Genomic DNA, 72,089 nt, shown 5'->3' with positions numbered 1-72,089 from the left:
CTCTCCATTAGAAACAAGGTTGAAAGGTACCTTTGAAACACAAAATTTACTCTTCACTTTCTTCTTGATTGAAGACCTAACGAAGGATTTTGCATCCTTTTAAGTTGCAATGTTTGGGAAGTTTTTTTCGTGAAATATTATTAGTTTGCTGTTAGTTTTTGAGAAACTTTTAATTTCCTTAATCATTATTTCTTCTTCAGTACACTTCAGATTAATTTGTGAGAAATTTGAGAAATGCTTTATATTACATAGAGATTCACCAAAAAGATTGCGTTATACAGGGTATTGGAAATATGTGTTCATCTTTCGTGATTTATATACAAGACGTCATAGATTATATTTTTATTATTATTATTGTTTTTTTGAAGATATAAGCACCGATAATTATTATTTATATCCTAAATCGATTGCTTCTTAATACAACTAAGTGTGCCATGCATACATTTAAAAATGCAAGGCACACTGCAGCATTTCTCAAACTCCCAGTTACTCTCTTCAGACGGAGCGGAACTATTAACATGTTTCTTAATTATCTCAAAAGGAAAACCTACTTTTTCACATCTCCAATAAAATCGACGGTCTGATTTGCCGAACTTATGAACCAAGTAGCGGAATGCAGCTCCAGGGGCGCCCTCTGGCAGTCGTACTTGATGTACTGGCTGCAGTTAAGGGAATGAGAGACGAGCTCCTGCAACATCTCGGCGTTGAACTCTCTGTACTTGATGCTGAAACTGAAGTCTTTCTCGGACGGAGAACGTACGTCTATCTGGCTGGGCAGGTTGTGTTCTACGATGGTCTTGGTGGCGTCTTCAAGGCTCTGGAACTCGCAACGGACATGGGCGGGGGGAAATCTGCCATTTCCGTCTATGTCGATCAGATAAACATCTGGCTTCGTATAGCCTGCAACAATAGAGAAGGTTATAATTCCGGGAATACCACTGGATTTGGATTTTTACGTTTTTAAGCATTTACTGTTTTAAAATCATGTTACGATTTAGGAATTTCATTAAAGTTTTACCAGTTAAATCTAAATGAATGTGAAACTAGCCGTTGTTATCTACAAGCTGTATTAAAGATAATACAGGGTGTTTCGGATAAAAGTGTCATAAATTCAGGGGATAATAGAACATCAAAAATAATGTTTTTTTTATTGGATCATGAACTCGTTGTCTTTTGCTTTTTATGTACGGAGTGTAAAAAATAATTTTTAAAAGTCAAATTTTAGTCATATTTTGACACATCGATGTTGTTAGTGTTTCACCACCTGCTAGATATCGCTAGCTACGACTGTTACCAGTGTAATTTGACGACAGAACTTTGTGAGGTTAGGTTTCTCGCAGTGGAGGTCCTAAATTCTAATGTATTCCATTTTACACAAAAAGTTTTTTTTTGAAAAAAGCTACCCCTTGATTCCTTAGGTGAAAGTAAATGGATTTAGATCAATTTAACACAACTGTAGTAAGTATTAGTCAAAATGGAATAAATAAAATTTAATCGAAAGCCAATATCTTTTTAAAGATCAAGGTAACTTGATTTATATCGATTTATTTTTGTCCAAGGAAGCTATCTTTGAAATATTATGACCCATTAGTTTTGCACACACTCCATAATGGAGGCTGATTGACTTTGGGAGAGTCCATTGCGTTTTTAAAATGAAATTTCACGTTATATAACATACATCATACAGTGTAGAGAACATAACCTCAAAAAAGTTGCCGCAAAATGTTGCAAGGAATGTCGCAGTTAGCAAAATCTAATAAAATCGACATATATGGAATAATTTTTAATGATTTCATTGCTTTTTTTTGGTAAATATATGAAAAAGCTATCTGTGACGTAGGCCCATGGTACACAGAAAAAAGTCTTATTTTTGATGTTCTATCAAAGCTATTGAATTTATAGCAGCTCTTCCAAAACATCCTGTATATTTGTATATTTTATTTTTTTTCGAACAATTGAACAAACATAGGAGTTTGTCATATTTTAAGAAAAGATTAGATAATTCCTCTTTGACAAAATTCTCTAGGTAGGTATACAGTTTTTCCAAACACAAAGAAATGCTTAATTTGGCTGAATTATATTCAATATACTTTTAAATATATCGTGTGCCGTTTTATTCCATGAGAATCTCGGTTATTTTAAGATATAACGTATCAAATTTAGGGAAAATTCATCAAAATCCTTGTTACCGACAGATAATTATTTGACTACTACTACTTTCGGGATCTACAATAGCGTATTGTTTTTGACATTTTGGCTTAAACATTGTTCATCAAAATTAAATTACAATTTAATTAAAAACTTGAATCCTTAAAAGTGGCTTAAAGGTGATGTATGTAAAATGTAAATCTAGAAACTGGTAGTGGTCAAATAATTATCTGTTAATAAATGCAATTGGAGGAATTTGAGGAAAAAATCAGTAATAACGATCTCTAATACTTATCGATAGCTTATGCTTGCGCAACATTGTCTAATTTGATCGATCTTGTATATTTTAAGATAACCGAGATCTCCACGAAGCGGCTTAAAAAACAAGCACCCGATCACTGTAATTAATGATAATGAAATAAAATTACATATTTGCACCTAATTTATAGTCTACACCTTTTCCAGATGTATACATTATAGAAAGGATCCATTCGGTTCGATTTCTGAAATCTTTTATATGTAATTATTTCAAATGATGTAAATTGATTTTCAGAAAATACCATTTGTATTTTAGAAAGTTATTAATTATTGTTGACAATAATGAAATTCAACAAGAATATATCTGCTGAAGTAAAATCCATACAGGAGCTGAAATATTTTTGACGAATTCTGAAATACATTTCTTTTTCAAAATACAAATGAATTAACTAAAATATAATTTATTTGCGAATTGGTAATGACTATTCAATTGACCTTTTTTTAATAAATGCAATTGATCAGAATCTGGAATACAATAATGCTCGCTTTATGAAATACATTTAGAAAAAGTTCTCAATTTTAAAAAGACAACACAAAGCATATGCATGTTTCATCTTTTTATTTAGGTATGGCGTCGTTAATGACTGAATTAGCTTTTTTATATTTAAAGATTAATACACGCCAATAACAACAATTACTGCTTACCTGTGTAAAAATATTTATAATATAATGTTGCCCTTCGAATGAGTACATTATTTGAAAATACGCATAATTCTAAATAATATCCTTGAGATGTACGTAATTAAGAAAAAAGGTATATTTAGTGGTAAAACCAATTACAAATGAATCTAGGCAAATGGGAAATCACAGACATAACTTTATGTAAAACCTGTTTTGCTAAAAGGATTAAAGATCAGGTCTTAATAATATCATTTTTACGATAAATGATACATGACATTGAAAATTTTTTTTTAAAGACAAAAAGCTTCTTGAAATAACACATACATTAGGATTAATAAATTAAAATGGCAAAATTTGACGATGTCCTTAACGTATGCAGTTTAAACTTTCTGTTGGTAGACTTCGCTCCAAAATATTCTCCATCAATCTAGAGAAATGAGTTACATGACTATCAAGCGTCGTTATTCTATTAAGGTAACCATTGAAAATAACAGCATAGGAGTCAGCATCCTTTTCATGATATCAAATTTAGTCCTTAAGTAAATGTAAGCAGTGCCATATCATCAACAAAATATTTACATTGAAATGTATATTGTCGCTATAATAGTGTCGGAATGCATGTTAAGGATATTAAGAATAAATTCAGTTCATTAATATTCCATGTAAGGATTTAAATTAGAGACAATTGGGCACTCCCACTCCTCTCACCCATCATTATAATTTCCCCACCGAAGTCCCTTTCTAACCTTTGAATACAAAAATAATAAGAAATGGATGTATAGTAGGATATAGTTTACCTTCTTCAAGAAAATGAAACTTTACTTTTTTAATTCATACCTCAGTAGCATGCACGTAAAACTACAATAATGAGTGGTAATGTAAACAAACGATTGTATGTACAACAAGGTGACTCCTAGCGTCTAGCCTTTTAATCTTTGTTTAGTCTCATTCCATGTTATTAAATTATGAGTTGATTTTGTATAAAAGAATATTTTTTAGGGCAGTATAATTAATATACTTAAGTATTTAACTTTGTTTTAAGTAAATAAAAACCAAAAAAATAGAAACATATTAAAAGATATGGGATTATCAAGAATTGTAAACCACGGTGCATACCATTCAGCAAGTGATCCTGTCTAACTTTATCAGGAGCAGATATTTGAACATAAATTGTCATTCATTTTAGAATTTTTAAAATACTAATGTCATGCTAACTCACCCAAAAGTGCCAACTCTTCGCAGGTCTTCCTGTACTGGGCAAAGTGGCAGTTCTTCCCGATATAGCCCGTATTCGTACAGTCACAGATCAGTCTGTCTTCCTTCACCGAACACTTGCCACCGTGTTCACAAGTGTTGGGCCTCAAACACGCGTCAATGAACCGACAGTCGTCCAGCGTCACCTCACCGACCACTCTTTCGCTCTGCAAGATAGACCTCGGTTCTAGACGCGCACCATTCACCACTATGTCCATCATGCACCCCACGAGACCCGAGTTTGACCTCGAACCTGCGGCCACCTTGATCTTGTCACCGATGGCGAACTTCAGGTCTCCGATTTTCTCTTGTTTCTCGCGACTGTCCACACACATATGGAGGTCACCTTCGGAGTACGTGAGGTTGAGGGAGTGCCAGATCCCTGGGGTCTTCTTGACGCTGATCAGATGTGTTACGTTCTTCGTGTTGTCGGATAATTCGAACCTGACTTCGTCATTGACCACGCGCACCTCCCAGTAGATACCAGTTTGGGCCTCACTGGAAGCAATCACGCTGAGATTGCTGCTTGCCTTGAAGTTGAACGACAAGGATAAGCTGTCGGTGTGGTTGTTGTGCCACCAGATGTGCGACGAAGAGAAGGGAAACGTAATGGGGATTTCCTTCACGTCTACCTCGTAGAACTCGGGCCTGAGTATTCCGATGTAATGTACTTTGGGGTTGTTCTTATTTAACTCGTAGATTATCGATATGTCGTTATAGAAGACGTATTTGAGGGAACCCACGAAGTTGTTTGTTGACTTTAGACCGGTCTTTTTCTGCAACTCAGGTCCTCCTCCAATGTAGATTTCTGGATCGATGTACAACAATGGATCGCCTGTTATGTTTAATGTGACCTTTTCCTCGTTTAATATTAAATGCAGTTTGTCGTATTCATGGAAGATTGTTAAATTGTTCCATTGATATAACTTAAAGTCTGATGTTCGTCCAAGAATCGTTACTATTGGATCTTCCCCAAAGTCTACTTCTATGAAGACAGAATTGTTGTATATGGAAGCAGCGATATAGTGGTCTATGCCAAGATCACCACCAGCTGCGTACAGCAAAGCTGAATTGTCGAATCTCGTTTTGAACAACATAGAAAATCTCGTGACTGATGAGTGGACTCTGTCTTTCCAGTCGTATACTCTGTAGGACACGTAAGATGATCCTCTTAATGTTAAGATAGTCGCAGCTAGAAAGAAAGAAGCTTTGTTATATGGATACTTTCATACTATTTTTGACTTACTGTAAATATCGCAATACTCTCCTTCGTAATTGGTACCGAAACAGTCACATGTGAAGGCGTTGTAGTGATTTATGCACCTAGACCCTTTAAAACAAAGATTTTCCATAGTCCTACACTTGTCGATGCAACCCTCTTGCACATTCTCGTGTTTGGTGGCTATTAAAGGGGTGATAGGCAACAAATCAGATGCAGATTTTCCTGTGCTCAATATAACATCCTTTATGCAACCAACGAAGGATTCGATTATATACTTCACCCCGTGTAATCTTTCCTCGGAGCTTAAGCCTGGAAACAAAAACAAGCTCAAAATGCAATAGCTTCATGTTCTTTTCACTAGGGCTTACCTCCAATGAGAATCACTGAGGTAACATTTGCCGAGACGCCGTAATTATTTTCCTTGTCGAGCCCCATCAGATCTGTTTCTTCTTTCATGTCATCTACTGTAGCCATAAGTCTAGCACTGTGTACGTCGATCCTTACCTTGAAATTGATTTATTAAGTAGTAGTAGATGTACCATTACATACTACCTCCATACTTACCGTAACTGAGTGCCATTCATCTTTATTTAAGCCTCTTCCTACAGTAAGTGCGGTGGAATGTTTTCCATAGACATGCACGACTTTTAGCTGACCCTGTTGAACTATGATGTACAGGGCGTATGGTTGTAAGGACACCCCAGTAGGTACCTGCACGTTATGGTAGACTAGAAGACCGTGGGGCAGTCTAGTTCGAAATTGGAATGAGATTTGACGACATAACCTGAAAGAAAAGTATAATATGAGACTATAACAAGTGAATATGAATTCTTTCTTATGTAATCTTTGATGGTAGCAACTTATGAAATGACATCACAATCTGTGGAATATTTTTTATTGAAAAGTAACTTCAATAAATACAATTATTCTCTGGTTCGTTAAAAAAATGTGTCCATAAAATATTCGAGTTTATGGATACTAAAAACAATTATGGGTAAACACAAAGAAATAGGTACGTACCTTAATTGAAATGTCTGGATTATATCACCGTCTATTTGAATAAAAGTATTGGACTGGGCGAACATGAAAATGTTTTGGTTTCCAGTTTCTTGAAAAGTAAGTTGAGGTCCTCTTTCTTCTTTGGGTACCACGGTGCTAGAGTTGGTGGAAAATGGCGTAGAACCTAAAGAAGTGAAAATAATAAATATGAAGAATTTATATTTGGTATAGGAGGGAATAAACTTTTAAAGTGTAACAAATCTCCCATCGCGACCGCTGAGCGCAGGGGTGATCCGATCGGAGCGATTTTGATGTCGTTGTGTAGGTTGGACTTTTCTGTTTCCAATAGATACTTACTTAATATCGACAAACACCTTTCCATGCATTGTTGCTCGCTGTCGAACCTGTTCTTGTCGTTCCCCGCGCATCCGCCCCATAGGAAACCGATGCACTCTTGTCGGTCGTGGTCGAAGGCCCATTTGTAACTGTTCCTATTACAAGGCCCCCTATCGGGGGGGCCAGGACATGGATGTAGAGCGTGCCGGTCCGGCCGAGCCAGAATTATTACCAGGAAAGGACAGACGTAGGTAAGAAGAAGCAACATGGTTTGCTGAAAAGGAAAGGGTACGTTACAGAAATTAATTCGTTTGTGTATAATGTTAACGTGAAATAATTGTCTGCTGTAATTTTTAGATTGTTCTAGAAACTAAGTGTTAGTTATCCTTTTTATAATTTTTTTTTTAAATAGATATAGCGCATATAATATAAGAGAGACGAGATACTTGATATAAAAATAACTCAGAATTAACTATAATACTTTTGTCAACCTAGAATCGATCTCATGTGTTATTATATCGTTTAGTGCAAAGAATGGTGATTATGTATTTAATAAATAAATTTCTTAAAATCTTCTACATTTCCCTGTGTTCATATTGGAAAAAATTCACCCATGAATAACCTTGATTTTACACTATGTTATGTTTTACCGTATGTAAGTAGGTTCATATATTCATTTGATATTAAATTAATTCATTAAATGCAAATAGTGTCTAATTTCAATAATACTCGAGACCCAATTATTGTTTTTACTTATTGCGTTTTAGTAGCTTATATTCGCTACAGTTTAGAAAGTCATTTCAAGAGCGTAAATGTACGAAGCAAATTTAAATTAAAAATGCAAATTGAATTAAATATATGGTGATAAGTAAATAACAAACAACAATCCATTAAGCTTTAGGTTATGCTCAGAGCATTTTTTAACTGAATTCTATTCTAAGAATTTTTATCAGTCGTAATAGAATAATGCAGAAATTATTACAAAAAAATATAGATTCGTTTGGTTTAAGCTATATTTTTCTTGGAAGATACGAGTTACATTTTACAGTAAGTCAATTATTTCTGTACAGTCCTTTTTATTTAATTTTAAGTTTAAGATACTAGAATGCTATGGATATACGTGTAAATAAATATTGTAGCTGATGATAATAATGTGAAGGCTACATAAATTTTAAAATTATTTTATAACATAATCATGTTTACTTTCGATAAAAATATAAACACATCAAATGTGTTGTTACTGGGAATGATATTTATAGGGATCATACAAAGAAAGTACTGCTAACAAGATGTGAAAATTTTATAATGTTTTAAATGTGGGGTAAAAAATGATGAAGCAGTTTTTAGTAGTAACGAAATGCTCCGAGTTCTTATGATTTCGACTCAAAATTAAAATAACATAATTAAATTGGTACGGAGTATTAAACATATACTTTTACTTTCTTAGTGCTGTAAATATATTCCAACTGTATCAAAATGAAGATGCTTTCGAGAAAATTGACTCCCTGAATGTGTACTGTTTTGGTTTTACAAATATCTTTTAATCGATAATGCATTGATGTAATAGCAATATATATTTTGTGATAAACTACTGTTTTGATAAAAATTTGACTATCGTATCCAGTTGCCCACTAATTACTTATTAAGTGGAATGTGATATGTACACCAATTTTTATATATAACGTATTATATGAAGTCAAATATTGATGACATACTTGATGTTATTTGCATAGTTTTATGTACTAGTTACTTTTAATTTAGAAAATAAAACAAAGTAACAACAAGGCATCATATGCAATTATTTGCAATTATTGATTATTTTATTTTAATGTAATTAATAATTATTAATAGTATAATAGTATAACTAGAGGATAATTTTAAGAATACAATTTTCTTCAAACGTATTTAATATTTTACTAGAAATTTTCTACATACTTACAATTCATTAATGACACTAAGGAAACTAAATGAAGTTATAGAATTTTATTCATATATCCGAGCAAATCCGAGGGAAGATTGAGGTTCATTTGTGTGTGAAAATCATTCAGTAAAATGAGTCAGTATTAACTATTCAATTTCCAATGAGGTAATTGTGGTAAATGTGGGTCTACCATGTGGAAAAAATAAATCTTAGTAAACATGCCAATTAAGGTGTGACAGAAAAATGGGACTAATGCAACGCTATTTGATTACATAATTACAAAGGTAGATGATGCCAATACACAATAATTTAACAAGTTCATATATGTAGAATATGATGATGGTGCTTAAAAATAGATTTTAATAAAGTAAAGCTACTATTAAGAAGAAAGAAGGGAAGTATGTATATTTCACACAATAATTTAACAAATTACTGCTTCTTAAGTTTTTATGAATTTTATTTCAAAAGCTGAATCATATTCCAAGAAATTTAACAAGAGGTATGAAGTAAGCTAAATTAACATAGCTCTAATAATAAAGAACAAGATGTTTAATAATAGACAAGTACACAAAAGAAAGGAAAAAAGATTTACTAGTTTCCATTAGTTACCATAGCAAGTTTCTTATACAAATAGTAAATAAATATAGTTTTCTAATGCATTAAACTGTTATTATTTATAGTCATGCTATAAATACAAGTAAATATTGTTTTTGAATTCGAAAGAAGATCCGTTTCTGGATATCTTCTGGATACAAAAGATTGGTTTTGACACCAAATCAACACACTATACTCAAATTTTTCAAGTATAAAAGTGATTCCAAAGCTAGAGCCTAAAACAGAAACCTCTAGATATCCAGCTCGATATCTCCCTTAAGAGAAACATTAGGAAAAACACTTCTTGATACGTATGCAGTGCGTACAATTTGTTTATACTTTTTAAAATTTGATAAGTTCTGTCAATATAATGTCGAGGTTATTTTTAATTCCGTAAATATATAAATCAGTATCGATTATTTGCAATTCCGTGACGCTTGTTATATTTTAGGCCAGATATTCACGTGATTGCAAAATTTTAAACCAACCAGAGGCGGTTTCGATCTAGGTATGCTTTAATTATTGGTATTGTACGTCTGTATATTCCAATTGTTAACCTTATGTTTTACATTATAATTGAAAATGACAGAATGAATAAGAAATCTGTCCATTATATAGAACCATCTAATTAGTTAAGTAACGCTTCTACGTATGTGATAAGTACATCTGTAAATATTTACTATTTTGTTGATGCATAGTTTACAAAGAAACCTTATTTTTCAATCGGTTTTAAACAATAGAAGTAATTATTTTGGAAATTAAAGTCAGTTGTATTAAAGTCATGCAAATTTAATTAAATTTTCGTACAATTAACCTAACCTAATGAAAGAGGCGGTTTTCTTGGACAGCTTCAATCTGAGTAAGTGATGAAACAAGAGAGAAGCCTTATTTCCCTTCTACTGCTTTTATATTGGTTGAATTGTCTTCATTAGTGACATTTTTTACTAAATTGTTACATCCATATTCTAATGCAAATGCTCGTTTCCAAGATTTTGTATTATATTTTCTATAATTGTACAGTGTACAGTGTATAGATTGTTATTAATTTTTGTGAGGACCTTTATTATTTTATCTAAATTTGTATTTCTCTATTTCAGTCACAAGGAACAAATATTACTTTCTGGGCTTCCGATCCCCTTTTATTTGAATCATAACAGGTTAAAATGAGTGACTTTTGCTATATTATCTCCTTTACTATCACACTTTTTATTTGAAAGTACTATTTACGTTTCTAGCATGGCATTTATTTCAAATGTTGAAACAAATTCTTGAAGTAGGAAAATTTTCGTACGTGTCCAGAAAATTCCCAAATGAGACGCTGCCAATAGTGCAATGTTATATTATTTAATAAAAACTAAATGCAACGCTCTAACACGTGCTGTAAATTGGACAACAATAAAACTGGCTCGGGCTGTGTGAAGTGAAACCTATACAAAAAACATTAGCTAATACTAGTACTGTTAACACCAGTATTAATGATATAATGACTTAGCTCGCGACAACAAATTAATTAATTTAGTTTTATGCTGCATACATAACTATATTTACAGACAGTGGCGTGCTGGGTAAAGTTTTATGTACATGAAACATAAATATTTTATACAAAAAGATTCCAAAACCTCAAAAAAAATCGTTGTCAAATACAATAAGTGTTAGTAAATGAAAATTGGAAGGCGATTGACAAATTTTATAGACTCAGAGATGTGTCATTATTAATGTCAACTTGTTTTCATAAATAAACTTTACGACAATAGTCAGGAAACAAACCGTTTTAAAACATTTATTGCGAAAAATTATGTTTTCTAAAGCTCGCACATATTTCGCGCAATTTAGGGAAAGACCTTGTATAATAATTTATAATCGCACGCTAAAAATTCAAATTGTAGTGTGACTAAAACACTGTAGAGCGGAAAGAGGAAGAGTCAATGGAGAGTAAATTATTTCATTACGAATATAAGAGGAAGTTTAAGTGGAGATTATATTATTTCAAGATCTACATTTAAGTATTTTATCCTCTTAATGAACTGTTATCATTAGTTATTAGTCGTAAATTTCATAAAACTATTTTTAAAATACGCTAATGTAAACATAGGCTTATTGGTAGTTTTAAATAATAATGTTTATAAAGATATAGAAATGGATATCGAAAAAGTAATAACTCAATTTGATTAATTTATTAAACTGCTGTGAATTAATAAAATTGTTTAAGTAACAGTTGTAAATTTTGCTAATATTTTATTCCTACTTATAGGTAAGTATATTGGTATCATATATAGGTAGGTAGATAATAATTTATCGTATAACGTATAAAATTCTTTACCACTCACAAAGACGTATAATTTGCATATACATACTGGGTTTATATTGATATCAGGATATATTTCAAATGAATTTTGAAAAGAAAACCTTCACATTAATATTTGGACATAATCATATTCTGATAGCAAATATTTATTTTATGTCGAAATGATACTAGTAAAGAAAACAACAGCGTATTTTGAAAAAACCCTCATATTGCTGTGCATGTGCTAAAGAGTAAATCTACGACCTTGTGTGCACTTTGATTAGTGTGAACCACGTCTAGAAACTGCTTGTTTTTCTGGAAATTTATAGAGCAATAACTAATTATATTAACACAATAAAATTGATCATAATACACTATTTCACATATTTGTCCGGAAACACAATTACTAAGCCTAAATATTTTATCTAAAGCAACAATAACTTAAATTACCGTTTAGAATTATCATTTATATATTCTGTTATAAACTTAAGTATAAAATATATGAGTCTATATAAAACACTGACATAATTCAAACAATAAAGTTCCTACAGAAATCAACTTTGAGAAAAAATAGACAGTACCTAATAATTTTCTAATATAGTATTTACATTTCAGAAAATTGCCACTTATATTATAAAAGTATAGCAATTACTATATTTACAATTATATAGATTTACTTCATGTACCTTCAGTAGTCATTGTTAAACGTAGGTATTCAAAATAGTTGATGATTGTACCATTCAATTATTCGCGTTTAAAGTTGTCATAAATAATTATGCTGTTTCGTGAAAAATCAATTCATATGTCGCAATTCCTTCTTCTAATAATAGAGGTATATGTATACCCACTTACCATTTATCATAATTAGCAGTTTTATCGACGAACAATAATAGTTAAAGAATTAGAAATATTTGAATTATTTGTTGCTTTAGTTAATACACAATATTTTTTATTCATTATTTGACAAGCTGAATTTCAAAATTGTAAGCCTCAGTATCGTCCAAAATTAATGGAATTTTGCCCGCTTTTATCAATTTTATTAGATAAATCTCATAGATTTCATAATTCATAATATAATTCTGCTTGAAAGGTCAATGGTTAATTAGGAAAGTTCTCAAAGGGAATACATAAAAAAATTAAATTTCAAAAATGTGTTATTGACTTGTTTTATTCATTTTGTATTGTTTATGTGAGGATTAATCCACTAAAACGCGTAGAATATGCCAAAATAGACTTATAGAAACAGCTGATTAAAACTGATTATATAAAATAATAATTATTATAAACGTTTTCGCTTATGATGATACGTAAAGATGCCTAATTAGACTGCTTATCAGAGTAATTAAGCCGTAATAACGGAGAACGTGACAATTCAAACAACGGGAGTAGCAATTGCAGCAGACAAATTTGTATCTATTATAAATAATAATATCAATTTAAAACTTAAGATGGCTTACCCTCTCAACGCCGGAAATAAAGTGACGTCAGGAAACAATTGATGCGTTCTTCTGCTCCTCCAATTTAACCACTTAAGAAATAACCACCACAACGTCTGCCTCAACGGCCACCGCACTTAAGTCTCAACGTCGAATATCCAGCAAAACTAGAGTTTTCGCAATTTTTTTATTTTTCAGTGCCCGACGAGATTCGAATGTACTGCGGATGAGTTCATTTTAGAAAATTGTGTATGGACATGTGATACGGTAATTTAAAGTAATCGCTGTCACTTGATGTCGTACTGTTAGTTCTAGATAATGACTCGATCCAATAATTTTATCGGTAGCGATATTACAATGGGAGCAAACGGAGTTTTCTCCGATATAGTTGCTACCGCGGCCGCCGCTGTTTGAAAAAATGATTTTGAACCGCGACCGGCGAGTACTAAACTGGATAAAGAGCGACTCGTCTTGGCGATAAGATTGTTGTTAATAACATTTTGCCCTCCTCCGTGTGCGATTTGAGATGAGGATCGGTGTTGCGGTATCCTCACTGAAGTGCCTGGTGACGAATTGAGACGTGCGGATAAGATTTTGGGAAAAATGCAATTGCACCTCACGAATTCTAGTCATAGGTACTTTAGTTTGGAGTTTGGATAAATTCTTGAGGATTTATGCGTGCACAAGGGGGTGCCATTCAGGGGGAGGGGTTTCGGTAATAGTTAACAAAAGGCAAGTATAGTGAAGTAGTGGACAGAGTTATCACGTGGTACAACAGTAAGAACAGAGTCGTTTGAGTTTGTAAATATATCACTCTTTTTAAAAACTCGAATACTTTCAGAGTTGCTTCTGAGGCAGAGAGCTATACGTCCCTCGAAACGTAAAGAAACCTAAACATACGATGTGGCCCAACCAACCCAGAAATTGTTCTGCAAAGCTATTTTTATATTAAGTATATTAAATTTAAAATAAAAGTTAGTTATTTATTTGTTACAATTTCTGTTTGCTTTTAAGTACGATAGTTAAAAATCGCGTCTTAGATGCAAAATGAACTTCTTTTTTGACTAAACGCAGTATTTAAACATTTCTTGAGTTCTCGAACAACTTTATTAGTACAGTTTTTAACGAAAACAAAAATTAAAGACACTTTCCTTTGGAAAAATTTCACATTTAGAAATTTTTTGGACGTCCTGTATGTTTTATTCCCAAGATAAGTAAAATTTTTTATCAAGAATAACTTTTTCTTGAAAAATCAACAATAAAAAAATTTACAAGAGTGCGCTACCTCATCTGGGAATACACTGTATATTTAGATACATTACTAGCCACTATTAAAGTTTCAGTTTTTGTATTCTTCAAGGATTTGGAAAATATTGATAATTAAATATGTAAACTTTTATTTGATTTATGTAAATTATGAATCTGTTCAGATATGTATCATAATTTCATAGGCTTGTAGCTTCGCAACAAATAAAGATCTATCTACCATTTCTATTTTTATTAAACGGAACGCTTAGAACATTTTATATTTTTATAATGTCTTTGTTATGCAGGACATAATTCTGATCGCCGTAATGTTAGTTGCATAACTTTTAGATTTTCAATTTTTAGTATTTTTTAAAACATACATATTTAATACTAGCATTTAAAGAACTTCACAATTTTTATCCAGATTTACTCGTTTTTTTTTAAATTAATTATTTTATTAATAAAAATTATAAGAAAACTGGAACATTTAGATATGTTTATTTTTATAATTTTACTTAAAGTACAAGTATTATTATAAAGCAACCAGCTTACTATTATTTAATATTAATTATTTACAATTGTAAGATCCAGATATATCATAAATTACCAATGTAACATACATATACTTATTCATTTTCTTCACTTTCGAACAAATGATCTAATTTTAATTCTTTTCCCTTGCCTGCTTTCAAACTTTTATTTTTCTTTTCCTTTTTCATTTTTTGCCCTACAACATATTCAGGCATGACAACTTTGGAACTTCTAAAACTAGGTTTACAAGTATCTGGATTTTCATCATCTTTTGGACCAATGACAGTAGATGTATGTTTTTTGAAAATAATTTTCTTGACAGGTTGATCTACTTGTTCCTGATCACAATCCATCTCTTGACTTTTCCTTTCCTCTAACTCTTTTAAGAATGATAAAGCTGCTTTAGTATTTCCTTTATCTGATATATCCTCCTCTCTAACATCGTCTAGAGAATATCTCGTCCATTTATGTGGATTCTTTTTGAAATCTGGTATTCTGTTGATGTAATTTTTTGGAGCAACATTTTGTGGTTTTTTGAATATACTTTCTTTGCCTCTAAAATGTTTTGTAATTGAACGCTGGTTCCGTCTATTAGGGTCTACTTGTTCTTCCGTTTCCACCGAATTATGATTTCCTGTATTTTTTCTGCTATTTTCAAGTACTTTCAACTGATCGAAAACATTTTTTTGTCTTTCGGCAAAGTCTGCATTTGTGACTTTAAGACTAAAACTGTTACTCGGATTGCTCATACTTTCAATTTCAATTCTCACATATAATCATATACAAGAATGTTTGTTTTTTAACAAATTTACTACTACATAACCACAAAAATGGTTGTTGACTGAGAGAAGCACTGAACTCAATTGACTTCAGTGGAGAGAAGCAGTTTTACAAAAGTCACAATCCAAAGAACATGGAATTTTAGAAAATGTTGTTAATTTGTCCTTTGTCTGTGGACAATCTAAAGCCTGACTCATAACTTTTATTGTAAATATAAGGCAGCTCTTACTATTATATCAAAAATTGTAGTTTGGTAGTTGCAGTAAATTTCAGATAAATATAATATTTGGAATAATAATTCTTGATAAACTTATCGTGAATTGTAAATCGTTCAATTCAACTCCTATTATCAGTGGAACTGTTAACTGTTTAACTCTTGTCGAACGCACCATTTTTATGGTTGTTGAATGTCCTTTGCTTTTAATTTTCCCTTATTTTATATTTTATTTGATTTTTCGTTGCGTGGACAAAAGAATGATTGTAGTTATATTTTTCTGAATTATTAATAAAACTAATTTTATATTAAATATGAAATTTTAATAGCTGTAACTAGTAACTTAAATGTTCTCAATGTACAAGGTGAGTTGATTTTTATATAATTATTTCATTTGTCTTGTCTTTTGTAACCTCAATTTTTCAAACAGTTCAAATTTTCCAAAACAGGGCATGATACGAGACTATTTAAAAATTCTAATTAATGTGTCTATTACTTTTTTAACGGTTCATAATAAATTAATTACTTTCTGGTGATAATTTGTTAAGAAAATTATATTTTGACACTTAAAATTCATATTTTCTTTCAGTTATTGGTTATTGTATGGAAAAAATATGACAGGAACCACTTCAAAGAGGAAATTACGAATTGAAAATAAGAAGAAAAAAATGGCAGCTTTATTGGATATAGCAAAATTAAATGAATACGATCGAGCTCAAAGGAATAAACATGCTGTTAAGGTAGATGAGGATATAGCCGTTAAACCAGAAACAGAACCAAGCCCAAAAAGATTAAAAACTGGAAATGATACAGAGTAAGTTCAAATTTTGCAATTTATATAGTTCAGTGGAAATAATTTTGAATTCTTTAGAGAGAATGGTAAAGATCAGCCTCCATTAATAGGAGAACGTGGCCCTTCTGGAAAACCTAAAATTCATGGTGAAGAATTAGCAGAACTAAAAAAGATGTTACGTGAGAGAACAAAAAAAATTCGTAGTCTGCCCCAGTTCAGACTACGTGAATTAGGCGAAAATGCCAGCTTGACTATAGATCTAAACGATAGAATTCCCATGTTTCTCTCTGATATACAGCACTTGCTAATGTATTCACAAATAGGCGTTCATTCTCCTTATTCCCCTGCGAGGTGGTGCGCATTGGAGAAATATAATAACCTAAATAATGTAAACCTACTAATAGTTGAAAATATGTCTCTATATCATTTTTCTTCCAATGAAAATCTCTTTCCGTTTTTGAGCTCAACATTTCAGCACAAGTTGGAAATTATTACCCCTAGTTCTTACAAAAGTGATATTGTTAAGGATTTGTCAATGGTTCCGCTTACAGGTAAGCTTCTTTTTTTGAAACTATTTGATGATTATCTATTTTCCATCTTCAGATTTTCTTGCCGTGATTCAAATTATTGAAATAAATTCTGGTTTATGTCTCAATCAAATCGAAGTGTGAAAATTTCAAACTAAATTAGATGCAAATTTACTGATGTTAAACTTTAGGCGTACTTTGTTTTTTTTTAACTGATATTAACTAACGTACATTTCCTAGAATATTGGCAATATGCAAAATTTTTTATGTGATATAGTTAAGTGAAATTAGGTACTAAATATGTACATGAAAGTTAAAACTATAGCGGAAAGTGTCTGTTTTTGATTAAAATTTAAGGACATACAAATACAATAAATATTACTCTTATCTGAAAAAAGAAAAACTACAAATAAATGTTCTTATATAAGAAAAGAACATATTATCTTTTGAAAAATAAATCTAATTTGGAAGTAACTTTAAATTGGTATTTTTTTAATACTTACTATTTATTTATTACTGCCCAAAAGTTTCTTCAGTATTCTCTTCCTGTGTAAACAATTTTCATTATTATTTTTTACTAGAACTCTCCTCGAGAAGTTTTATTTCAGTTCCGAGAATCTTAAAAAAAAAAAACTTGACAAGAGAAGGAGCACTGAAAGATTATTTTTCTTATCTCTGCTTTATAATACAAAAATATTTGGATAAATATTCTCCATTAGATTAGGATGTCGGCTAGTAATAAAAGTGGCAACATCCCTTTCGTTATTATTTTATATTAAAATTTCTGGAAATCCAATATTAAATGTTTTCATAAAGCGATGGACTTTCTAGCAACACAAATGAGGAAATTCCAAAGTGAATTTGGGAATTTAGAGTCGGCCGTTCAAAAAAGTCAGGAACTCTTTGATACAGTAAAGAATTTCTTTCCAATCGAAGAAAAAGAGGAGGAAACTCCTGCGTTACCAAAAAATTCTAAATTACCTTCATGTGATAAGTACTCCAGAACACAGCTGTTGTTATCTGGCTGGCAGATGGTCGAAGAAAACTTTCCTCTACCCATTAAAGGACTCATGGAAAGAAAATATTCTGGATATGTCCTTACCAAGGATAAATACAAGGATGTAACACCGTTCAGCCCATTGTTTGCTATTGATTGCGAAATGTGTAGAACGTCGACGGGTGTGTAGACTTCCGTGTTGTAGTAACCCTGTATTAAATTTGTGTATAATCTTGTAGGTGACCTGGAACTAACTAGGATATCGGCAGTAGATGAAAGCCATAAGGTTTTCTATGACACGCTGGTGAAGCCGGATAATAAAATCGTGGATTATCTGACAAAGTGGTCGGGTATAAATCACAAAATGATGAAGAACGTTACTAAGAAGCTGAAGGAGGTACAGGAGGATTTGAGGAGGTTACTGCCCGAGGATGCCATCTTGGTTGGTCAGTCATTGGCAAATGACTTGCATGTGATGAAAATGATGCATCCTTATGTTATTGACACCAGGTAAAGCTTTTTCATTTTTGATATAATTTAAATTTTTTGTTTATCTATTTATTTTTTTATTCGTAATAATTATAATAGCTTTAAAAAAATCTAGCAATTAATTCCATTTTCTTTGTAGTGTTTTCTATTTTTTTTGAGAGTTTATAATTTCATGTGTTTCTAATGAAAAACTTTAATTCAAATAAAAAAAATTGCTTTAGCGATAATTTTCTTGCATCTAAAAGTTAATTCCATTTTCCGTATTGTGTTCTTTGCTTTTTTTAGTTTATAAATTCATATGTTTCTAATGAAAACCTTTAATTTAAATTAAAAAATTGCTTTAGCGATAATTTTCTTGCATCTAAAAATTAATTCCATTTTCCATGTAGTGTTCTCTAATTTTTTTTAAGAGTTTATAAATTCATGTTTCTAATGATAAACTAATTCAAATTAAAAAAAATACTTTAGCGATAATTTTCTTGCATCTAACAATTAATTCCATTTTCCATGTAGTGTTCTCTAATTTTTTTTAAGAGTTTATAAATTCATGTGTTTCTAATGAAACACTTTAATTCAAATAAAAAAATTGCTTTAGCGATAATTTTCTTGCATCTAACAATTAATTCCATTTTTCCACGTAGTGTTCTCTAATTTTTTTTTAAGAGTTTATAAATTCATGTGTTTCTAATGAAAAACTTTAATTCAAATTTAAAAAAAAATACTTTAGCGATAATTTTCTTGCATCTAACAATTAATTCCATTTTCCATGTAGTGTTCTCTAATTTTTTTTTAGAGTTTATAAATTCATGTGTTTCTAATGAAAAACTTTAATTCAAATAAAAAAATGGCTTTAACGATAATTTTCTTGCATCTAAGAGTTAATTCCATTTTCCGTATTGTGTTCTTTGCTTTTTTAGTTTATAAATTCATATGTTTCTAATGAAAAACTTTAATTTAAATTAAAAAAATTGCTTTAGCGAATTTTTTTTTGCATCTAAAAATTAATTCCATTTTCCATGTAGTGTTCTCTAATTTTTTTAAAGAGTTTATAAATTCATGTTTCTAATGAAAAACTTTAATTCAAATTAAAAAAAAATTGCTTTAAAGATGATTTTCTTGCTTCAAAAAATTAATTTCATTTTTCATGTAGTGTTCTCTATTTTTTTTTGTTTTTGTAAATTCATGTTTTTATTGAAAAACTTTAATTCAAACAGGCATTTGTTTTTCTTTTTCTATGAAGTGGTCATCGATATTTTTCAAGTATATGGTTTCTACATTCTTTGTTAGTATTTGTTTTTAATTTTTTATTTTTCGTAATTAACGAAATTATTTTTGGTTAATCATATATGATTGAAATGATAACTTTATCTAAAAGTTTAAAATTAGTGAAACGGCGGACAAACACAGCCGCACTGGGCGACTGGCCATAAATTTCAATTGTTGACTAATTGCGTAGCAGTGCAGTGCAGCAATATATTTTAATGAAATTGTAAATGTTTTTTGATATATCATAATCAAAATTTACCATCGATATAATAAAATTGTTTGAGGACATAAATAATTAAAACATGTTGTTGGCCAAATGAACATATAGAAATTTTCTACATATTTCCGAAAACTTTTTTTGGAATTCCTTTGAGACTCATTAAATTTCATTGCTAGGCGTATTATACATGTTCAACTGACTTCGGAAAAAAAGAAATTTCTTTGTCAGAGGATTAAAATGTATATTGCTATATTTTTAATCTGTTTCAGTGTAATTTATAACATCACTGGAGACAGATCAAGGAAGACGAAACTTCAGACATTGGCGAGAGAATTTCTGTCGGAAAAAATCCAGACCGGTCACCAAGGCCACTGCTCGACCGAAGACAGTTTAGCGTGCATGAAACTCGTTCAGTTAAGACTTCAGAAACACGTTTACTTTGGGGATGCTGTGATGGGCGGAATCCACAACGAAATCCGGGCTTACCCAGACATGGGTACGTCCCATTACGCTACCAGCATGCTGAGGCAGTGTACCAAAGTCGATAAGAAGGCGTGCGTTGTTGGTACAGGCGATATCGCGCAGAAGTACAAATTTTACCTCGACAAAGGAGAAGAAGCTGACATAAAAAATATCACATGTAGTTCAGCAAAGACCAATAAGGACACTATAAAGAGATACTGTGAATCCTTGAAACAATATTCGTTAAATATCGCGCACGTCAAGATACCGGACGATCACTTCGAAGGGAATTATAATTGTAAGGTATTTAAAACTGTAGATAAGTGGATTAAGGAAATATACGAAGCGAGTAGCAATTCGAGTTTACTTGCCGTCCTTTTCGGCGGCCAGCAGCAAGGTAACGGGGTTTGTTTTTTGCAACTGAAGAGGGAGTTTATTTAGATATGTCCTTTAATTTTATTATAACCGAAAAATATGAAGCAAAAATATAATTTTTTATGTAAATATTTGTTATTTAAATTATATGAAATAAATTTTTTTGTATATTGATTTGAGTTTGATTTCTCGCACATAAAATAGAGGTACATACCAGCTAAAAATCTTTGAACCAAGATTTTTGTAAAATATGTAAAACAATTTGTTTTATCACTTTTTATTTCACGATCGGTTGATTAAATTTTTAAAAACGAATTTTGTAAATCTGAGCTCGGATCCGTGATCAGCGACCCCGAAAACCCTCGTATATCAAATTTGGTGCGAATGGGTTATTTTTTGAAAATTTAGTCGGCCACCTTGGATCCGCCATCTTGAGTTTTGCAAAATTGACCTCGGATCCGTGATCAGCGACCCCGAAAATCCCCGTATACCAAATTTGGCGCGAATCTGTTATTTTTTGAAAATTTGTGATTTCTGACCTTAATTGACCCGTTTTTTGAGGTTAGAAAAAGAAATCTCAATTCTGACCGCGGATTCACGTTCGGCAGGGACTTAACCATATAAATGAACATTTGAATATAGAAAAAATAATTTGTATTTTTGCCAGCACTTTTTCGTGGATTTTTGCTATTTTTGACCTGGTTTTTGAGGTTAGGAAATTCTTGTGATGTGATAGCTCAATTCTGACGCCGGATTCATGATCAGGAGGCAAAAATACTACGGACAACATATGTCGCATAAAAAGTACAGACAACTTTTTTTTGTGTGGCTGTGTTATCGCGTAGTAAGCAATGACCTTTATAGAATGTGAATTACTCTTAGAGCTTTAAAGTGCTCAGCTTTATTGCTTATGTGCAGGCAGCGTCTAATTATCTGCTATAAATCTAGAAAAAAAAGGGACGAGGTTGATCCTAACCTAAAAATTGGCCAAGTTCGTATAAATTGACAATGCGCAGTAGCAAAATCAGGCGGAGAGCGTTTTCCTCCTTCAGTGGTGAATATGCCATTCGGTGGCGTGTGTACGCAATTGAATGGCGTTTATTCGATGGCAAATCGAGTGACCCGTCTTCTACGGAAGTCTCCACATATTTCCCACGCTTTTGTTTGCGAATATTTATTGGCGTATTCATGGAGACTACACTCTAGTCTGGGCGTATTGATCACATCGCGAAGCTCAAGTCGCTGGACGTCACTTTCCATAATAAACGTATCTGAAACAAAATTTGCCATCGTGAATATAGGTATAAAGATATACCACGGACAATGTACAATACAGAACTTATGAAGTCGCTCGACTGAGCCAACAATTTGTTTGAGGTTAATGGTTAGTAAATATGTTGTACTCATATGAGTAACTAAATTTACTCATATGGTTGTACCTATAGGGTCGGAAAGTCCCCATGGTTTATCTGCCGTTACGTGAGAGCGATAAAGAAAGTCATAGAAATCCGTGCGATAGAGAAAGATGGCTATAATGAATGCGTCTAATAGTCACCGCCCATTTCGCCCTTCCACAAATAAGATCCACTTCTTATTTGTGGAAGTCACGTAACGGCCGATGAACCATGGGGACTTTCCGACCCTGTATATGGATGTTTGGAAAATACGTTCTTTTTTGTTAGTTTGTGACATTACAGCCCTTTACTACACAATTTAACACCATTTTTAATTTGCAAAAGTTCCCATGATTTGACAGTATACTGTCAAATCTATCAGTTTAATCAAGATCAAACAAAACAGTAACGTCAGGAAACCAAAAAATAACTTTACTGGCACTCGAACACAAACAAAATAGCGTTGATTGTTTTGTTTGCTAGTTTTGACTGGTTACATAAGTAATGTTTTGTTTTTTTTATGTAAATTACAGAGGATGTAACAGTGACGTTACGACAAACATTCGATGACATCGTAATTAGAATGTGTCGGGTACATTTAAACTCGTGTCAAATCACTGACGAATCGTAGAACCTTTTGAATCATAGGAAAAATCGTTATTCTTTTTTTTGGCTGAAGCAATCAGTCGTGCCAATTCTTTGCAATGTTGCTGCTACTTCCTATAAATATATGAATAAAAAAAATTCGTTTGTAGTGTGTTTGAATCAAAATTTGGGGCTTCCTATGACTGTATAGAAAGGGCTATCATAATAATGGCCAAGTCTGGAGTAAGAAAAGTTTTCTTTGTGTATTGTTAGTTGCCTGCCCAAAGGCTTAATAGCCCATATATATTTATATTTAAATCCTACTCGACGAGTATACACAGAAATGATACATTTTAGTTCATATTCTGCCTGTTTTCAGATCAATTTATTTGACTGATAAGTTTTTATTTGATTCAGTAATTATTCACATTTTATGCTGCGTATAATTTCAGCGAAATTCATTATTCTAATACTTGTATATAGATGTCATTTTTTCATATAGTTACAGGACAAATTAGAGCACTCCACATTCAAATTATGAAATACTTATTTTGTGGCAGGTCTTTTGTGATATGACACAATGCTGTGATGGTAGTAGTAGTCTATGATGTAATTTTTTTAATTATTTTAATATTACTCTTTGTGCGCCACTGGTGATGCTGAAAATTATTTAATCTTAAAATATGTATTTTTGTAAAAACTTTCCACAACCCAAATTCATTCAAGTTACTAAAGTCGTGACCTGCAGATATTTAGAAAAAAGACAAATAAATAAAAAAATAACACACTGTATCCTGTACCTACCTCAGAATGGGGGCAAAACGGACCCATGTCAAGAGGAACAATTTATTTTATTCCTGGATGAGGAATTGAGGAATCTTCCTACAAGCGGTGACATATGTTTTTGGAACACTCTGTATGTGGTTCGAAAAATCAAATCAGCGAACAGGAAAGGTAATAGTGGTAATTATTTAATTTCAAATCCTTCGAAGTACAAGAATAATATATACCTAAATGAAAACAATTAATTTGGTAGTCTATCAATAACACTATAAAAACAACTTTAAATTATGCTCATAAAAACATACTTCTATCAACTTAATTCTGCTTCATTTTAAGGTTTTTTTTATCAATATTCAAATTAAACACATCAATGGACTTACTGTAAACAATCACTTATCCTACTCTTTGTGCGTGGTAAAAAAATAAATTTTGAAGTCAAGGGCGAAGTAACACGAAAAAATAAACAAGTACCTCATACGTTATGAAATTGATTTCAAATTATAACACTAATAGCATGAAACAGCCTTTACCTATGGTATTAGACTTTCATTCAAGCGATTCATTCATAATTGTCTATAAACGAGATAAGTTTAATTTGTTTTTCTCTAAATTGCCAATACCTAGAACCTAGAAGATAATTTCAGTGTTTAAAAACATTTAAATTATCGTCCATCTGTCGTGTTAACAAGACAACATTTGCTTCATATTTTAAGACAATAAGTAATTGCTTTTCATTACTTTGGCATGAAGAAGTTAGGTAAGTCTGAATATGTTCAAAAAAGTCTAATTCATTAAAAAATAATATTATTTGCTTGATAATTCAAAGGAATAAAAAAAATTCGAAAATTTTCTGTTAAGAGTAGTTACAAAACTATCCTTATATATAACCGATTTTGATGAAACTTATGGTAGTTAAAAACCCTTATGGTATAATTATTACCTACAATTTTCATTCCGGTATCTTGATCAGAAAGAGTTATTTTAAAAAATATCCAAATGATAAGATTCCTTTGGAGGGCCATATTTTAGTAACGGTGCTCCGGAGGACCAATGTTTATAGAAACTTTTTTTACTATTTTTAGCTCTACTTTCATTCCCTTAAATTTTGTACCAACTTTTCCAAATACCCTGTATATTGAATCAGAGTAATTAAATGAATTAGAAATTATTTTTAGGAGAAATAGAATAACTGGTTAGTTAAAATTCAAATATAATTTTTTTGTCTTTTCCTTCTCAAGATTTTTAAGTATCTAAATTCATTAATCAGTATAATATTTCAAAATCAAAATAATAATATTCTCAGAACCTTACCCTGAGGTAAGACTATTCATATTAGATAAAAATTTGCTTGAATCTTAAATTATTTTTTTTTTACTCAAACAAAGACTTTCTCTAGAAACATAAACAAAATTTGAATTAAATTACAACTATATGCTCAAGTGAGATGGCGCCCAGACAATAAAGAAGAAAAATAGGATACAAAGAAGAAGAAGCGAAGCAGAATAAGTAAATACAATTAAGAAAATTACCATCTCACAAGAATTTATAACAATACATTTTCATTAAATGCAATTAAATATATTTAAACATTTAACTTTTCAGGGAGATGTTCTTTGTTATAAACAACCAGAACAAACATAGAGGAGTTTTTATAGCATCGCATTCAAATAGTTCTGTTATTATCACATGGCCTAACAGCTGTTATTGCTTCCCTTCTGTATTCACCCTCAAATAGGTCAAGAATGTTGTTTCCCCATAATGACTATGGGTTCGAAACTTATTCATATATTTTCAATAGACGATATTTTTTCTGGAGTGAGGCCTGCAATGTTTATATCAAAAACAAATAAACACAATTTAATGATATTTGAAGGATGGATGATATTTCTATGGCCATAGATTTGTTGATAAGTGGTAGATAATATTTTTTAGACGCACTTTAAATATTTGCAACATTATGATATATAACATTATTAAATTTTATTATAACCAAATTTTCTAATTAAAATTTATTTTATTGGCACTCAAAATCATATATTTCCAAACATAATTGGCTTAGGTAACATCACTTCCTTTTCAGGAAAGGAAAAGAACAAATGTCGGGCCTCCTCGGAAAGCCAGTTGCTCGTAAATAAACAGACCATACAAAAATCTTACCGTTTTATGTAAATATGTACTCGTATAAGTTTAGGTCTTATAATATAGTAATTTACACCAATATGTTTTTTACAATACATACAATTTTACATCAAACTTACCAAGCTATATTTTTCCCTTCAGTAGGTATTTACTGTTAAATGGCAATTTCATGTAATTATGAATAAAATGGTTAAAATTGGGTAGACTTTATAGTATCAGGAACATACCTAAGTCTATGTTAAGGAGAAATATGGCATAGGTATAATAAAATCTAAATGGCAATAAAATAATAAATAGGGTAATTAAGAGATAATAAACAAATAGTGACAAATTCGGTGAACTATTATTTCATCCTTTACCGATAAGATTTTTGATGATAAGATTCAAAATAAGGACACTGCCAAGCCATAAATATCACGAACTTTTGGCGAGCCAAAGTGGGGAACAATTATCGAAACCAAGTAAATTTGAAAATGATTTTGAAAGTACATTTTGTCTTAAAAGTATATTTTCAAGGTACCTATGAATTTGTATAAAATTTACTTCAAATAATAATTTTAGGACAATTATACGTGAACAATTATTAATTGCTTTGCTGAATTTATACTGATAATTTTTAGCAATAATTTTCCTCATTGCATTTTAAAATAGGTATGTACTAAGGTATTTTGAAAAACCATTGTTTGCTATCTATGTAGATAAAACTGTTATAATAAAAAAATACAGTTGAGTGAAACACTCGAAACATAGACAATGCATGTATAAAAAGAACAGATTAATGTTTTATTTGAAACGGTCCCTGGAACTTCAGTAATATTATTTTACCAATACATTTTCAAGAAAATGTAATTATAAACAGTAATTAATGCAAATGTAATACTGACGTAAATATTATTCAAGTATATTCCTGTGATTTTTATGACTTCTGTGTTAATACATATCTACTAATTATAACTAATTGTTGGTACTTATTCAAGTTAAAAAATGCTGCATTATTTTATTGAATTTAGATACTGCCGATTTGATTTTAGTTATGTTTCGTTATTGTACCAAGAATAGTTTGTATCAAGAACATGTTGTTCAGTAAAATATATATTTCCAAATGAAATATATTTAAAAAAATTACACGTATTTATATTTCACTTTTACATTTTGATGTACCTAACAAATATTAACATATTTCATTTGTAGTTACTCATGTAGGCCAAGAACGCTTGAATTGTCATGGGTCGGTAAATTTGGAGGAATATGAATTAATTTTATAAGACTATTAATTATATCTTATTATTTTAGGCAAAATATATCGCAAATGTACAAATAAAGGTTACAAATAAAGATTATCATTACTTCCTTTTTCAATTTTTAAACAATTATATAGGTATACAGTATGTGCAACAGTTACCTCTAAAAATAAAAAATAAAACAAAAAAAAAGGTGAAAGTTGAAGCAAAATTATAGTCAATCAAAATTTTTCACGACAGCCATCAATATAAAATTAAAAGAAAATTTATAGGAGAAATAGCAGCATCTAAGATTAAAAATGAATTATTCCTCATCCTGAGCTTCATAAATTTACATTAAAATAAAGGAAATTTAAATTTTGGCGTTAAAAAGTATTCAAAGCCACTGCAATTACATCCATTTTTTTATTGTTTGTCATTTCCTCTTTGGTGTGTGGAAATCGATGTCAACTATTAAGTTCATCAAATCCGAAATGAAATATAACCTTAACCTAGACTCGTTTTGTATCTTTATACTCGTAGATATTGATTTTGTCAGTTGCTCGGAGATCCTCTTAAGAAAATTAATATGACCTAGATATTTGGGGAGAGAATATTTGATAAACACGCGGTCAACAAATCCCACCTGAATTTACTTTTTCTCTTTTGGGACATCAAAAATAAGTTAATGTATGTCACTACTCTAAAGAGATATGTTAAATATGTAATAAATATATTTATGTTATGTCAATTATTTTGTTGGTTTATGTTGACATAAATTAATGTTATCGTTATCATTTTGCGAACAGGCTAGGTGATCGCGAACTGTTCGCGCCAGTGGGCACGCACCTTAAGATAATCCAACAAATAATACGAGCATAGTGTCGAGTTATTAACATTTATTAATCAAAAACAATAACACACTGTGTTTACATATTATACCACGTGTCCCATTTTAATCGAAAATCAGTTCACTGGGGGAAAGCGGTTGCTGATCTTGAATTTGACCTTAACCGTCGCCTTAAAGGTCAATTGAAGGTCAACTTCATAATTTTAAATTGGGCCCTGGGATGTGATCTCAACTTTGACCTTGCTGTCGATGGTCACAGCAAGTTCAAATGATTCGTCACCTCTGACGGAACCGCGGAATAAGATGTTTGCCCCTAAAGTTTTTATCAAGGTACTCAATCATGTCCTTGGATTAGAGCTTGATTTTGGCCTTCAAGATCAATAGAAGGTCAATTACAAAAATCAACCTTGATGCCCTCTACCAATGTTTTTAAGAATATTCGGGAGTATTTATTTTTTAATCCGCGTATCAGGGTTCTATTTTAAATAATGTGAGTTTTAAGTTTGAGACAATGCATAATTTACCCCGGCGTAAAGGTTCTGGTGTTTATAAACAAGTTTATAAATAAGTGGCTATTTGACCCCCATTAGTTTTGTTTAGATTACAAACTCAAAACAGACCCTTTTGCCAAATCCCTAAAAATAAATCACATTCATCGTGTCGTGAAAACATTGTGAATGTGCCACAGTTGAATATTGAATTGTTACAGTTGAGTTTTCTCAATGTGCATCTCAGTCTATTAGTACAGTTTTACATTTTGCTGTGCCGATGGATTAGTCGCGATTTGTGTCAATTACACTACTCAGTCTACTCCGAGTCATAACACGCATGGAGTTCTCCTGGTGGGTGTTCTGCATGTTCTGGCTTCTCGGAAAGGCGTCAAGCACAATAGAAAATGCTCAGAAAGTATACGCAGTAATACAGTTTACAGGGGTTACTTATATACAAAGAAATAATTATCACAATGCTCCAGTTCTGACCTGTCCTGATCGGAGACTATGTAGAACATGTATTTTAGGTATATATATTTTCTTTACATATATTTACGCCATCAAAATAAAGTAAGCAAATATTCAACATCATCAATGAACCAACTGACTACCCTTTTCCATCTATACAATTTTCTATACCCTCTACAACCGTTTATTTCCTCTTACAAAAAACCTGAAGCTTACAATTTGTCAATAACTTTTTAACTGTCATGCTAATTCCTCGCACAGCAGAGTCCCTTACAAAACTAACTATTAATTATTACTATTAGTTTTATAATCTTCTATTTAGATATTTCCTCATCAAATTATAAACAATTATATCAAAGCCAAGTAGACGTAAGGTACATTCTCCAATAGCTGCAATAAATGATCTGTTAATTGTTATTAATCAATATATTATTTATCACTTAATGAATCTGCAAAACTGGTTTGGTATCAGATGCGTATAAATACTGACACCTACTCACCTCATCAAAATAGCATTCTGCGAACCTGTATCGACCCAAAGACGCCCCGAGAGCGTACTGCTGAAAAGGACCAGCAAATGAAATGAGCTTGGCCGAACGACGGCGACGGCATCCCTGCTGAACCTTCCGTCGATGCTACCTGCGATTCTGCGCTGCGAAAAGCTCGGTCGTAGCAAGCTCACTTTTGCCGTTCGACGTTCAGGTCAGTTAAATGTGAAAAAGTGGTGGTTGCGCTTCAGTGAGGACCGTGTTGGTTTCGTACCTATCTTGAACGAGTGTCATCTAGTCAGATATTAGGGTGAGTTCGTTTTCTTACTTTTCAGGAATCAGTTATTTCAGGACTTTTCAGTGTGTTTGTGTAATGTAATAATGATACGACACGGTTATTGACTAGAATAAATACAATTACTTGAAGTCAACGACTTTAGAGTAGGTATTTGTTTTCGTGAGAGAGTTTTCTTGGCCTCGGGGATGTATTTGTCTACCAAACTGTCTTTGTTATTGACATGTTGAGCGGAGTTGATTAATGAGACAGGTAAGCGGCTAGCCGAATCGTAACCAGCCTTTCTCAAAATCAATTATATTTCTGTTGGTTTACCTACATTAGTTTATTAATCGTGAAACAGGGGAGTTTCCTAATAAGATAACTAGTGAAAAGGAACAATAATTATTTTTCCTGTTTATATTATGCTCTTCTATTGCTCATTTTTATTCAGTTATTGCTTTATTCTGCCTGTAGTTACTACTATTAATATAATAAACATATTTCAATTGTTCACATTACGAAATTGACGATTGCTGCAAATTAACGTATTGTTCTCGTTTCTGATATCGTCACTATTTTATCTAATTGGATTGGCATTAAACAATATAATACATTAAATTAGTCAAACTTAGTACATGTATTCTAATGAAAATGTGACTACAGTCATTCATAAATATATCTAAAAAATATTTGCTTATACTTGAGTGAGTTATAAAAATTCTTCAAGTCCTTTGTTTTTTAATTTCCCTCAAAATATGTTTCAAAAGGAACATTTACTTGAGTGCTACTATTTTTTTTTAATTTTTCTTCTATTTCTTCTTATGATAACTTGTTATAAACGTGAAGTAATGTAGCTACCCAACTATTGTGAAATTAAGTGAACTTATTTTAAAATACAGTAATTTTACCTTTTTTAATTAATAATTATTGTTTCTGAAAATACACCTTTACAAAAAAAGTGGCTATGTATACGTATAGTATGGGTTGCAATTATTGTGATACTGAAACGCTTATTGTGATTTACTAGCAACAATTTTTTTTATCTGCAAGGTTATTCTCGTATGCTCACATAATCTGCTTTGAAAAGTTAATTATACCGTACCTAATATGCAAGACGTCTGGATTATGCATATATTATTATTACGTATTGTAAAAACATTTTTTTACAAATAAAAATATGGTACATGATTTAGCAATACTTAAATCTAATGCTTGGTATATATTTTTAAATATTGGCCTCATATTGCAGTACTCTACTAACGACAGTCCCATTTTGGATAATTTGTAGTTAAATTTGATGAACAGTATACATTATTCCCGTTTGAGTTGGGTTTAAAATAAGTTCTTTGCTTTCTTGTGCATCATCTTTGTTTGCATAGGTACTATATAAAATTTTATTAAAATATAAGAAAAATATCTGTGCAAGCTAATATTATTTGATCATATTTTACGAGTAACTACACTTGCATCTTGTACCTAATTAAGTGGTTTGGAGGAATAGTAACAATTAAGTTTGTGAAAGTCTATATCTAAATCTATAAATATGATTCATATACAAAATACTGCTGCTATTATTATAGAAATGGTAGGAAATTAAAGCAACATATTTGAAAAACAGAATGCACTGAATGCAGTCGTCTTCATAGTCAGCATTCTAAGCTGATAATAATGCTTATTAAATGTACTACTAGGTATAGTACCTACTGAAACAGAAAATTCCCTAAATTTCCTCAAACCTTCCCTAACTCTTTCTATTTTTGTGACCTTGTGCGATAGGTCCCTGTTCCCCGAAAATGGTGGAAAGTAGGCCAAACGTAATCAATATTGTTTCGGATACCCCTGTTCATTTGTGTCGTAGAACCGTCTATATTTATAGAGAAATATATTTTGTAAATCATTCCGCTTACAGGATGTTTATTGCAGTGATAAACATGGCGGCATTTGATAACCATTTGTTTAGTCGCAATTCTATATATTAAATAGATGTTTACACAACTTAAAACTAAAAAATGGTAGATGAATTATGTATATCCATTTCTTGCATACGGGGATGAATCAGATTTTTTAAAAAATTTGTTGTACTCTTATATTATATTTGTTTGCATAATATTCTGATAAAGAAACTTCAGAAGAAAGTCTAAAACACGATATCAATTCCTCTGGTCTATATTTATTTATATTTGCTATGTTGCTGTGGTTTTAGGTCTTCTGATGTTTTACTCTTTGATTTAACTTACGTCATTTCTAAATTCCAGGTAGTTCTAAGTCCTATTCTATCAAATATTTTTCGATAAGGATCTACAGTCAAGAAATAAAAGTTCATAACATCATAACAATCGAATTAACTTCATATAAGGTTAGGGCTTAGAACTATCGGAAATTTGGCAACGTCTCATCTTTATAAAGGGCTGGAACGTCATAAGTTAGTGACTTCAAACCTTGCACTGGAATACTATGGATCAGTGGACACTTAGAATAAATATAAACGCTGTTACGAAGACTTGGTCTCTAGTTTCACAGTTTGTTCTGAAGGAGAGTGACATGTCTATGATTGCATTGAGGATTTCCACGGAAGCCTGTAAACTAGTAAGGTAAAGTGGGTTTGCTCAGCCAGTTTTGATTGAAAACACGCCAGGCAACTAATTATTCATTCTACCATTCCTACATTTTCTAAACATTCTCTGAAATGTCTTCTTCTGTCATTTGAAAATGCTCAGAAGCAAAACTTTTCAAGCAATCATACGCAGACTGCCATTAAGGAAACTATCAGTAATCTAGGTATATATAGACCACAGTATTTCAAGCACAAATGATGCCTACTGAATATTGTGCAATAAAAAGAAACATTAAAAACTAACAAGGTGTTATTTACTCGGAGGCTAAGTACAATTTGCTCGTATCAGATTACATCCAGGTTAGTATTTATTTGCTTGGATCTTTTGGCAAGGCTAGGAAGTCAAAACGATGTTACTGATGAGCTAGTTATCTACTACTTTGAAAAGAAAAACTGACGGAAGCTACGCGAAGGAACCGCTGTCAAATCTGTGGAGCCTAATCAGAAGGCATCAGTTAGATAGGAACCCTTAAAGACATGGAGGTCTACAACAGATCTATGGTTTGTCCTAGAAAAACATTCGCGTTTATAATCTACAGCATACTGACTATTTTTTGCTGCAAGGATCTTATTTCGAAATATCTTTGGTCGAATATAAATTACTGTTGATTTTATGTCTTAACAGTAATTTTGAATAATAAATTGGGACATAAGAAGGACGAAAAGTTTATTTTTCTTAAACTCTTCTTAGCCATCATTTCTTGAGGTAGCCCAATGAACGATTTTAAGTTTTCTAATTTTTCTGACCTATTCGCTAAGATTTTGCTTTTTATATTTTGCCATAAACGAAATGTAGGTTTAGGACATATTCGTATCATTTCTTTTGTGCTAGCTTGTTACGGAAAAATCTTTAACTGATCAGTCAGTTACTTACATACTCCACTACTCCTATCTTTATAGCTACATTGATATGATGAAGTATTTTAATAATATTCATGTTTACAGTGTTCTATATGCATACGGATAATTTTAATGAAAAAATAAATCTCAGTTCCTTCCTTTACGAAATAAATCCAGCAAACACTCCGCTCATTAAGCAATCGTAAGTTACAAAACTAATTAACGAAATACAACAAAATGTTTAAGTGGTATCTTAAATCAATATGAGCCAATTACACCTTCCCATATACCATCTGAGCATGACGGGCATGGCCTACTTTACGAACGTTCATAGCAAAGGAAACTTACGCTGAACGAACAATAAACAGTTGGGAGACCTTGTTTTTTTTCAATAAAATCTTCAAATGTGTAGTAAAATATAATGTGACTAAATTATGCGTGTCCCTTTAATTAGATTTGTAAACAGTTTCAAGTTAGTCATAACTTTATTGCTTTTTGTTACTGTTTTAGTTTACTATTACATTGTAATAAATATTTAAAGTAACTTTTAGCAGTTGGCTTGTTGAAAATACAGTAATTAAATTAACAGCCATCTTAATTGCGACTTAAACATTCTGTTCCTGAAAACCGAACAATAATTGTAAGTAAAATCAGTCAAATTTAGCGTGTCAAAAATGTTTTCTATACAGGGTGCAACAGGGATGATGCTATGTTGCTTTAGAGCTAATTTCACTCGTAAAACAAGCGAAGAAACTATTTTTCTTGAAACGATTTCTAAGGGCGCTACAACCCTTCAAATATCGGATGTGAAACACAATTCTTTGTTAGCTACTAAAGAATAGTGGAAGATCCAGAATTCGCTTTTGATACAGCGCTCTTCCAGTCATGTAAAATTTGAAAAAGATACCCTTTTTAACAGATTTAGACGCCACTGGTTAATTTTTGATAAAATATTACCTGCAGGAAGCTGCTATGAACTGTACAAAGTTTGAAGTCTATAATATCAGTGGTTTTTGCTAGTAATTGTTAAAAAATTATGTTTATCGTCCAATCTTTGATGGATTTTAGAGCCCTTAGAATCACTTTTACAGTTTTTATTTATTTGTTTTTATGCCCTGAATGTTTATCACGTTTCTGCTACACCCTGCACAAACAAAATTTTTGTTGACGATACGGTGAAATTAGAGACGTTATATCGGCAGTTCCAATGACTTCATGGAAAGATTCAAACATTTCTAAAAATAACGACGGCTATCACGACGCGAAATATTTATGGATCCTCCACAATTCAATACCTCCAGGAACTGCAAATATCAATCACAGCACTGGTAGTATTATCCAGTACATTATTTCTCAAAACAGATTCAACGAACACCTACGACTTCCTGAAACTGATGTAGTTCAGTGACAGTGACTCAAAAAATACTGCGTTTGATATAAAATTAGCCATGAAAGAATGGGGAAAATTATATATATTTTAAATTGTAGACCGTAGATCATCTGTAGATTTTCACACGATACATGGGATGTGATATTCTTTTCTTTCTGGCGGAACCTACACAGGCTGTCTTCTATCGGATTGATATTGCTTAGATCTGAGTCAGCAATGTCTAGTTAGTAGTTTTACTGTTATCCTTATTAATTTTTGACTTTGGTTCTGCCGTCAACTACTTCGATGGTGTTTTTCTTGGCTCGTCTCTGTCCATCCATTCATCTCTTCTTAATAATATCATTAACAGCGCTTGAGAGTTTAGATTTTTATAGGGCTGTATATGAGTCTGTTCTAGCTAACTCGTGAGGCTTTTGTACATGGTATATTTTACATATTAGCTGTGATATTTCCAAAATAATTACATGAATCACAATCAATATCTATAACTTTTTCGAAAATTAAATGTTAACGGCGATACAAATTTCAAAGTTTTTGAATAGGTGTTTGTCCATAACTTTTCCTGTCCTTTGTGATATGGTTTTGGAACTATATTTTCTGTTAACATCTGAATAATTTTCACAATTTTTATAAATGAATCTAAATGTAATTTGGCAGAAACATAATTTTCTTTTATTTGTTTCATCATACTGCAGAACAAGTCGATGTTGATCATCCTACATGTGTGTAAAAAATAATAAAATGTTTGCTAAGTATTCCTTTGCTGATACCCAGTAGCCATTCTTGTCAGTTTTGTCATTTCGGTTACAGTCTAGTGTTTCTGTACTGAAACAAGTGATTATCAATGCAAACATGATGGAAACATGAATATGTGTGATTTGTTTTTCATATTAAGTTGAAGACCTTTTTTTACAAAACAACAGAGGTATTTGTTTCTCTAATCCTCACCTTCTTATTAATTATTTTAGTAATACTACGAAGTAGCTGAAACATTAGTGAAAACACGAATAGATAAAGTGTCAATGAAATACACAAATATCTGTAGGTTTTACAAATTTGTCAAATAAAGTAATTAAAATATCTTAATGTCTGTCAAGGACTACTAATTATTAAAAAAACGTCGCTTTAATATTAAGTTTTCGGTTCCTTATAAATTTAACCCATAAAAATGGTTAAATCTTGATCTTTCATTTGACATGTTGCAACAGATTCCACGTTTACAGGACATAAAGTAAACGCAATTTTTGTTTAAATTTTCGTTACTACCAACAACTTAATCAACTTCTTAGAAGTCCAGTAAAAATGTTTTAGGTGAGTCACTTTTGGCAGCCGTTCAAAATCCATTAAAATATTTCATACTTATTTATGCTGAAGTAGAATACACACGGAAGTTCGTCATCTTCTGTTTTTAATCAAGTATATGTTTTGCTAAACATGCCGAAAATATACTTCACTGTAATGGTTTTTCTGTAAGATGACTGATGTAGTTATTATTGATACAGTGGTATATGATATTTGTGATAACAGTCGAATCCAAGTGAAAACACTATACAGGGTCGGAAAGTCCCCATGGTTCATCGGCCGTTAAATGAGAGCGATGAAGAAAGTCATAGAAATGCGTGCGATAGAGAAATATGGATATAATGAAGATGTCTAATAGTCACCGCCCATTTCGCCCTTCCACAAATAAGATCCACTTCTTATTTGTGGAAGGGCGAAATGGGTGGTGACTATTAGACGCCTTCATTATAGCCATCTTTCTCTATCGCACGGATTTCTATGAGTTACTTTATCGCTCTCACGTAACGGCTGATGAACTATGGGGATTTTCCGACCCTGTATACTTCATAAACGTACAGAAAAATTAGAACTTCTAATTGGGATTTAACTGAAGTTAGCTCACAGCGATTTCAAACAACAACCAAAGTAAGAGAAAAATAAAAATGGTGCCAGTTTTTCTAAAACTAAGTTAACAATAATAAGCTTGCTTCCATATGGAAGGATATTAAAAAATGTGTGTATCACACCTAGTTGTTCTAGAAATACGTATATTAGTATTCAATAGTAACAACATTTTTATGTGTTGAATTCATTTCAATTCATTCATTATTTTGTGTTTTGTGTTTCGAATCTTAATTTATTTTTTCAAATAACCAAATCGTTCATCTACTGGGATACTGATGAGAACTAATATGTTCGAAACACATCTCTCTTTTACTGTTTGCGAGCCTACGTTCATATGAAAGTTTTTCTTAAAAATTAAGTCTTGTTTCAATTTGGCTACATATTTTACAATTACCCTGTATAAACTCGGCAAATCTTAAAACAGGTTGTGTTAGGGGATGAAATGCATAAATCAAAATAATGAAATTTTGTGAGGCAAATGCCATATGAAAATAGATACGTCTTTAATTTAAAAAAGGTACATCTTTTATTAAAAAAAGTGAAGCCGAAAGAAGTTTTCTCTACGAGTCATTGCTTTCAGAACTTTAAACTATTTAGAAAATGTCTTTTACGTAAAGTATTTTATAGGTAAAATAATCTGCATTTGTTTATATTAAGTGAACTATATAATTATTTATAAGAGAACTGAAAATGAAATTGGACATTAATGTTGTATTATATTATATATGTTTATATTTTTATAAAATTATCATTACAAATGTGAAACATATCATCCGATCCAAATAATTACAAATCTTTATTAGATAATGACTCATCTGTTGTTTGATAACAAATTTTGTGTACTATTTACGATAAATATAAAATAAATTAATATTATTATAATTTATCAAAGAATTGTCGATATTATTATACATTATTTTTGGTTAGTTTTCAAAATTTTATGAAATAGGTATGTTTTTCTGGTAACCACTCATAAAAATTTAGAACGCGTGAAACTTACTTGTTTGTAAATAATAAAGCACTGTAACAAAATCCTAAATTAATACTTTAATTGAGTCATAAAAATAATTATGTTCCACTATGTAAACCACGCTACCAAATAATTCGCGAATATGTGAAACATGTCTGAAAAAGTTATTAGTCACTGGTGCGAGGTGATTTTATTTATTAGATTTAAATTGATTTGACCCCAACGCGACTTAACTTTTTTAGGTAACACTGTTTAATTAATAAACTACGTCTTTCGGTTTCATCAACTCAGTCTAATAATATTAATTCTAAGTTCATTAGGTATGTCGATCTTGTTCCTTGCCACATGAACGGATTCTTGGCCAAAATTTGAAACTGTCGCATGTTTAATTTTCGTTTTGTTTAGATTAGAATTAGATTACTAAATAGGATAATATGGTCATCGAGTTCATCACATACTTATCACATTATTCAAATGACTTATATTCAAAAATTGTAATTTTCATAAAATGTAATCTGAACCTTTTGTAAGTATTATGTTGTTAGCTGAAGACTAGAGTTCAACCAACATAAATTTTCGAGTAATATTGATGCCATTTTTTTGTTACATTAAAATTACTACTTGGTTAAATTATTTAAACAAAAAATACCTATTTATTAATTAATGACTAAGTTCGGGCTTTGTCATCACCGCCATCGGACATCATCTGTAAATTAATATGACCCTGATAAGTACCTTTGCATTTTAATCAGAAATTTTTATATACGTTAGTCATTCCCTGTTTAAATAACATTAATTACAATTAGGTATAATTAGGATGTGATATCTATTTTGATTATTTGTCGCGATTACAAAATGATGATATCAGATCGTTCGCTATTCCTACTACTTTCTGTTTTTTTGCATGTGAATCATTGACATTTGTACTTAAGTTTCTGGTGTAATATTAGAAAAATCAGTACATTTAATCATGTTCGCAAGTGACGTACTAATTCTACCGAATACCTTTTATCTTGTAGAACTAAAAAATCGCAGAAACACAAATGTAAACAGCACTCCAAACATATCAATAAAAATATTGTGTAATAGTACTAATAATATGTTGAATAATTACATGAAAAATTGATCCAAATTTTATATTAATATAGGATCTTAGACTTAACAAAAATTCACTTGTAAAAATACTGCCAAGAAAATCAAAATTAAGGAATTATGTATGTAATAATTTATTTGTAACATGTTTTATCACCTTTGTTTTATTTAATCGATTATTTCGGCCATTCAGAAAGAAAAAGAAATTTTTAATAAGTAACCGCTACGTCAAAAACTAAAACCTTTATGGCAACTTTTACTGTCCATAGCTGTATAACAAATTCATATAATACATTTTAGACTTTTTAAAATGATTACAAACCAGTGCAATTTAATGATATGACACAAAATGTTGTTGGAGTGTTTCCGATTATTTCTGTAATCTACCCTGTTAAAAAAAGTTTATTTCCAAATAAAAGGTTGCCATCAAATACCGTCAATATATCAATTAATAGTGTCTAAAAGGTACATTAAGCAAACAAAGATGTAATAGGACTGAATACACTGCAACAGCACCCATCTTGTTATATGAATAAATATATTTTCCTGCTTTTCACGATAAAAAACAATGAGTACCGTTAGAATATTATTAGAATAGAATATATTATTCAGAAGCTCCTAAATGTTTAACTCGACTAGAAATGCAATTGCAAAAGTAAAGGTTTACTTCTTCTAAAAACGTATTACGCTGACCTATATTAAATATGTGCACCGTAGGTACCTTTTCGCCACAACTGTACCTTTAGTATTGGGTACTATAAAGCCCTTATACAATGCAATATGACATTTACATGCAGGATGTTGCGTGCTAGCAATAAAAAATTGTGGGAAGGGCACTTTGTAGGGTGATTATACTGGTGGTTTTAGAATTAAAATTTAATTTTTTGTTGATTGTAATTGAACATCCAGATGACGAGGCATAAAAAAATACTTGTCAAATTTGCGAAATAATTTATAAATTTGTGATATTCCCGTGACAATTGTTCACTGAGTTCTGGTAAATGCTAAAACAGCAATATTATACAAACTTTTTATGGTTATATCTCTCCCATATTAAAAATACTGATAAGTACGAAGCCGGTTTGTGTCTGGTGATTCTTCTGGAATGGGGGGTATTTAAATGATGGTTGAGATAAGTAGTTAGCAGATTAGCTATTTCCCCACAACATCATTAGTTAAAAAAATCAAATGTGACGTTGTCACGTTCACCCCATCGTTGGCAATTCCCACTCTCATCTGTCATTAGAGATATCTCTTTAGAGAAAATGAGGTTAGAGGTGGTTGTAATAACGTTTGATTTCAAAACGAGTTCCCTTCAAAACTGTTTCACCAATTTTTTCAACCTGTCTAAAGTTACAAGGGATTTCCGTTGAAATAAATCTTTTCCTTATCTCTGTCTTTAATTAATCTTATTTTAATCTAAATCTTTAATATTAAAAAAGGCATTGTTACATCCAACGAGTAAAAGTTTATGTTGACAGCACGTACACATCTATTTTTCTTAAATAATGACATTTCAATTTACTTCAATGACCTCAATAGGTAAAGGTTAAACAGCTGATAAATTGTTTGGAAATAAAAAAATTGTTATCATATCCTTGCCCAATATCTTAAGCGGAGGTTATAAACTCTACTCGTACGAATTTTTAACAAACTGTTCGTATCAATGGAGCGGTTACGATTAAGTAGGAGTTTGCTAGACGACTGTGCTAATTCTTTGAGTTGTTTCCAAAGTATAAATAAAGATCAATTGATTATATTTAATGATAGTTGTGCGGCAGTTGATTTTTTATGTCATTGTTAAAGTAAGATCGATTCTATTTGTTCTACTATTACTCCAATTTTTGGATACTTTGATGACCGTACTTTATAAGTAACATCTACTCTATTTGATACTTGACTGTTATAAATATTATACGAACTGATAAAAGTAAATGTTTTGAATGCATCGGCAGCTTGTACGAATTCATAAGAAGAAGGCGCAGAAATGTTATACTGTACGCAGATGTAGGAAATTATAGTACTTGTTTTAATTTGTCGTTTCGTATGAATCTGTATGATTTCGTACGTTCAGATTTTCGTACGAAGCCGTATCCTTTGTAACAGCCGCCTTACAGCTATATAATGTGAATTGATTTCGTCTTAAAATGATAATAACATTGGCGCCCTCAAAAACCCGTTCTCGTGGATAACTGGGATGAGAACGAGGCTGAAAAGGGCTTTAGCTTGACCTACGACGCCGTATATGCATTTGTATATGTTCACATAGCACGCACAGTGACGTTGTCTGGGTGTCAGGATAACAGAATATCAAAACAATCGATAATATTATGCGTGTTTGTTATATTCCTGTTGGTTCTGGTCGGTACAATTCGTCATAAAAATATTAGGTCTTTCTAATAGTCGTGAGTCTTTTTGAAAGTTTGAAAAATCTATCTTGCAGTGGCGTCATTGTCTACAGATCTCCATAATAAGAGGAACAAAAAGCGATTTCACTATAATTTTTCACACAAAATTTATGACTTCCCAGTTTCTCCTGATACTCTGCTAGATTAAAGTTAATACATACTTGTCAATTATTGGTTATATATCGAGTAAATAAATAAATATATTTTATGGCAAAGTATGCAAGTACGTCCTTCCAGTTAATATTCTCCAATGATTGACTGTACTTCATTTTTTTTTTAACAAAATGCGGACGTGTTGATATTATCATACTCGTGTAGGTATATTAAAAATTCTCGAAAATCTTATTATCAAAACATTTCAAAGAACTACATACTGCGAAAAATAGCAGTAATGGAAAAATTTCTAAAATTCAAGTAGGTATAATACTGTAAAATTGAACTTGATAGATACTTAGTTTTGTTTTCTCTGTTCCTGGAACACTCGCATATCATTGTAATCATTGTAGTGAACATTATGGATTTCAGTAACGGATGTTATAAGCCTAATTAATTTCAAGAACAAAATTAAGACAAACTACATGCGGGCTGAAGAACAGAATTCAATTTTAAATAGGCAACAGAACGATGGACATTATGTGGGTATATCAAGTACATTTATCTTTCCTGCTAATTCGCACGCATACCAGTAGCGGGACTCCTGAAATCTCGATGTCGTTTTATCGATATCGAGATAATTACGAAACCAATCTCGATCGATTCGGCTCGAAATGTAAATTGGTACTCTTGAAGCACATCGATATAGTCCTCGGATAAATTCGGCAAATTTAGGGTAATGTTGTATACCACCACGGTTAAGGCAACTGAGTGATATATTTATTTCTGCCTAACATATACGTATTTCAGCTATCTATCTCTTTTTGTCCGGCGGCGGCGTCACGCAGTTTATTTAAATTTTAAAATGAATACCTACCTATCATCAAATAAATAAACAGAAATTTATAAAATTATTTATTTAGTCTAAACAGTAAACCATGAAAGTTGATTTAAATGTACTTTATATTTAAAGGTTTTATGCGTACATACTCAACAAATTATTGATATTCCACATCCTAATTTTTTATTCGGTTAGAAATAAAAAACATAAAATACTACCTGTGATTATAATTATTGTTGAACAATTAGAGCGACGAGAAGCATTTAGGGAGAAGACAGTTCAATGGATCCATTATAATCTTTACCGGACAAAAAATTTGTGTAATTATTTCGCTTACATAAAAATATTATATGTAATTTAATTATGTCTATTGTTTGACATTTAAAAGAAGTAAAAAGAACTTCGGAAACTATTCAATTCAAGATTAAATTATTTTGTGCTTTCTGGTTTTATGCACGGTGAACATCACTGGAATATGAGTAGACTTTCTTGCTTCAAGTCAACAAACTATTAATAGAGGTATAAAGAAAGTCACATATAAGTTATTTATTAAAACCTCTCCAACAATTGGAAAAATTTTTCACCATTATAGAAAAATATTCCGGTAAATACACACTCATGACAAGAAAAAGATTTGTAATATTATGCAGTATTTATATTTATTTAATTCATAATAAGAAACAGAAAAGGTATCATTCAAAAACTGTTCAAATAGTTGTAGATAAATAGAAACCAAGGATTTTATACAAGTCCTTGTGTATAAACAAGTATTTGACACTTCACATTTGGTTAGGTTAAATACGTAAAAATAAACAAAACAAACGCAAACACATTTGTAATGTTGAAAAGAAACAGCAATAGTCACTACATGTGATAGAAGAAGAGAGCAAATCATTTCGGCTAGCCAAGACTCCTCGATATTATATCGATTCGAATGGGCGGGGTTTCGATATTATGTCGATGGCAAAATTTTCAAGAGTACCGATACATCGATATTATTTCGATCTCGATTCGGAATCATCGAATCGACATTTCGGGAGTCCCTGCACAGAAGCGTTAAGATAACTCGATTGCAGTTCATAATAATATCACCTCAACAGTATTCTAAGAAAACTAGCTAGGTCAAAAATCGAGACACCAGCGGCAGATTTCCATATAATAACTAAAAATTATCCTGTGGCGTGACAAGTTCATACGATTTTCTGTAACGTATTTTTATCAAAGAATCAGGCCAGATTTATAGATTAACATAAGTGGCTACTTGATATTTAAAAATACTTAAAAATTAAAGTAACATCTACAAATAGGTTAATAAATTTTCCTTATTATGAAATTTAGTAATGTATTCATGTCGTTTTAAGGATACAATCAACATCTATATTGTATCTAGACAACAGTATAGAGTACATAGCTTCTACGGATTCTTTATAAATAAAATACAGGCTCTAAGCAAACTTTCAAAACAAAAAGGCAAGAGGACATTTTCTTTTAAATTGATTAATAAGAGTTCCACGATTGTTAACGATTGAATATGGAATACAGTTTTTATAAGCTACTTGAAAAATTCTTTCAACAGCTACCCATATGTAAAATTAACAAAATATATTTATCCAACACTTGTATATAAAACGCCACCTAAAAACAATAAATTTACTAAATATAACTCAGTTAAACTATTCAGTAGAACCTACCTTATTTATAAGATGATCTTCGTCTAGGGTTTTACCCAAAAATTATTCGATTTGTTCTCTTTCTAAGACCTTGAATTTTTTTGGTTGAAAATATTTGTGCTTAGACTTTAGAAATGCCACTAGTGTTCCGAATTTAGAAATTTCAATGTTCTTGTGAACTCTCAAAGTTGACTTCAACATTGAATATTTAGTCCACAATGTGGATGGAGCTAATTTCTCACTTAAATTGAAAAAATAAGCCAGCAAGATCTTCGTTTATGCCTTTCACCCTTTCTTTGATTTTCTAATCTTGAAATTCCTTCAGTTCTTTGTTGTATATAGATTTTGATTTCTCCGGAATGATGCCTGCAGTAGCCGCATTAGCTTTTTCTAAAATTTCGGATGGAATTTCCACATTTTTCATTTTTCAGTCTTGGTTTTAGGATTTCAACGTGATTTCAACTCAAAAAATATTGTTTGTTTAGTGACAACCCTTGGTTAAAGACACAATTTAGGTTGACACTCGCATCCTTTGTAATATTGAAAAATACATTCATTTCGTTAAATTACTTTCTCTGAGATTGACAACTTAAAATTTTAAGTTACTTTTATTTATTATCAAAACAAAATTCTATGAAAGTGTTGGATAAAATTTTGTATGGCACTCGTGTGTTAAGTCATATAAGTCACCTGGGGAAATTAGCCCAGCGTGACTTATATATGTATACCGTAATACACTAGTACCATAAATAACTATAATCAGTAGCTACGAAGTTAGAAGGGTCACTGTCAAAATTGGCATTACAAAGAACCTTCTTTTGCACTTAAGATTTGTCACTTCGTGTACTACGTATGTTACATTCATTTTTAAATTTGAAACAACGGTTTCTTGTAACACATCTACTTCCAAAAGTATAATCTATTTTAATTTGATGTTATTATATTAGAGAAGCATATAATAATTAATTATTGAACGTAAACATTTGAAATAGTACCTAGTATTTGAAATAAACGACTGTTTATTGAACTTTTTCCAAGCAGCATCGTCTAACCTAGATGTAAAGCAGCCAGAATATGATCTCTCACTCTCTCAGCATATAAATTATTACAGTATTCTCCACGAGTATAATTGGCCAAGAAGCGAATTTTCTCAAGGAATGTGGTTTATTTAAATAGAGCTTAGGAAATGCGTCTGGCAAGTGGACCTCTGGAATGTGAGAAAGCAGCCTGAACAGATACGATGTATTAACGGCTATTTATACAAATCGAGATTCCAGCGGTTGGCGGATTGTGAAACGGACGCCTAATTTTAGATGCAATTTCACCGACCCGTGATTCAGATTCGCTATTCCAGATTTAGAGGCCATATTTCCAATCGTGCCTTCAGAAGCACTACGTTCCATAATTTTTCTCAAGCATGCAGATAGGAGATATATCTTTGGGGATCACATACGACATATACACTTGGGCATATGAAGTAAATAATGTATGAATATCTGCAGCATGTTGTATATGGCACGTCCATCCAAAGTGACCAAAGTTTAGGAAAATTCGTTGAGAGTCATCGAAGAGGTTTTAGAATTGATCTGAAGAAGTGGGGTGGACAATGACTAGAGAATTATTTCGGATTTGCCCCGTCTGGATTTTTGTAGATGTCGCTGGTGTGGCTAGAAGCTTCCTATGCGTGTGTGTAAAAATGATTACACAGCTACAATCGTTCTCTGTTGTCTTTAATATAAATAATAAACATTTAAATGGTACACTACCTCGTTTGTAAAAGTTTGTACAAAATTATACGTGATTAAACTTTGTGATTATTGCAACATGTTCTTCTTTACACAAAACTGGACCACATAGCTTTTGTCACTGGACACTAGTCATTGCCATCTGCGACATTTCTATTTGCAGTTCCTTCACAGCATACCTTGACCTTTCAATATTGCAATTTATTTTCCCTTTTGTGTTGCTTAGTCAGGAACAAATCTACTAAATCAAAGCTTCGTAAAGATTACTAAAACTAACCTTCTAGTCATTGAGCACTTCATCAGATTAACCTTGACAGGTGTGTAATTATATGCAGCTGGCACAACAGCGACATCTATAAAATCAGGACAGCAGAAGCCCGAACTAACTCTGGTCACTATCGGTAACGACTCTTTACATTAATTTAAGGACTTTCTGGCGACGTCCAATGAACTCCTTTAATCTTTGGTCACTTTGGATGGACATGCCATCGAAGTGTCACAGTATCCCGATAGCTATACTACCCTTGACATATAAACATTTTCTGAACTATACTTGTTGGACTAAAAAAACTTGTACCTGCGACTTATCCTGTTAGGGCCGTTGGAAACTTGCTCAAAGATTTACATAGAAAAGTTTGTTAACTTGGCTTCTACTTTTTGTATACGCCAAGTGTATAAAGATATACATAGAATTTGTACCAAAGGGTTAATTATATTTTTTGAATGCACGTTTTCATAAAACTAAAATTCAAGAAATCTGAAGTATATAGCGGTGATGACAGGTATAAATACAAATCTTAGTGTATTAGGTATCTACATTGTATCTGTTGCAAGGAAAATATTCGTAATTCTGATCAATATCGACTGTGTTTGTTTTCGATCGGATAAAGGCTTTCATAAATATTTAATGTTTAATTTGAGAATATCCAAACATTGGTCAGAATATTTATTTGTGTTACAGCTTAATAACACACTAAATTTCCGGCAGGAACAATAATATTTTAACTATAACGATAGTTTCTTGCACAATCGTTTATAAATTTACGCATATTTTTCGACACATTGTTAATTTTTTTCAAAAATACATTAGGGTTATCTTAAGTATACTATGACTTGTGCTTATTAGCAGTTAGGTAGGCAAATAATACCATAAGATCTCTAATTTATTTGTCGTTTATATCCAAAATGAAGCCAAAATGTATGACTTCATCATTTCGCCTTAACAATTATTTTGTTTTTTATAGACTTCTAGATATTTTTCCATTTAAACGAGAATAAGATCTTGAAAATTCTGTCTACGATATTTTGATATATTTGATACATTTCTGTGGAAGAATAATTTAATACTAAAACTTAGTTTAATTGAATCAAATCCGAGACAATTTTTTTTTTTTGTAAATTTAAAAATAAAATATGTACATGAATATTAATAAAAGCAAACAAGGCTATTTATTGCTTAAGGATTCCACAGTTCGACAAGGCAATAGGTCGTTTCTAAACGTTTTTTAATGATGAAGTACTTTGATAGTAATAATAAATGTTTAATGCTCATTAACATCTTTTTCGATGTACACTTAGAGAAACAAAAGTAAGAAATTCTTTTACAGGTAAATATTTTTTTTGTAGTCAGCTTATACCTGTCTATAAAACATGTAGAGGTTATTCTAGTCTCAAAGATATCTTCCAAACTAAGGAAAGTGTAATACCTTGTTCAAAATGAAGATAATGCTTTATGCAGGATTAGAATGCAGATAAATAAAATTTTGTTCACGATAAGACAACAATACATAACAAATCCCTGGAAATTAATAAATATAGTCGAATTCTAGCTAGGAGCAATAATCTTAGAAAACAAAGTATCCGATAGCATATAAATTTTCTATGTTGGTTATAATTTTAAATTATCCATTGATAAGTGTTGTTTTCAAAATTAATCAAGTATAGGTAATTAAACAGCATGATAAATAGTGCAAATTTTAACAAGTAAATGCATAGTAACAGTAGCAACAGAATAATACTAACTGACTGAAAAAGAGCTCTTAATTTGTTGAATTAACACGTCTGAGGAAAGGCGTCAAAGGTCAGAAAAATAATATGATTTTTCCAAAAAAAAATTCTTTTGGTTTCGTTTGCATATATTCCGTAACCGTTTTGACTGTTTGATGATGTGGTAACCCCTAAAATGATTCAGGAGTTTCATCGTAACTAAGGATGTGTGATTCTTTATCAGGTCCTTTGTGGTTTATATAACTCTACATTGTTTGAAATGGTGACAAATACCTACCCCGTTATTCTTATCATCCTTATACATGGACTCTTCAATAATTATGGTTTAATTACTGCAATATCAACAAAAACTAGAAACAGAGATATCATGTTATTCGCATTTTAATAACGCCCTGATAAAATTGAATAACGATCCTTACGAAATTTCAAAAATTGATGTATAGCATTCCTTTAATAATCACACCTAATAAATTTGAAATTTTTATTAAAAAAATGTAGACGTATTAAAAATTAACATAATGTTATATTATTAAATATTTAAAAGGACTGCACCTAAAATTATGAAGTTAGTTTCTACACTTGATCATTGTTTAGGTTCTAATGTTTCTCATTTTTTACGTAATTTCAAAAAAATGATAAATGACATTTAATTAAATTAGATCAAATATCTCGCTGTAATTAATACAACTGCGTATTTAATTAAGCGATAATGCCTCTGTGGGTTACAAAATAATTAAACTGATATAAATTACTTTTTATGTTTGTGCAACTTATTATGGGGTGTAGACAATACAATATTTAATTGAAAGCGATGATTTATATGTTTTCGTTACATTTTAATTAAAACTTAATTTTTATGTATTAAGATCAAGATCACAGCTAACTACACAGAAAAATTATGTGTCAAATATGTTGTAACAGTTAGGGGAACGCAGCGAGAAATAGAGGAAAGTATAATATTTACGAATTTATTAAACGTGAAGATTTAATCACAATGTAGTATACAATCTGCATAAAGTGACGTATTACGAGTATATTAATTAAATCCCAAATCTTTTATATTGGGATATTAATAACAAATGAATTTGTAATTAATGTGATTAGAAATCATAAAAGAAAACTTATTTATTTGGCAATATCTTGGCCTTAACCTAACATTGTAGAGCCTTGGACAACATTTTCTCTCTCTCACTCGAATTTTGCTATTAGGAGTCTTTAAGTTCATTGTATGTTCTGTAACTTCAATTCTTCGTCTCTTAACACTTATGTTATAATTATATTTATCTTTGTGTTAACATATCTCTCTGGATTTTGTGGTACATCGCTTTGACAGCTCGCCTTGGTAAATGGCTGATCCTATCTTCCTTGAGGTGTTGTAGACGATACTAATATTATGATTTTTTTAAAGGCGGCCAATTATATCTCTATATTCATCTACGTAGGGAAGGTTTCTTCTTTTATTTGTTTTCAGGTGCCTTATTGATATATTTCCTCAGCTTCTGTGTCTTCACTTCCTTTGAGAGTTGAGCATAGATGGAGTAGTTCTTCGTACAAATGCATCGTTTCGCATATGGTGCAAGCTCGATGTATTACGATGTTGATGATTCCTTGTTTCTGGACCAGATGGTAATGAAAATCAGCTTTTAGAAGTATTTGATTGGCTTTCGTAAGCACCGTGTCTTCTCGACAAGGCAACTAAGAATGGAAGGGTACCGTTTTATTCCAATTGCACGATGAAGGTGATGTCTGCTGATCTCATGTGGTCCAGAGTTCCATGTATGCTGTCATAACCATAAGGCAAGATGAGAAATGTACTCTAGGACTTTCTTCTCCCTTATAAATTACTAATTACTACGGTAAATCTGCATCTTCTTATTTATATTGTTCATAAAACTGATCTTTATAGAACAAAAACTGTTTTAAATGTTAACAATAGCTTTAGTCTAGTTAGCAATGTCCAGAATTCTATTTATATTTATAAATCTTACATTTTCGATTTAATAACTTTTACAAACACATTAAAGTATGTTATTCAATATTTTGAAGGAATTACATTTTAAGAACCTTGCCTGAGCATTATGTATTCATTGAATAAACGATACAAAAATGAAATTTCGACGAAAATAGTTATCCATTATTTTTTATTGTATGGAATTATTCATTTTGAATTTGTCATGATTCGACTACAAATATTTTTAATTTGTTTTGAGAAAATATACCTTATTGATTCTACCCGTAAAAAACTTAGAACTCGCTTAGATGTGTGAAAATTTTGCGACAACAAAAGAATGTTGTTATACATTCGCAGTTTTACGATATCCGACAAAGGCTGGAGTTATTGCCAGGCAATTAAGGAAAGATAAGGGGCGCAAACAGTAAAAATAATTAGACTGCTAAAGCGAGGTCCCCTTCATTTGCTGCATTTACGTGTTATTTCGATAAATATTTATTTAAACTATAAATATGAGCAGTATAACTACTTTAATTTAATCAGCGTTTATTAGGTAGGTACTGTGAATTTAATCGTTTAATATGTCGCGTGGATTTCATTAAATCATCGTGGATATACAAACAAATTTTATTTCAAGTTTGTTTATACATTTTGCGCTAATATAATTAGATATACTCGTATCTAACAGCTCAGTCATTTTAAATGTTTATTTGTTTTGCATTACATCTGCTTTGCTAAATAATTCATAAAATTTGAAATATACCGTGTTGTTTTGGTAATGTATACTATTCCATATATGCAAGTTGAAGAAATCCTTCAAACAAAGTGTCCAAGTTATCTAAATCTTTACTTGTCCTTTCTTCACTTCTCGCTACCTATTCAAGAATGTAGATATTTTCCAAGTATTTTGGTTTCATCTAAATTAACTTGAAGTTATTTATTTATCGTGTCCTTTTGGTCTTCAAGTCTCCCAATTCTTCATTTCGTTTCTATTGCGCACCAACACACCAAGATATCATTGTATTAGTCTTTCTAGTTTTACTCTATGGTCATCTCAACTTCATTTGAATTGAGTCATCCTCCTATAACATCTAATAGTTCTCTCAATCATTTCTTTGTTTCGAATTCTAACCAATAGCCTTCTTCTCCATTGACCGGTCTTGTAGACTTTCGATGTTATCCAGCGGTCAGCTGGTCTACAGATCAGAAAATTTTAGACAATACAATATAGAATATACATGACTCCATTTTTATCTTAATTATAATAATTTGCATATAATGTGTAGAAAATTTGTATTATATGTTCATTTAACCAACAATATATTTTAATTATCTATGTCCTCAAAGAATTTTATTATATTGATGGTAAATTTCGTTTTGTTCCGTTGCAAAAGGTCTCCAAAATGTCATGTTGTAATAATATTAGTAAACAATATGTTCCTTTTATTTCTCCCTTTCGCAATTGTAATATGAATGATTAATAGAAGGTGCCTGATAAATTAAAATTACCTGAATCTCGCCAAATTCCGAACTGCTGCACTGCACTGCTAGGCCATTTGTTGACAACTGAATTTATGGCCAGGTCACCCTGTGCGGTTGTGTTTGTGCCACGTTTGTCCACGTACGCATTCTTCAGCTGGGCGACCTCTATATGGGTAAGCTAAATAAATATGAGAACAAGTTTTTCAAATATTTCAATACCGAGTTGCTGCGTTAGCGACTAAACCTGGTACATATTGCCAACCTCTTGGTTCTTCAATTGAGATCGGAAAGACTATACTTCATTCGTACATTTGCTGACAAGCTCTTTCTTTCTTCCGTCCAAGTTTTTTTAATGCAACTTCACAATTGTAAATACTCAATTTTGATCGGGATATACCAGTCGTTGTATCTTCATCTAATTTTTGGTGAATTGAAAATTTATTTAGGAATAAACTTTATTTGCATTTAGAATATTATTGAAATCTAATTCAAACATCTGGATTATGACTTAACAAGAACAATAACATTGACGTTATAGGTATTACGTTTTTATAGCATTAAAAGATAATGATGATTGATGACACTGACAATGAATGCATTTTGCGACATTTTTATAAGTTTTTAGTTACTATTATGTCAAAAATTAATTATTTTAACTTTATACAAACATTCAGTTGTCAGTTACTCCAGATTCATTCGTAAAATTTGACTAACCCTTAGGATGTACATTGTCAAACTATTTATATTATTACTGATTTTAGAAAAATGCCCTTAATGCAGATAATATAGAAAATATATAAGTAAATGTTTTACAATGAATTTAAATGTATAAATTAACTACGTGCATGATTTCTTATTAAAGCTAACTGGCTATAAATAAACTCATAATCCTAAGTTATATTTTAGAGTTAAGTCATTATTTTTATCAAAGGAATATTATAATCCCATAGATTTGATATTATCTGTTAAAATTTTATGGGGTGACCTAACGGTTAGTGGATTCTTAAACATTCAGTTGTGGAGAACTCGCCTAAGATAATCAAAAAGAAAGTTTAGTGGAAGTATTTCCAGATGTAGGTAAACTTAATTTTGCGTTTTGGGTAATGGATAAAGTAGTGTATTTAACTTGCTTGTAAAATAATTCCTGAACTTTTTCTTTAGAGGCGTTAAGATATTTAAAGTAATTTTAAAAATTTTAAATGTGTAATATCGAAATTTTGCGTAACAAAAAACAGTTTTTAAAAATGCGCTATATTTATCTGTCTCGGAAGCAGTTATAATAACAACATCTGTTCATTTATTTTGGTTCAGCCTTTTTTTGACATCTATGAATGTATTAACAACAAAATAATTTAAAGGTAAACGTAGAAGACTCCTCTGAATATGTTCAGTTTATTAATATCGTTGGAATGTTGTGTATAAATTAACTTTATTTAGACCCCATTTATAAATACGTGTTCCTAAACTTTTGTGTTTTTTAACATCTGCCTTAGCTTTATTTATATCGGTGAATTTGGCGTAGCTATTTTAATGGACGCTCATATAACACTAAATGGAAATATTCTAAACATAATTATTGTATCTAAATGAAATACTTGCAATATGAGGTATCACTTTTATTTATTATAAGGGATAGCCATTATTTGATCGATTTTATTGTTATGACTAATGAGATTCTTTAATGTCATAATAACAATTTATTTCTATTTTTAGCTACAGTTTCAAATTTTTGTTGAATTCTATGAGGAGCAGAAAATTTAAAATCTTACTGTCAAAAATAATTGATTACATATTTTTTTACGTGAAATAACAGTTTATTATTGATGACAAATTATAATTTACAATAGATCAATTAAACTAAATCCTTCATCCAAACATTGTATGAGCTATTACACAAAATGCTATTATTAGTTAGTTTATTTTTATTAAACTGGAGCTTAACAGACAATAATTTACAATTTTTTGGAATGTACGATATTTAAAAATATCATGGGTTGAAAATTAACTTTTCAGAATGAGTTTGATATGAGGTGTTATTATTCTGAAACATATTTGTATATAACATAATTAGTGTTCAAATAGTTTTATGCCATTTATTACATATAATGCGACGAAATATCGCAGATATGTACAGGGTGTGTCAATGAAAATCTCTGATTTGGAATATGAAGTGAACTATCGATTAAAAAATAGAAAGTATTAACTTTGATATATATATTCTGAAGTTGATGTTTATTAAGTTTATTTTTCCCAAATTATTGACGTTAAACACGGCAAGTTTTCTTGTTTCACCGTTTTATTCAATTTCAATCCGCTCTTTTCTTTGGGACACTCACAATAATGTACAATTTTTTACTTACCCACACGGTGTATTCAATCAAGCTGAGAACTTGAGAATTTTTAAAACTGTGTTAATTTTTCTCCTATTTATTTTTAGGGCCATGGCATTTATGAAAACTTACACGAGTTTTATTTTACGTTTTGTAGTAAATCATGGAAAGTATACAAAACGGTTGATTGTTTATGTTGGCGCACATAAATAATATTTAACGGTTTAAATTGTTTTCATATCCTCAATAATCAGGGGTCAGGGATTAAACGCTGCCAAGCAGGTTGAAATTAAGTATCCTTTAACTGAATTTGGTCAGTGACATCAGGGGGGATGCTGGAATATGTCACGACTGGTACTTTGCAAAACAAATAGTTTACTCGTTGCATTTTTTGATAAGGAAAATATCAGATTATCTAATTAACTAAGAAGCGGTAAGCGGTAATTAAACAAAGGAGGCCAGTTTTATTATTACGGTGGTGAGATCACTTGCGGTATCCGCATGATAATTATTAGCTTTACATTAAGGCGCCTTTCCACTCGAGATTTAGCGGGCTTACTCATACATAAATCAATTCGTTTGGTAGGAAGATAAGGCTTGAAGTTGGCGCAAGTTGCCGCTAAATAATAAGAGCTGGATTTATAAGCGAGTATGCGAGCATTTGAAGGCGCCTTTAGGTATTTACACACAGAGAAAGAATGCGAATGCGAATAGGTGCCAAAATTAGGTGCTAAAATTTCTATCTAACAACGGTATACAGGTTGATTCAGAACTTATCCAAAAAGAAATTTTTGAATGTATATGGGATTCTTACAAATACAATTTAAAAAAAAAATCAAAAAGGGCAGTTCGAAAATGACTTAAATTCACTGGAATCTGGTCCACTGTAAAACCTAACCTTACTCAAGACAAAGCATGCAGTCGAAGACCGGCAGGACGGCAAAGTGTAATAAAAAATGATTGAAAAAATTGAAAGAATTTGAATGACACAAATGCTTCACCATAACACAAATGTTGTCTTACTTCACCATATATTAAAACGATATTCATCAACTCCGAGTTGCTATACACAAAGCCATTTTCGACACTTGGAAAACTAATATAAACACTATCACAAAAATGTTAATACTAAAATCGGATATCAGTATTCGGAATCGCCTGATTAATAAACTAGTGTGCTTTATTTATACCTACTTGCAATTTTCGCATCAAAATGTTAAAGCTGCGTTTTTTGAAAAGCACTTAATATTCATAGCACTAAGATTTCAGGCATATTTCCTCATATTTTGTGGACATTTCAACAACTTTTCCAAGAAAAACATGTTTTTATTAATACTATTTTTTTTTCTTTAGCCACCTTTATTTTAGCAATACCCATTAGTTAATTAAACTAAATTATAAACTCTATATCTTTATGAATATTTAAATTGTAACCAAGTCCCAAGTAACCAAGTCTGATGGCATGATTCATGTTTAGTCACATTTTTGATAAATGTAGACAGCGCGTACATATTAAAATAAACAGAGACTAATCAACAAAGCGTCCATATATTATGCTGCACTTGTGTAATATTTCGCATAGTACTATTTATTCAGAGAAAAAAATATTTATTGATAACAGGATTACTGATCTCGCAGATAAAAAATTATCAAACATCAAATATAACTTTTACATGACGCAGAATTTGTAATTCAAGAATTTAATTCATGTAAGACTAATTTATTAAGGAGGAGATATAAGATGAGTAATTTTTAAATTATATTTTCGAAAAAAATCTAAATATAGGCGGCGTAGTAATATTTCACAGTGTGTAGACCAGTTTTTCGTACGGCAAAAGCAGTTTATGTGATTATTATAGATAAATAATGTAAACATTCATTAATAATTAGATTATCGCTAACCCCCCACTCCCCTGTTCAATTTAAGTTGATGATAAATTGCGGAACCGTTAATTGAAAATATCAATTTGTATCTTGAACTGAAAATAATAACTTATTTGCCGGTACCGCACCGGGAAATAAAAAACCAAATCAATTTTTTCATAAATTTGAATTACTAAGACTGATACAAGTAGTATTATTAGGTAAGTGGATCTAAATAAGAAGCTATAGGTGACATAAGATTTATTTGTTTATTATACCAGTGGTATAATGTAATAAAATAATTATAACCTAGATTACATTTATTTAAAACATTAATAAACAGATGTATACATTTTTAATATGAAATATTATGAAACAGTAACATCTCTGTAACTATTACTGTTTTTTTATCTCGTATTATATGTTTGTTGCAGATTTAGATAATCGAAGATGGTACTCAAAGTGGAGAAATCTTGCGAAGAAACAAAACCGATTTTGAGTTTCAACGACTCTGATGCTAAAAGCGAACCAGATCTGAAAATTGGAGATGCATACAGGCACATCACAAAGTAAGGCTATACATTTTTGTTAATTAGGTACTTCTTATTTCAAAATATTTCAAAATGTTTCAAAATATTTCGGTGTATATGGTTAAGGAAAACTGTTGTAAACTAAATAGCGATTTTTTTTAACATGCAAATTATAATATGGTCGAATGCAATGGTTTGAAAAAATTTATATGTAACTACATACAAATGCAGAAATTTTCTTTAACTTTTGATTCATGTTATTTGGTATTTTTTAATTGCAAGAAAAGTTTGATGTTTTTTTTTAAATACACAGTATTCCTTAAAAATTATTTACATAAAATTTACATAAATTTGTGGTAATTAATTTGTTTTAAAATGAATAACTCAAGCAACTTTTTAAGCAATTTTAAACAATTGACTACTTCATTTCATTGTTCCAAAAAAAAAGGTTAATTTGCGACATAGCTATTGTTTCAGATATACATATAAGGAAATATTGTATTATTTTAATGAAATATCCTATATTCTATCACTGTAATTGTAGGAAACCCTGCATCCAAACAAGTAAACAGTAAACAGGACGTTAATTAAAAGAATAGGTTTTCTTTACGATAATGTAATTAATATTACTGAATATTACCCATACTTTTAAAAATAGTGTCCTTGAGGCATTTAATTTTGTTTGCATTTTAATATATTTTAATATATACGAAAAAAGTTATAATATATCACAAATTGACCTTTTCTATTGAGATCACTTTGTGAAGTAATACGTCTGTATAAATTAAAAATTAAAAATACAAAAATAGATTGGTGTTATTTATACAAAATAATCCTTGCGTTTTTTTTTAAATTTTATTATAATTTTGCAATTCACATCGAAAAAAAAAATTTATTGTATACAGGGTAGGCCATTAATGTGAGAAAGTAAAATAACTTGTTACTCATAATACCTACAGAAAAAAAGTTTATATATAAGTTATACAGAATCAAGAAACCTAAACTACAAAATTAATTTGATAAGATGATGAGTAAAAACGAGACACGCCAAATATTACATTTTTTAAATGGATCACCCTTTATATTTTTAAATATATATGGATTTCCGAGAAAATTCTATATATGGCAGTATAAACAGTTTAACATTTTAGTGCGGGGTTGCCAAGTCATGTAGAAAATGCTTCGAATTTTGGAAAAAACATGACATCGAAGACGTTGTATTAACTTTCAACTACTAAAACTTGGAGCAAAAATATTTAATAGAGTTATAGGCAAATGTTAGATAAAGACTCTTATATTAGCTAATATCGATATTTTATATAGGGCATTTTTTATAATACGATCATTTTTAGAAAGTTTAAACTTGATTTTCTAAAATTTTTTAAATGGAACACCCTGTATTTTATTATTCTATTTTATTCACAATAATTCACATATTGGCCCACTTCAACTTTTATCAAGCATATTCTATATTTAAAATTGTTAGTTTTTAAGATATAGCAATATTTCTGAAAAAACTTAATTTTTATTATTTTATAGAAACGACAAATAAATATTAACTAATAAAATTAACTCAAAATGGAATGATAAATTATGAACTGACAAGTTGACACATTGTGACAGTTTTTTCCAAAGCCATTTCGTGCGATCGAAAATAATAAAAATTAGGTTTTTCCAGAAATGTTGCTATATCTTAAAAACTAACACTTTAGGTTAGAACATATTTAATAAAAGTTGAAATGGACTGATATGTGAATAAAATAAAACAATAAAATACAGGGTGTTCCATTTGAAAAATTTTAGAAAATCAAGTTTGAATTTTCTTAAAATGACCGTATTATAAAAAATGCTTTGTATCAAATATCGATATTAGCTGATATAGGAATCTTTGCCTAACATTTGCCTATAACTCTGTCAAATATTTTTGCTCCAAGCGTTAGTAGTTGAAAGTTAATACAACTTCTTCGAGGTCATGTTTTTCCAAAATTCGAAAAATTTTCCACAGAACTTGGCAACCCCGCACTAAACTGTTAAACTGTTTGTATTGCCATATATAGAATTTTCTCGGAAATCCATATGTTTAAAAATATACAGGGTGTTCCATTTAAAAAATGTAATATTTGGTGTGTTCCGTTTTCACTCATCACCCTGTATGTATAAAATTAATTAATGGTCCACCCTGTATATACTTGTTCCTACGTTCTTCTCTTTTGTATCTCTTGATGGTATTCGTAGAAATGATTAACCTAAGTAGGCACTATTTTCAATTGTACAATTTTTTTACAGTTCCTTTATTTCAATAATTTTTTAAAAAATTTTTCACGGATGTCAAAATATGTACCCAAATAAATAGACAACAACAAAGTATGCGACAAAATAAGTAACTTTAGAAAATATCTTAACAATGCAGTTATTCTCATCTGTTTGTTTTACTTTTGGATATCAAATTTGAAATTAAAAGTTATTAAAAGAGTTCCATTCAAAAAAGCTGCTTGAATTATAAAATTGTCTATTTACAACACTTAAGTGAAGTGATGGAAGGAAAAAGAAAAAAGGTACATAATATTATTGTCTACAATATGGGACAAATTCGACTGAAAGATAAAACTTGTCATGCTTAAGATACTTCGTCCAAACTAGGTTTCACTTTTTCTTTACTCATATGTAGATAGGTACAACTGTTTCATTTTAAAACTAACATTTTGTTTTTGTTCAATATAAGCTAGACATTGCATTCAAGGTTAGTTTTTATTTAAAATTAGTCCCGTCTATAATTCCTTTAAACATCTAGTGTTTTGTCCACCCTCCAACAAAATGCATTAAAGTGTCAAAAATCAATATAAACTTAATATTGCAAGTCCTTCTGCATCTGCCAATGGATTTTTTGATGGCCTAACTTTGGCCTTTGGTGTGTCACTTTTGCAATGTAAATTTAGTAATGAAAATTTATGATAGTATGTTCGTCAAAACGTGGTAAAAGTGTGATTTCAATTTTCAGTTCCTCTTCTAGTTCTGTGTTCATTTCAGGTCAATGAGAGACGACCCACTCAAGATAGAAAAACCGGAGTTGGTCCTTGAGCTGTTCTCAACGGCTATTAAAATGCAGGACATACCTCTAGCGAAAGAATGTACCGAAATTCTCAACAGCCAACTCGACAAGAACAACGCCTTGCTCGTACTGCGCCACATCTACAAAAGCGAGATGATGATGCCGCCGCCTCCAGATCCCCTGGATCTGAAACCCTCGGCGCCGCCCCTCCACGAAGACGACAACGATTTTAAGGAAGACTGGGTGCAGGATCTCAGGGACAACCTACGGAACAACTGCCTGCTGGAGATTGATAAGAACGCGGACTACGTCCTCAAGCAGAAGGAGGTCTTGGAGTTGTCCTATCGGGATGTCCTCGCCATCACCACCAGAGACACGCTCCAGGTGTCGAATGAGATGCTGGTGTATAGCGTTGCGATGAGGTGGACTATGGAGGAGTGTAAGCGGCTTGCAATGGACCCGCAACAGAATAATATGAAGGCTATAGCAAGGGAACTCGTTCATGCTCCAAGGTAAATTGTACTTCTAGATGTTTCATAATTTATTTTTAAGAAAAGGTTAACACTTTTCCAAGCGTTCTTTCCCGTAACAAAATGAAGACATTTGTCTCTACATTTGGTACTCTACCTTCTCGTTATTATGTTATCCTGATAGCATGTCCCTCATTGTTCGTTCGTGGCTAGGAACAAGAAGGAACAAAGCGCTGTTCCCAGTCAATGGGAAAAACTCACTGTTGCATATTTTCGTGGTAGTGTCCAATATACCATCTACATATTTCATTGTAAGGTGTCTTGCGACTTATGTACCTCGATCAACTTATACTATCTATTCATGGTGATCCGAATTGCATAGGTCAAACTTTAACTGGTGATAGAAATCTCTCTGTGATATTTTTTATTCAATTAAGAGCAGAATTTTGGGCTTTTTACATAAAAGACATATCTTGCGTTAATTGCTTCCCAATAAAAATATTATAATAAAACGTTGTTTTCTTCATATACAGGGTGGGCCATTAGTCCGAGAAAGTAAAACAACTCTCTTGTTATTCCTAATACAGAAAAAAAAGTTTATAGAAAAGTTGTACAGAGTCAAAAAATCTAGAGGAAAAAAACAAATATTACATTTTTTAAATGGAACAACCTGTATATTTTTAGAGATATGGATTTCTGAGAAAATTCTATATATGGCAATATAAACAGTTTAACATTTTAGTGCGGGGTTGCCAGGTTATGTAAAAAATTCTTCGAATTTTTGAAATAACATGACTTCGAAGAACTTGTATTAACTTTCAACTACTAACACTTGGAGCAAAAATATTTGACACAGTTATAGGCAAATGTTAGGCAAAGACTCCTATATTAGCTAATATTGATATTTTATACAGGGCATTTTTATATAACGATCATTTTAAGAAAGTTCAAACTTGATTTTCTAAAATTTTTCAAATGGAACACCCTGTATTTTATTGTTCTATTTTATTCACATGTCGGTCCACTTCACCTTTTATTAAACTCAAATATATTTCACTATTCCATTATTGGATCTTCATATATTGAGTTAATAGTTGAAACATACGAAAAATGTGAGAAAATCTGTCAAGTTTACAATTGAGACTTTCTTGTCGGAATAATAAATTTTGAAATGTAATAACGTTTCCTTAAATGGAACTGACGTATCTGAAAAAATTCACAAGGCATTGCGAAAATATAAAGTGTATGAAAAGATGTTTAAGGAAAGTTCTTAGAACGATTATGATTTCAAGTGAGTTGTAAAGTACACAGTAATAATAGTATTGATAACTGCAAGGTTGTATGCTGATAAAAATAAAAAAGCAATTTTCATAATAATAAAATAGGCGCGGCTATCAAAACTGATAGAAAATCATTTTGTATAATAAATTCATATCAACAATTGATACACATTCTTGGAATAAATCAATAGACACTCATATTTTTATTATTTCTTGTGTTTAAACTTATTATATTTAATATACGTATTAGTACAAGAGATATCTAAATATCTTAGGATATTTTTATAAATTCCTTCCTTTATACAAGTATACAAGTATGATGTGTGTCTTTTAATTCGATCGCAAAATATCAGTAGTAAATTCGGTACTCTCTTATTCAGTATATCGAAAAAGTGAATTACGTGATGTGGAAATCATTTTTATAGTCACCTTGATAAAGAAATGATAGTAGTATAAAAGAGTGATGGTAACTTAATTTTTGCTTTTGATAAATTTTGTTAAAAAACGTAGTTTTCGAGTAAAATTAAAAAACGAAATCATGTCATTTAACTATTATTACCAAACAAAACTGTAATGATCATTGTAACGTACAAATATATTCGTATGTTTTTAAAAGTAAATACGATTATTTAAAGGTAAGTATCTACATACTCATATAACAAAATAAACGAAAAAAAATGTAGAAAACCAATATTTCTTGTACTATAGACTACGACTACATATTTAATACAAACTAATTTTTCTACAATATATTAAATAGCATTCTTTCAGAATTAACAATTTTTCCAAATGCTACTACTCTTTCATGCTACATGGTTTGCATTTTCTAGAGACAAAAAGTTGACATTATCAAGGTGGCTTTGTCATCATTTATAAATATAAATAACAAATACGTGTACCAAATTTGGTACTCATATTGCAACTGGTTCAGAGGTTATTAAACAATGTGATTGTCAATAGACCACCTTAAAATTACTATACCTGTATTTTTGTTTTAATTTTTAAAGAAACACCCTGTAGAAGTTTGATAGTCGAATTAAAGGACACCGTGTATATGCATAACGATTAGAGCAGGAAGTGCTAAATATTTATCACACTGACCGGGGATTATACATATTGTTTAATTTTCATTGGGTAGTCTGACAGAAGAATACAAGTTTTAATGTCAAATAAACATGGATTAATTTGGGCTTGATTAGGTATAATGTTAGGGTATTATGCATAATAACTAAGTAATCCTACTATCCCTATCTAACACTCGTAGATGCATGTCACTGTTGTCATATAATTTAGTCATTGTGATGGGTGACAGTAAAGAATTGTATTAATATTATTGTTAAACTAAAACAAATAATGTCACTCTGCTTCAGTTCTCAATCATTACATGGTGAAATAATCATTTCAAATATATGTATTATCACTGATTGAGCACTGTAAGCAACATTTTACTATTTGTGCTTCAGGAAAAAATCGTATTACTTCAATTTGGAACACGACTGTTGATACCTAATTGCAACATTTTATGTCCATAGAATAATCATATCGGATCGTTTGTACAGGGTGGGCAAATAAGCGAGGTAAGCGGCTGTATCTCAGAAACTAGTGATCGTAGAGAGCTACGGTAAAAAAATTTATAGGTAAAGTGGGCAAGGGAAAATGCTGGAAATTATTTTCAAGTTTCCAAGATGGCCGCCAGTGGGCGTTTCCACCATATTGAATTACATAAAGTTACGTTTCTCACGATTTTCCCCAATGAATGTAACAAAAAAGTATTTGCGTTTTAATGTTAACTTAAAGTCGAACATTTTTTGTAAAAACAATTTTTCTCTATCTTTCGAAATAAAGTGGTGGGGGGTATTTGAATGTTGTTTGAAATAAATGCCTGTAACTTCGAAACGGCTTAATGGATTTGGATAAATTTGGTATCATTGAAAAGAGCATTTCTTGGGCTTTTAGGTTTCTCGTAATCATGACAGTTGCGACCTACACGGCCGCCGATAGAGGGCGTTATTCGATATTATAACCAAAATATTGGATTTTCTCAAAAAATTTAAATGCGATGATATGACTTTTTTTAGACTAGAAAATAGACAAATGACCAACCAATAAGCCTGCGCAAACCGCATCTTAATATCTTTTTCCTAACTCAAATTATTAAAAAAAAAAACTAAACCAGGAAAATTCATATATCCCCATTTAAAAATGCATCGGTTGCTTTCGATAAGAAGGCAAGTAGTAGGCCATGGACATAAAAGACAAACTCCTCTCTAAAATATTCACAAGAAATGTCAGTTTATTTAGTGCTGTGATTTTAAGTCGCACGTTTTCGTATTTATAAGCGATTTTCCTTTTAAATAAAGTTGTGGTCCTGAAAAGGACCGATTTTGAAAAAAGATTAATGCCTTCTGTGTTCAAATTGCCTTCCGTCATATTCCACACATTGTTCCAGTCTTTCTTGAGTCGACAGAACCGCAGCCTCGATTTCTACCGCTGATAGTTGACGAATTGAGTTTCGAATTCTGTTTTCCATATCCATTCGTGTTGTTGGTGGAGTTTGAAAAACAATGTCTTTTAAGCGTCCCCACAAGTAAAAATCAAGACATGTCAAGTCCGGAGATCTTGCCGGCCAAGGAAATAGGCTTCCCCTTCCTATCCAGCGTTCTCGAAAGGTCCCGTTAATATGGTTTCGGACATTAATTGAATAATGTGCCGGACAACCATCTAATTGCAGAAACATAGTTCTCCTAGTTTCGAGTGGCACATCTTCCAACAAAATTGGCAAGTCGTTGATCAAAAACTCTAAGAAGCGGTTACCAGTTAAAGCTTGATCAAAAAAATAAGGTCCAATAATTCTGTCCCCAATGATACCGCACCACACATTTAGGCTCCAGCGTCCCTGGTGCTGCACTTCTCTTAACCAATGCGGATTTTCAGCGGACCAATAATGCATATTATGACGGTTTACTCTACCATCACTACTAAAGGTAGCCTCGTCGGTCCAGAGAATTTCCGTTAAGAAATTTCTGTTTTCCTCAAGCATGCCTAGCATCCATTGACAATAATTTAATCTATTATCGAAATCTTGTTCATTTAGCGCCTGGTGCAAAACTATGTGGTAAGGATGTAATCTAAAAGTAAAAAACAACATATGCGTAAAAATAATATAATCAGAATAACACTGAATTGTGTATTTGAGAGTATGTGCTAAGATACTTGGAATAAGATAAAATTATTTACCTATAATCTTTCAAAATATTTCTAACAGTTGTTCGTGCTATTCCCAAGTCTAGAGACAATGTTCTAGTTCCTACATGTCTATCAAATTCTATGTAAGCCAAGACATTGATAATGTTTTCTTCGGTCCTTCCATTGCGACGCCTGCGACGTTTAGGACGACGAAAACTTCCAGTATCGCGTAATCGCTGTACCAAGCGCGGAAACATTCTTCTCCCGTAATGACGGCGATCTGGATACCGTGCCGCGTACTGTCTTGCAGCTATAGCTGCATTTTGAAAACACTCGAAATAAATCGCAATCATGTCAACGGCTTCATTATTTGTGAGAGGCATTTTGATTAAAAAGTACTCAAATTATACGCAATCAACAATATTAGGCTGCGTGTGACAAAAGTTTGACGTTACTTGGCAATATTTTTGTTAGGCGATTGTCGTGTCCATGGCCTACTACTTGCCTTCTTATCGAAAGCAACCGATGCATTTTTAAATGGGGATATATGAATTTTCCTGGTTTAGTATTTTTTTTAATAATTTGAGTTAGGAAAAAGATATTAAGATGCGGTTTGCGCAGGCTTATTGGTTGGTCATTTGTCTATTTTCTAGTCTAAAAAAAGTCATATCATCGCATTTAAATTTTTTGAGAAAATCCAATATTTTGGTTATAATATCGAATAACGCCCTCTATCGGCGGCCGTGTAGGTCGCAACTGTCATGATTACGAGAAACCTAAAAGCCCAAGAAATGCTCTTTTCAATGATACCAAATTTATCCAAATCCATTAAGCCGTTTCGAAGTTACAGGCATTTATTTAAAACAACATTCAAATACCCCCCACCACTTTATTTCGAAAGATAGAGAAAAATTGTTTTTACAAAAAATGTTCGACTTTAAGTTAACATTAAAACGCAAATACTTTTTTGTTACATTCATTGGGGAAAATCGTGAGAAACGTAACTTTATGTAATTCAATATGGTGGAAACGCCCACTGGCGGCCATCTTGGAAACTTGAAAATAATTTCCAGCATTTTCCCTTGCCCACTTTACCTATAAAATTTTTTACCGTAGCTCTCTACGATCACTAGTTTCTGAGATACAGCCGCTTACTTCGCTTATTTGCCCACCCTGTACATATCCCGATTACACTTTCAAAATATTGTAAATCTTAAACTATTACCGTAGTACGGAAAAAATCATGTTAAAAGCTAATCCAGAGGTCTTCAATTCATATATATATATATATATATATCAATTCATATTCACGTTTTCTTAAATTTCAGGTACGGCCTTCTGTCCAAAAAAGAATTCTGTTGCGGCACCGTTGACGGCGTAAAAGGTCCTCGCCGCAGCGGCATCTTGGAGGAAAGAGAAGTCGAAGCGATACTGAACTACATAAAGAAAAAAGCCAAGAATCGTCCACTCGAAGGACTGCCATATAAAGGATCTCTTCCTCGGAGGACGGGTAACGAAAAATCGAACGCGTTTCACTCTGGGGTTAGTGGAGACAGCGTCTGCAGCGCAGCCTCTTCCTGCGACAAGTTCGTTATAAACTTCTTGACCTGTTGGACGGTCATCTTCGACTGATTTTCCGGAAAGCATTCGTCGGTGTTCCAACTGAAAGCGAATTACGCGGAAACCGGTTCTGCTTGGATCTAATATTCCACTGCGAAGTCTCTGCTGTAGTTCTGAAGACTTCCATGGCTTCCAGTAAGATAATTAGAGCTTTTCCAATTTTGAAATCATTTTCCTACAAAAATGTACTTTGAATACTCGAAAGATTTGACGTTGATTAATAACGAGGATTATTATCTACATTCTCAATATGCAGGGTATCTTGTCAAGTAGTGTATCCTAAATGTATCTTATACAGCTCATTTGCATGCCATATTAGAGATCTATTCGTTTTCAAGTCAAAGTTTTAACTATGAATTATAATAAAATAAATATCAAAATAACTTATTGCTGTAACCCATATTAATATATCAATTATTATAAATGTGATTTTAATGTTATATCAAGTTTTTGGTGTTAGTATAGGATAATAGGGATTTACTGTCGTTCTCCTTGCGAAATTTGGAGGAGAAGTTTGTAAACGATAAAGTGACAAACATTTTTTAATGAGACTATATTTATATTTTATAAAATTATTAAGCGCTCTTGAATACTACTTTTTATACTTGTTTTTCACTTTATTTCAAACATATAAAACATTTAAAGTATTTATCCTTATACCTATATAGTGGAACTATAAGTTACCAAAAACACTACTATTTTTATAGAACGTGCTGGCATGTTTTTTGTAATATGTGGGAACAAGTTGTAGGACTTTATCAAATTCCGATTTGACTTGTGATTTGTATGGTTGACAAACAGCAGTGTAACTGCGGAAGTCTAATTTACGGGCATTTTCTATATTTAGAAAATTACTGATAAGTTTTGTGATTATATTATATCCTAACTCGAGAGCTTTTTTTTTATATATTATGTTTATATTAAACCTTTGTTATTTTATGCTTAACTGAAGCGTTTGTGGTTGCTTTTGAATTACCAAAGACGCTTACCTAAATACTATATAAAATCATCTTCAAAGACAAAACGAAATTTTCAATAATTAAAATTGTATTTTTATTCCAGATTTTGTTTTGTCTAGAAGAGATTTTTAGTTCAGTAGCATAACTACGTTTTATTGTAATCTGTGATGTGTTTTAGCTTTAGGGTTGTTTTTTTACAGATTTTATTTTAGTAGCGTTAAACGCTAGATAAGGATTGTTGGGCAGGGCCTAAGGAAATGTTAAGTAACTATTGAATTTATATCGTTGTTAAAATTTAAATCAATTTAATGTTTGATATTTATATGTTTGGACATATCTAAGAAAGGAGGACAAAAAATATGTTATTCGTTTATTTTATCAGAATCGTGTAGGCCATTGTGGATGTTTAGGCCAGTTTCATCGAATATTATGTGCGTTTTAAATATTGTATGCCATATTTGAAGTCTATATGTTCTTATATACTTGACTGTAATAAAATAAAAGAAGCATCAAATGATTTTTATTCGAAATATGCCTCAGACCAGGAATTAGTAAATAGACCGATCGAAATAACTCATTTAGAGGGGGAAAAAAAGAAAATTGTTACCAGGACTTTTATAAGTGGAAATGGTAAAGGGACTTATAATAAACAAAAAAAAATAATAATAAATGCGCGAGCAGGGGTGGCAGAGGCGCTGAAAAGTTGTGAAAAATTGTATCATTGGGATTTTAGGCGAAAATTGACATCAAACAAAAAAGTAGCTCAAAAGTTATGGATCATGCAAAAATCTACAACTTTTGTAGAAGTCACTTTTTAAGATAACCTCAAAATTTCCGAGAAATAGCGAAAAACAGGTATTTTTTCTTATTTTTCGATTTTTATTTCTCATTTGCCTAAAAATAATTTAATTTTGACATAACTTGGCGAAAGTATACCTTTCTGTGTCTTAAATAACCGCATATTTTTTTAGATAAAAAAATCAAGAAGTTTCCGAGATATTAATTTTTCCGGTCTGAAACACTTTTTTTTCAAAGAAAAATTCTACTTAGAAAAATCATCGTTCAAAGTTCTACCGTTGATCATTTTTTTTCGTTTTGAGATACACTTTTTGGTGAAATAAAAAAATCTGTAATTACAGTTCAAAAACATGCTCAAAAATGCAAAAAAAAAACATAAAAATGACTTACAACAATGATTCTTTCAGTAATTGTTGATAATTTGTTTAAATTCAAAAACTGATTACACCATTCAATTCTACGGAAAAAATACAAGAAAACTGTGTCTCATTGTTCGACCCAAAACTTTATTTTTGTAGAGTATTGTTATAAACATAAGTCGAATAGTAAATAAATAAAATAAGTAATAATTTTTTTTCCGTAAGGTTTAGTGTACCAATTTTTTAAAAAATTTTGATAAATTCATAGATATTACAAAACTAGAAAATCTGCCAAAATTGAGTAAAACTTGCATTAATTTATCATCCTAATCGTTGGATTAGTTAACCAAATCTTTAGCAGTTCTGGAATTACTAAAGTCCTTTTACTGTGACTTAAACCTTTTTGCAGTGACTTTATTTAAGCCTTCTATAGTGCCATAAAGCTACTGTAATCTACAATCCTTCCTTTTATACACATGCTGCCCTCTATGGGTCAAACTTGAAAACAATACTCGTTGACACATATTTGTACTGACTTCTCATTGACGTACGTAGATAAAATAAAAAATAGATGTTATATTTCTAATGAATAACAAGGATAGTAGAAATTTTAATGTCAGGTTATTAGCAGATAACTTGTAACATGTATTTTAGACCTTAGAATCAGAGAGAGACATACATTGCTGCTGAATCTAGTTTTCTCCACTATTCTGGCTACTGGTTAGTAACTATTACAATAGATGGCAGCATATACATCGTTTTTATGGGTTTATTATAGTCCTAGCAGGTACGCTTTAATATAGTCACTCGAGAATTTCAAAATTGTTCGACGAATTAATTTTAAAAATTTATTGTTATAGTATTTTGAACAAAAGGTACCTGTAGGTATATTTCTTAAACAATATACGTTTCATAACAAATATTTTACAATGCCTATACAATTTTTTAAGTTTTTTTTGACGAATCACGTCATGTCTGCTTTTGTTCGAACATGGCGTACTTGTTTAATCTGTATAGTTCTTCTATTCGTAAAATTTTCTAAGACCAAAACTGCCTTAATAATAATAATAATAATAATAATAATATTTTACGTGACTATAACAACTCCATACGAGTTGCGTTGTTAATAATAAAACATATTAAAACTTCCAAATAGGCTGTATATCTTTACAAAGGCGATTCAACAAACAGTTATGAGTTCCACTAATTACAAATTCGAATTAATTATTATCTCGACAACGTGTTAATTATGGCCAAACAACCAGAATTTATGAAGTCTTCAAAGAGTTCAAGTAAACACTAAAAGCGTACAAATGTGAAATACTCGAGTAGCAACAGATGTGTGACCTCTATGTAAAGTTTACTTTTACGAAAGTAATAAAAGTAACGTAAATAAATATTTCTTTGGTAAGTACGCTGGCCTGTACAGTTTGTTTTAAACGTAAACTAAACGTCAAGCATACGATGTACCTAGGACCCTTTTCTAGGTCTAGGATTTCAATAAATAAGGGCTTCTTCTAAAGAACTACTAATAAAATTTATATTTATGATATGGGAATAAAAATATTATTTTCCTACGCAATGGTAGATGACGCTAATTAGAAAACTTTTGTAATTGTCTCCGTTTACTACAAAAATTGAATGAAACGACACGAGATTTTTTTCATGGCTTCATAGACCATTTATTAAGAAAAACAAATACACAAACCGGAACTCGATATTTTTTTTCGTTTTCAAGTTATTAGGGACAAAAATAGTGAAGTTGTGCTAGAACATCCTCCTTTATACATATAGTTCTCTAAATAACATTGACATAGTCCAAACCAAAATTAAATTGTAAAACTATACTAAGCTAGTCTTTAAAAAACTACTTGCTACATTTTGGATTTTTTTGATAACTGCAATGTTTTATTTTTTTATTAACTCCAAATAACGAGCGTTCAAATAAAAACGTGGTCAAGTTGGTTCTGAAAATTTGGACGTAGGGCGTAGCTTATAGCAAATGAACTTAAACGTCATCTGTNATTGTATCATTGGGATTTTAGGCGAAAATTGACATCAAACAAAAAAGTAGCTCAAAAGTTATGGATCATGCAAAAATCTACAACTTTTGTAGAAGTCACTTTTTAAGATAACCTCAAAATTTCCGAGAAATAGCGAAAAACAGGTATTTTTTCTTATTTTTCGATTTTTATTTCTCATTTGCCTAAAAATAATTTAATTTTGACATAACTTGGCGAAAGTATACCTTTCTGTGTCTTAAATAACCGCATATTTTTTTAGATAAAAAAATCAAGAAGTTTCCGAGATATTAATTTTTCCGGTCTGAAACACTTTTTTTTCAAAGAAAAATTCTACTTAGAAAAATCATCGTTCAAAGTTCTACCGTTGATCATTTTTTTTCGTTTTGAGATACACTTTTTGGTGAAATAAAAAAATCTGTAATTACAGTTCAAAAACATGCTCAAAAATGCAAAAAAAAAACATAAAAATGACTTACAACAATGATTCTTTCAGTAATTGTTGATAATTTGTTTAAATTCAAAAACTGATTACACCATTCAATTCTACGGAAAAAATACAAGAAAACTGTGTCTCATTGTTCGACCCAAAACTTTATTTTTGTAGAGTATTGTTATAAACATAAGTCGAATAGTAAATAAATAAAATAAGTAATAATTTTTTTTCCGTAAGGTTTAGTGTACCAATTTTTTAAAAAATTTTGATAAATTCATAGATATTACAAAACTAGAAAATCTGCCAAAATTGAGTAAAACTTGCATTAATTTATCATCCTAATCGTTGGATTAGTTAACCAAATCTTTAGCAGTTCTGGAATTACTAAAGTCCTTTTACTGTGACTTAAACCTTTTTGCAGTGACTTTATTTAAGCCTTCTATAGTGCCATAAAGCTACTGTAATCTACAATCCTTCCTTTTATACACATGCTGCCCTCTATGGGTCAAACTTGAAAACAATACTCGTTGACACATATTTGTACTGACTTCTCATTGACGTACGTAGATAAAATAAAAAATAGATGTTATATTTCTAATGAATAACAAGGATAGTAGAAATTTTAATGTCAGGTTATTAGCAGATAACTTGTAACATGTATTTTAGACCTTAGAATCAGAGAGAGACATACATTGCTGCTGAATCTAGTTTTCTCCACTATTCTGGCTACTGGTTAGTAACTATTACAATAGATGGCAGCATATACATCGTTTTTATGGGTTTATTATAGTCCTAGCAGGTACGCTTTAATATAGTCACTCGAGAATTTCAAAATTGTTCGACGAATTAATTTTAAAAATTTATTGTTATAGTATTTTGAACAAAAGGTACCTGTAGGTATATTTCTTAAACAATATACGTTTCATAACAAATATTTTACAATGCCTATACAATTTTTTAAGTTTTTTTTGACGAATCACGTCATGTCTGCTTTTGTTCGAACATGGCGTACTTGTTTAATCTGTATAGTTCTTCTATTCGTAAAATTTTCTAAGACCAAAACTGCCTTAATAATAATAATAATATTTTACGTGACTATAACAACTCCATACGAGTTGCGTTGTTAATAATAAAACATATTAAAACTTCCAAATAGGCTGTATATCTTTACAAAGGCGATTCAACAAACAGTTATGAGTTCCACTAATTACAAATTCGAATTAATTATTATCTCGACAACGTGTTAATTAGGGCCAAACAACCAGAATTTATGAAGTCTTCAAAGAGTTCAAGTAAACACTAAAAGCGTACAAATGTGAAATACTCGAGTAGCAACAGATGTGTGACCTCTATGTAAAGTTTACTTTTACGAAAGTAATAAAAGTAACGTAAATAAATATTTCTTTGGTAAGTACGCTGGCCTGTACAGTTTGTTTTAAACGTAAACCAAACGTCAAGCATACGATGTACCTAGGACCCTTTTCTAGGTCTAGGATTTCAATAAATAAGGGCTCGTTCTAAAGAACTATTAATAAAATTTATATTTATGATATGGGAATAAAAATATTATTTTCCTACGCAAAGGTAGATGACGCTAATTAGAAAACTTTTGTAATTGTCTCCGTTTACTACAAAAATTGAATGAAACGACACGAGATTTTTTTCATGGCTTGATAGACCATTTATTAAGAAAAACAAATACACAAACCGGAACTAGATATTTTTTTTTCGTTTTCAAGTTATTAGGTACAAAAATAGTGAAGTTATGCTAGAACATCCTTCTTTATACATATAGCTCTCTAAATAACATTGACATAGTCCAAACCAAAATTAAATTGTAAAACTACTAAGCTAGTCTTTAAAAAACTACTTGCTACATTTTGAATTTTTTTGATAACTGCAATGTTTCATTTTTTTATTAAATATAATATAATAAAGATTATTGTTGCCATAATGAGGCAGGCTATGCCCTATGAAAATAGACAGCTGGAAAATTATGTCAAATGAAATGTGACAGCTCTGGTGTGGTGGTGTTATTTGTGTTGGAAAAGTACTTGTGAACAAGGAAAATGCCTTTTACGAATGTGGAAGCATGTAATATGTTGGCATTTTATTTTCAACGTTTGGAAAATGCTGTTATAGCTTCAAGAGAATACGTTTTGCGTTACCCTCGTAGAATATGCCACTCCAGAGAACTATTTCAGCGTTTAGCCAGACGCCACTACATTCCACGATATATCTACATTCTGTAGGAAGATATCGCCGTGCAAGAACGGAAGATAATACATATTATTAATGTGTTGGCTTGTGTCCATCCCCAAATAAGTGTTAGGGAATTAGAGACCTGGGAAATTCATATGGAACCAGTGTATCTAAAAATGTTAGGGTAGATTTTATATTTGAAATAAAATCAATATTGAAATAAAACAGTTTTATTTTATTCTTTGCAA

At 31.1% G+C, this 72,089-nt stretch overlaps 4 protein-coding genes across 8 annotated transcripts in view; 2 read left to right on the top strand and 2 right to left on the bottom strand.

The window, feature by feature from the left end:
- LOC108907950 (contactin-associated protein-like 2) overlaps window positions 1-13,591 on the bottom strand; it is a 25,521-nt gene extending 11,930 nt beyond the window's left edge. For both annotated transcript variants that reach the window (XM_018711813.2, XM_018711816.2), the window contains exons 1-8: window positions 13,155-13,591; window positions 6,920-7,172; window positions 6,584-6,746; window positions 6,128-6,347; window positions 5,932-6,067; window positions 5,588-5,872; window positions 4,307-5,533; window positions 552-900 (exon numbers count right to left, since the gene is read on the bottom strand). In XM_018711813.2, the coding sequence (XP_018567329.1) occupies window positions 552-900; window positions 4,307-5,533; window positions 5,588-5,872; window positions 5,932-6,067; window positions 6,128-6,347; window positions 6,584-6,746; window positions 6,920-7,166 (2,627 nt within the window). In that variant the 5' untranslated portion in view covers window positions 7,167-7,172; window positions 13,155-13,591. The remainder of the gene's footprint in view (window positions 1-551; window positions 901-4,306; window positions 5,534-5,587; window positions 5,873-5,931; window positions 6,068-6,127; window positions 6,348-6,583; window positions 6,747-6,919; window positions 7,173-13,154) is intronic.
- Window positions 13,592-14,916: 1,325 nt separating this feature from the next.
- Window positions 14,917-15,765, bottom strand: LOC108907936 (protein TSSC4). Its single transcript, XM_018711784.1, has one exon. It carries the CDS (start codon window positions 15,659-15,661, stop codon window positions 15,008-15,010), a length of 654 nt encoding a protein of 217 aa, XP_018567300.1. The 5' UTR covers window positions 15,662-15,765; the 3' UTR covers window positions 14,917-15,007.
- A 345-nt stretch (window positions 15,766-16,110) lies between these two features.
- Window positions 16,111-21,160, top strand: LOC108907926 (RNA exonuclease 5). 3 transcript variants are annotated; one of them, XM_018711767.1, is made up of 6 exons: window positions 16,111-16,271; window positions 16,496-16,720; window positions 16,778-17,250; window positions 18,043-18,405; window positions 18,463-18,733; window positions 20,468-21,160. In XM_018711767.1, exons 2-6 carry the CDS (start codon window positions 16,521-16,523, stop codon window positions 21,099-21,101), a joined length of 1,941 nt encoding a protein of 646 aa, XP_018567283.1. In that variant the 5' UTR covers window positions 16,111-16,271; window positions 16,496-16,520; the 3' UTR covers window positions 21,102-21,160. The 3 variants fall into 3 exon arrangements, with proteins under 3 accessions (XP_018567283.1, XP_018567285.1, XP_018567284.1); XM_018711769.2 differs by having other exon boundaries at window positions 16,112-16,271; window positions 18,058-18,405; XM_018711768.2 differs by lacking the exon at window positions 16,111-16,271 and adding an exon at window positions 16,413-16,438.
- A 7,558-nt stretch (window positions 21,161-28,718) lies between these two features.
- Window positions 28,719-66,539, top strand: LOC108907958. Of its 2 annotated transcripts, XM_018711838.2 has the most exons (5): window positions 28,719-29,024; window positions 29,438-29,763; window positions 55,366-55,500; window positions 58,489-59,022; window positions 64,775-66,539. In XM_018711838.2, exons 3-5 carry the CDS (start codon window positions 55,382-55,384, stop codon window positions 65,076-65,078), a joined length of 957 nt encoding a protein of 318 aa, XP_018567354.1. In that variant the 5' UTR covers window positions 28,719-29,024; window positions 29,438-29,763; window positions 55,366-55,381; the 3' UTR covers window positions 65,079-66,539. The 2 variants fall into 2 exon arrangements, with proteins under 2 accessions (XP_018567354.1, XP_018567355.1); XM_018711839.1 differs by lacking the exons at window positions 28,719-29,024; window positions 29,438-29,763 and adding an exon at window positions 55,050-55,152.
- The last annotated feature ends 5,550 nt before the right edge of the window (window positions 66,540-72,089 follow it).

Source organism: Anoplophora glabripennis, unplaced genomic scaffold, assembly GCF_000390285.2.
Source record: "Anoplophora glabripennis isolate ALB-LARVAE unplaced genomic scaffold, Agla_2.0 scaffold78, whole genome shotgun sequence".
NCBI lineage: Eukaryota > Metazoa > Arthropoda > Insecta > Coleoptera > Cerambycidae > Anoplophora > Anoplophora glabripennis.
Note: the sequence above shows the minus strand (reverse complement) of the source record. Positions and strands in the feature narration are given on the sequence as shown.

What these genes read in the sequence shown, in the direction of transcription:
- LOC108907958 (XM_018711838.2), top strand. Translation starts at nt 55,382, where the DNA reads ATGGTACTCAAAGTGGAGAAATCTTGCGAAGAAACAAAACCGATTTTG. An exon ending in GCATACAGGCACATCACAAA is followed by an intron (nt 55,501 to 58,488) that starts GTAAGGCTATAC and finishes TGTTCATTTCAG; the next exon opens with GTCAATGAGAGACGACCCAC. An exon ending in GAACTCGTTCATGCTCCAAG is followed by an intron (nt 59,023 to 64,774) that starts GTAAATTGTACT and finishes CTTAAATTTCAG; the next exon opens with GTACGGCCTTCTGTCCAAAA.
- LOC108907936 (XM_018711784.1), bottom strand. Translation starts at nt 15,661, where the DNA reads ATGAGCAATCCGAGTAACAGTTTTAGTCTTAAAGTCACAAATGCAGAC.
- LOC108907926 (XM_018711767.1), top strand. Translation starts at nt 16,521, where the DNA reads ATGACAGGAACCACTTCAAAGAGGAAATTACGAATTGAAAATAAGAAG. An exon ending in AATGTGTAGAACGTCGACGG is followed by an intron (nt 18,406 to 18,462) that starts GTGTGTAGACTT and finishes ATAATCTTGTAG; the next exon opens with GTGACCTGGAACTAACTAGG. An exon ending in CCTTATGTTATTGACACCAG is followed by an intron (nt 18,734 to 20,467) that starts GTAAAGCTTTTT and finishes AATCTGTTTCAG; the next exon opens with TGTAATTTATAACATCACTG.